The sequence below is a fragment of the Sphaeramia orbicularis genome, chromosome 13 (assembly GCF_902148855.1).
Source record: "Sphaeramia orbicularis chromosome 13, fSphaOr1.1, whole genome shotgun sequence".
NCBI classification, from domain to species: Eukaryota; Metazoa; Chordata; class Actinopteri; order Kurtiformes; family Apogonidae; genus Sphaeramia; species Sphaeramia orbicularis.
Window position 1 is genome coordinate 32,170,664 of NC_043969.1, and position 71,689 is coordinate 32,242,352.

At 38.8% G+C, this 71,689-nt stretch overlaps 5 protein-coding genes across 9 annotated transcripts in view; 2 read left to right on the top strand and 3 right to left on the bottom strand.

Moving 5' to 3' along the window:
- Positions 1-1,344: 1,344 nt before the first annotated feature.
- Positions 1,345-24,774, bottom strand: rpa1 (replication protein A1). 5 transcript variants are annotated; one of them, XR_003937165.1, is made up of 18 exons: positions 24,622-24,774; positions 24,222-24,269; positions 23,410-23,488; positions 23,209-23,317; positions 22,888-22,976; positions 22,632-22,706; positions 21,358-21,475; positions 20,756-20,858; positions 20,574-20,642; positions 20,071-20,263; positions 18,326-18,462; positions 16,628-16,776; positions 10,957-11,086; positions 6,368-6,544; positions 5,262-5,369; positions 4,841-4,927; positions 1,889-2,084; positions 1,345-1,857 (listed from the first exon to the last, which is right to left on the bottom strand). XR_003937165.1 is itself a non-coding variant. In XM_030152907.1 (17 exons), exons 1-17 carry the CDS (start codon positions 24,649-24,651, stop codon positions 1,980-1,982), a joined length of 1,803 nt encoding a protein of 600 aa, XP_030008767.1. In that variant the 5' UTR covers positions 24,652-24,774; the 3' UTR covers positions 1,345-1,979. The 5 variants fall into 5 exon arrangements, 4 of the variants coding, with proteins under 4 accessions (XP_030008767.1, XP_030008766.1, XP_030008769.1 ...); XM_030152907.1 differs by having other exon boundaries at positions 1,345-2,084; positions 21,358-21,472; XM_030152906.1 differs by having other exon boundaries at positions 1,345-2,084.
- Positions 24,775-25,438: 664 nt separating this feature from the next.
- serpinf2b (serpin peptidase inhibitor, clade F (alpha-2 antiplasmin, pigment epithelium derived factor), member 2b) lies at positions 25,439-30,870 on the bottom strand. Its single transcript, XM_030151775.1, is given in 11 exon segments — positions 25,439-26,180; positions 26,269-26,473; positions 27,516-27,658; positions 27,847-28,035; positions 28,153-28,296; positions 28,817-29,005; positions 29,008-29,104; positions 29,279-29,344; positions 29,452-29,523; positions 30,236-30,308; positions 30,420-30,870. Coding segments are annotated over 9 exon segments (1,440 nt in total). The 5' UTR covers positions 29,506-29,523; positions 30,236-30,308; positions 30,420-30,870; the 3' UTR covers positions 25,439-25,827.
- Positions 30,871-31,194: 324 nt separating this feature from the next.
- On the bottom strand, positions 31,195-44,394 carry wdr81 (WD repeat domain 81). Its single transcript, XM_030151776.1, is given in 22 exon segments — positions 31,195-32,829; positions 34,600-34,782; positions 34,941-35,086; positions 35,178-35,511; positions 35,513-35,645; positions 35,647-35,990; positions 36,452-36,652; positions 36,986-37,111; positions 37,113-37,150; positions 37,425-37,581; positions 37,584-37,610; positions 37,764-37,963; positions 38,111-38,218; positions 38,661-38,756; positions 38,759-39,480; positions 39,482-39,622; positions 39,624-40,773; positions 40,776-40,853; positions 40,856-40,939; positions 40,942-42,224; positions 42,964-43,469; positions 44,136-44,394. Coding segments are annotated over 21 exon segments (6,240 nt in total). The 5' UTR covers positions 43,326-43,469; positions 44,136-44,394; the 3' UTR covers positions 31,195-32,502.
- A 7,678-nt stretch (positions 44,395-52,072) lies between these two features.
- slc13a5b (solute carrier family 13 member 5b) lies at positions 52,073-58,744 on the top strand. The gene is given in 13 exon segments (XM_030152823.1): positions 52,073-52,103; positions 52,106-52,209; positions 53,229-53,357; positions 53,432-53,568; positions 53,877-54,097; positions 54,245-54,425; positions 54,526-54,648; positions 54,782-54,994; positions 55,124-55,230; positions 55,332-55,453; positions 55,738-55,899; positions 57,021-57,158; positions 57,357-58,744. Coding segments are annotated over 13 exon segments (1,794 nt in total). The 3' UTR covers positions 57,483-58,744.
- An 8,769-nt stretch (positions 58,745-67,513) lies between these two features.
- Positions 67,514-71,689, top strand: part of slc47a3 (solute carrier family 47 member 3) — a 17,718-nt gene continuing 13,542 nt past the window's right edge. Inside the window, exon 1 of the mRNA XM_030151182.1 lies at positions 67,514-67,661. Within this exon, the coding sequence (XP_030007042.1) occupies positions 67,533-67,661 (129 nt within the window). The 5' untranslated portion in view covers positions 67,514-67,532. The remainder of the gene's footprint in view (positions 67,662-71,689) is intronic.

A 71,689-nucleotide genomic window follows, 5' to 3' on the forward strand; every position in this document is an offset into this window, starting at 1 on the left:
TCTTAGAATGTTTTGGAAGGACTGGTGGGAACTTCCGTTCACGCAGCAATCCCTCTACCTTGTACCAGGTCATTGTGACCTACCCTTAGTCATTCCAGGAAACTGGACACACACACACAATTTACCAGAAGTTACTCAACTTCATGAAATACGATACACACATACTTAAGACCTTACCAAAGTACAATAGTATTTACAAGGCTGCAAATTAATACTGAACAAACAATAACTCAAACTATGAATTATGAAAGAGCTGCAGCATTTGAAACTGACCACAAAGAACATTTGAAAGATAAACAGTACCACAGTGCTTCAGTTTCAGCGTTTGTCATGTCTTTTATGTATTGTGATTGTTGCTCTCAACTCACCATATATTTCTAAATATTTTTATTTTTTTAATCAATTACTAGAAATTTCAGGGGACCCCATTTTAATTCCAGGTGACCCCATGTGGAGTCTTGACCCCAAGGTTGAAAAACAGTGGTCTAAGGACAGTTGGTGTTTGTACAGATGATAAAGTTCTTTGAGGAGAATGGTTTATATAATAAAATGTTGACTGTATAGGAGGTGAATATGACTAGAAACAAACTTTTATTAGTCATAAAAAAAACCCACTCGACTCTGCTCCCCTGGGAAAGTGCTAGATTTACTCCAAGAGTAAAAGCAAGAGCACAACCTTTTTTCCCCAATACATCAAAAGCTAAAATGTTTATTTCAGACTGCCATGTGCCACCATGTCTCAGGACCTTTCTGTCATTACACTATGATTGGCAGTTGCTGTTCACTTCTGACTCACCAACACAATATCAGACTTGTTACAAAAAAACACCTTAAAAGGTAGGAAGTCAGAGGAGGCACATTAATAGCTGAAATACGTAAACAGTTGCTGCAGTGAGATGGAGGGAGGTGATTGCTGAAAAGCTTGCATCAGTGTCTCCAAGCATGGCTGGAAAAATAAAGCAAGTAAAACTTACCTTTCCTTACTATTTACAGACAGATTAAAGTGGTCTCTGCACACTACAGGCAACAGATGCAGCGCTCAGCAGAAGCAAGATGTTATCAGAAGAAAAAAAGGGAGGTGCAGCTTCACTGATGTTTGGCTTTAATACAACTTGAAAGTCAAGTTTGCTGTGGAATCTGTTGCACATCTGAGCAAAACCTGAGTAGATCGAGGGCATTGCACAATAGCACTTGAATAGATCCCATAAGTATAGTGCACCTCTTCAAAACATCTTCATTTGCCTCTACCAGGCACTGACCAGTCAGCTCAGTAATTGAAGTATCACCACAACACTTGGATGAATATATATGCCGTTCAGACAAAGCATCATGTACCCACTGTAGAGGTTTCATTACAAACAACTTTATTGACTTGTTGGAAAAAAAGAGACATAACTAATGAACACAAATTACAGTCGTCAAAAATACAGACAACAGCTTAAATCTACTTAAATAGAATGCAGTCCATTTCCCATTAAGTCTGTTCTGTGTATATGTGCTTATGTTTGCAAATATGTGAAAAGAAGCAAAATAAGAGTGGGAGAGTAAACTGTCTTATCAGGAAAGTGCAGGTCCAGCCCAGCCATTCTGAGTGTGCTTCAGAGGGTGAAAAGAGTGCTAGCTACTGTGTTGGTTGCCTGCTTAAAGAAGCCACCGCACCCACGTGACCACAGTACTGTACAAGCAGGAAACACTGGCTGACATAAGACAGTGCTGATTTTGTTTGTGGCTTACTGACCCATTCTCTATTTTATTATGAACTGAAATCAGCTTTGTTATGACTGTTACCATCTCAATCACAAAATCATTATTACATAAACGATAAATAAAAAACCTACTCCATCCAAAGAGATGTAAAATAACAAAGAACTGAACCCGTGATTTGTAAGTACACATATGAAACACTTTAATATTCATTTATTGGCAAAACAGAAAAACCTTGCAAATCCAGGTAGAACCATGACAGAGGTATCCATTCTCTACTGGCTGGCCAGTTTCCTTATGCTCATGATCAGCCTCTTGCTGTATTCCTTATGGTCAACGGGCTTCACATCCATCACAGTAGCCTTGATCCTGGATTCATCCTGTCAAAGACAAAATGATATATTTGCTCAATATGTAGTGAAACCCAAAGTCATAAGACAACATTCCCTTTATGTTTACCATTGACTAGAATGTACTGCTATGGGAACTATGAAATGTGTGCATTGAACTGTGGGTGAGGTTATTTGTAAAAACATAATTACAAATCAGTCATCCTCTTTCCCCTGACAAAAAGGCTTGTTGTGAGACATTTGGACTGGGTATCTGATATTTTATGGCATTCAAATCAATGGCTCACAAAAAGCAGCTTTTAAAGCTATAACCACTTCCACAGCTGTCTAGACAGGAGAAGGTCATTTCCACCAGGGCCATTATTCTTTGCATTTAAACAGAGGTTACACTCATTTTGTCTCCATTAATCCTCTGCTGCCGTGGTGTATGAAATGTAAATCGTCGTCTTGTGGACTGGTGCCCACAGTCTTTAAGAATAGCCTGTAATAAATCTCACCTCGATTTTGCTCATAAAATTACCTCTGTATAATTTAGAAAGATTTTTAACTGAATGAACGTGAAAGTTCAAACACACACTGTGGCTAGTGAACATAGATCTACAGTAGGCTGGGTTAAATATCAACACTGTAAATGCTGTGACTCCCCTCTGCATGAATCAAAGCAGAAGACAGTGTAGTGACAGTAAAAGACTTCTACTATAGTAAGAGTTATAGCTTTTGTTCTATAGCATATTGCATAGAAGATCAAACTGCTTATAGGTTCATTTCATTAAAACTTCCAGTGCTGGAATGAAAGTATTAAAAGGACAAACTTTAATGTATATTAGACTTTATCTTTAGGGCCTGAGTTTTTTTAAATCTGTTACAAACTTAACATTTATTCTGTTCCACAATACCTCTAAGGCATCTTTAACGTAATGGAAAACTGCAACATACAATATTCAACAATGATATGACTTGATGATAAATAACCTCAATGTAACTTTGAAAATTAACAGGAGGGTAGCCAACAGGGGGCTGGGGCTTCATCTGATAGGTCACTCAGAGTGTTAAAAATAATTCTCATTCACTGGCCTGATCATAGAATAGATAAGCTGTGGAGAAGGCATTCAGCACAGAACCCTGATGACAGTCAAACCAAATATTATGTGGTTTATAGTAGAGATGTCCCAATCTGGGTTTTTTTGCTTCCGATCAAATCTTTTTTATGAGTTGTTTTGCCAATACCGACCTGATACATTTTAGTATGAAATTTTGATTTAAATTTGGAGTCATTATTTATAGGTTATTATGCTATTATTTTACTTGAGATCACAATTGGGCTACATGTGGAACCTGAACTAAAACAGGTATGACACCTTTGACTCTTAATAATTTTAGCATAATTTTTGCACTTTCCAAATTCATACTGTGGGCCAAATTAGAACCTTTGGCAAGCCGGTTTTGGCCTGCGGGCCATTTGTTTGCCTCCCCTGCTATAGCGCGTCTATGGACAGGTCTGTCCAAGGATTATACGGGGGTGCGTTCTGTGCCATACATACCTTACAATGAGTACATACAGACCATACGACTGTACAAAGTGAAAGTGAAACTTATGCTTCACTAATTCCTCTAAGTCTCCTGCTGTTCTGCATCTCATTTTCCTTTACCCTACCATCGGAAATGTTCATTTCAGAGGACAGGACGTTTGTTTAAGAGGCCATAACCCCCCCCCCCCGAATCGGCCCAATCTTGGGACTGAATCCAATCCAATCCGATCCAATCTTCTAAAATAATCCCAGAGTGGCATCTGATACCGATCTTTAGATCAGATCAGGACATCCCTAGTTTGTAGTGTATATTAACCACAACTATACCAAATGATGTTAGTTCATAATTACAGTTTCTTGTATTATTAGTTCACGGAATTATAACTTAAGACTATCCTTTGCTCTACTGTTCTAAACAAAATCATCCAACATATTGTTCTTGTCCAAATACCAGTTCCACTATGATACAACAGGATGACTGAATGGTGTCATTAACTGTCAAGGACCCATAACAAGTTTGTACAACATTGTACCCCTGACATGTGAGAGCATGGCACAACGGCTGGATTGTAGCACTGAAAAGGAAAAAAAAAAAAAAAAATCAACAAATTGAAAGAGGGGTTGCAGGTGTCTCTGTTGAAGGAATATGGGGTTTGGAGGCAGCAGCCAATGCATGCTTGTAGCAGTGCCATTGGCGGTTAGGATGCTGAGCTGAATGTGACAGACACAGTAGCCTCTTCTGTGTGTTGACAGCGGATGCAGCCTCTGGCTCAGCTCCAGACTTCCTGCTCAGAGTCCCAGCCCAATCAATTCTTTTATGTGCTTCCCTCAAAACAATCCTCTATCTGTGTGGCCTACAGGAAATAGTGACCACCACTAATCTGTGCATGCGCCCCTCACAGAACCACTGAAAATGAGCAGTGTTAAGGCCGACGCTTTTTTTCTTTTGAGATTGCTCTGTCAATCAAAAGGCATGCAGGGTGTATTTTTTTGGCGATGAATGGAAAATAATCACAGAGGAAATACACAAACATCTAAAAACACAAAGAACCTGCTTGCGTGCTGTGAATTTGTCAGCAAGTCTAGCTGAATGAATGATGAGAGTTCAGGGGATTTTAGATGAAGGGTTTTTACCTCCCAGTCGTTTACACAGGCATGCTTCCCATTGTATTACAGTGATATGGGCTAGACATCATGCTATTACAAGGACAAAACGGTAGGCATATTATCACACTAATTATAATCCTTTTTACTCACATTATACGTTTCTAACTTCACTCTGTTGCGGAAGACAAAGGTGTTGAAGTTGGCCTGTTGAAATACTTCGTCAAAGGCAGCTTCATTCTGAAAAGTGAGAAAATTAAATTAGCTAGATTTCAAGGCAAACTCCTATAATGTAATACTAGTCTCTTTGATACTGGGTACAAATTTAGCTATCGGTGCTTTCGTAATATCCCTTATATTAACTTAAAATGCTGAAAAATTACTTGTGATTTACTAAGTAATTATGCCTGGAAGAAACAACATAAAGTAGGTCTTTAGCGCTGTTTTACAGATGCAGGAGTATGTGTCTGTATGTGCATGGGTGTGCATGTTTGGCAGCAATAATGTCTGAGTTTTAGCTCATGCCCTGGCCGTCTCCCGAGGCCAGTATTATATTCAGGAAGGGAAGTCTCACCGAGTCCTTGAGCTGCCCCAGGTAAGCTGCATTCTGGCCCAGAATGGCCTCGGCGCTCTCCTGGAAGCAAGTCACCCACTGGTTGTCCCCGTAATCTGCAATGTTGGCCTGACAGATCACAGAGAAAACCGAAGGCAAGAGTAAATACGAAGCAAGTCTGATGCATTTAGAAGCACATGTGCGCTTCTTAGGTTTTGTATCAGTGTCTCGTTCTGTAGCTGCTGAACAATTACACGAGATATTTCAACTCAAAAGACACCTCTCTTTTTAAGCAAGCCTGGCAAACACATGAGGTAACAGTGTAGTTGTGATACATGTAGTGGAGGCAAATTCACAGCTTATGTTACAGCTTGTGAAGAAGAACAATATGCTGACTAGTGAGTGGTACAAAACAAAAGCCGCTTATTTCAGAGGCCTGGCTGCAGTAACTGTACTGCTGACAGAATTTCCTCATTCAACGTAGTCTCTTAAAATATTTGTTAAACAGACAAGGTACAACTGCCTTCATTTGTGATGTTTTGTGTGCATTGTGTGAAATGTCCAAAAGTAGAGAGCACTGCAACAATTAAACCAACGTAGCTCTGAACTTAGAATTAAGATGGTTAAGTTTAATTAGCCTGCATAATTATACTGTATAATTGCAAAAGGCTGCAATTCATAGGTCCAGATTCAGTGAGGATTCAGGATGATCCAGCAGCAGAAATGGAAAAGTAAATGAACAGCACTATTGCATGATGATATTTTTAGATTTAGTGACAATGAGCTAAGAGGTATTACATAAAATATGCAGAATGAAAGTGAGAAAATCTTTGTTTTCATGCTGGTTTCAGTTTTTAAGTTTGACTAAATGCTTTGGTTAATCACCAAGCAGGAAGACTCAAATCAAAATTGCAAATCACATTTATCACTATGTGAATCTTCCTAGAAACATGCTTTGAATGTTCCAAAATGTGAGCAGTTTAAAATGGACCAGAGTTTAACTAGAAGAAGTCTGTGGAGACTAAAATGCACTTGGTGAGAGAAAAAGTCATATTAACGTCTGCTCAGGACTAAGCTGAAAGTGCTTTATGTGGAAGTTTTAGGGAACCCAGTGCGGAGTCACTTACAGAAAGAATGAGGCGGTACTTGAAGTTGGGGAACTCTTTGTCACACTTTTCACAACGGAACATGCCATTCTGCTGGTCTACCACTTTTTTATTGCAGTCTTGGCTTGGGCAGGCTTGGTAAAGGCAGTTCTCCTTGCGCAGGTAGACTATGGTGGCGATGCAGGTATAGTAGTCGCCCTGAAAAAAAGAAAAAACAAAAGCATTCTTACAAATAATATTACTGAAATATCTGGTGCTCCAGTAGATGTAGTAAACCTTTACTTTTTATATGTTAAATATGTTTACGGGCAGGATCCAGAAATAAAACAGCATAGAATTATCATTACAATGGCATTTTCAGGAACATGTAGCAGAGTACATGAACAGTGAAGAAGTGACATTTGTGCAGCATAGGCAAAAGTTACACTCCCAATGGCTCTGACATATATGCAAACTATTGAAGTGGTAGCTTATGCTGCTGCTACTTTTCTTGGGAGGAGGAAAACCGCTGTAACCGGCAGCAGATAAATGGCCTTCAATATTTCTATTCAGCTGAAAAACTTTCATGAATATCAGATTGCTAAAAGGATGAGTAAGAAAACAAGGTGGTTTCTGATGATGCAGATCCACAGTGTTCTTCCAAGGCTTTCCTGTTGCAGTCTATAACTCTTACATACAAAACAGATACGTTGTCCCATCCGAACAGGTGGCTGTATTGGATAAGGTCTCCCTCTGGGTGCTTCTATGAAACTGGTCCCTAAAAACAGGACATGGGGGCTAAAAATTTAAACAAGATGTAGACTAATGTTATGAAGATAGTTTGTAAGCACTTTGGGTCCATTTTAAAAAATAAATATTTACTGAGATAAAAGAGAAACTAACATTTCAGATAAAACACATTTTTATATTTTTTATATTATTATAATTTTTTTTTTTTTTTTTTTTTACAAAAGTCTGCATGTAACACGGTAAAACTGACATGAAAATTATGCACTACTATTTTTTCAAATATCTTTTTATTCTCTCACAGGTACATTTTGGGAATCGAACTAATTATACAAGGCAGAGTGTTTCACAAAAATGGTCGCTGTAGCAAAATCACTTGCAATTTATTTGTGTTTAAATGGGCAGGTTCCGCATGTAACACTGGTGAACATGATGGGTTACAAACGATAAGTTACACAGTAAACCTGGAATGAGACTGCCGATTCATGAAAAACCCACATTTGGATTAGAAAAACCACCAGGACCCTCAAATGTAACACAGTGTCTTTATTTATAGCGGTATATAAGACCATTTCAAGCCATGCGTTTCAGATCAAATACACTGACACCTAGGTAGCTTTTCCTGTCCCAATTTTGGTTATATTTTTAGACCCAATATTTTATTAAAAATTCATTAATTTTGGAATGGCCCGGAGCAAGAGTATAATTTTTTTGCTTTTATCTGAGGTCATCATTAGGTACATCCTGGGGGGATATTTCTCTTTTATTATTGGATCTAAAAAGCTGGCAGTGCCAGGTACCAAAATGAAGCCAGTTTCATAGAAGCACCCCTCTCTTATGCCCCATTTCCACTATGTGGTATCGGCTCAGCCTTTTTTGCGTTTCCATTATGAAGGAGGACCTGGAATCTGGTACTACTTTTTTGGTATCACCTCCGCCAAGGTTCCAGGACTGGGGACCAGATACTAAAACGTGACATGTACACACTGCAGACCACTGATTGGTCAGACAGTTTTCTCTGTGACCCGCCGTTTTACAAAAAACAGATGCGGTAGTTGACAGTAAATATAGCAGTACATTAATCCACATGATAACAGCCCAAAACTACACCCTGGTCGGTCCAGGAGATTCAGTCTTTGGTGTCCGACGTAAAAATTCAGACGAGACAACACGCAACGAGCGAGTTTATCAGCAACTCTCTGAACAGACGACACAGAGGTAACACACCGCATCACTATGACGACCAGGTACTGTAAAGTCAGTAGTATCTTGTAATGGAAACGCTCTCCAGGAATACCGAGTCGAGTCGAGCCGAGCCGAGTCGAGCTGGTTCCACGTAGTGGAAACGCGGCATTACTCATCTGTACTCTTTGATAAAGGCCAAAGGGTCAGGGAGCAATGAAACAGGAAAGTGACCAATCACAAAAGTCAGACTCTACATGTTGTTATAAATAGTAGAGAATCACTCAAGGCTACAGCCATCACTAATGAGTATTTCTATGTGATTAAAAATGAAAACTACAGTAGTCTTTAAACTCCTATAAGCCACAAGGGATTTCAAAATATTTAATTGAATAGATTGTTTGAGGGACAGCATGCCAAGTGGTACAATGAAGATTTTAAGAGTCCACATTCCTCTGTGTTCAGTTGGATTTAATTTCTGTTGTTGCTATTAATATCATTAAAAGGAAAAAAAGGGAAAACAATTCATTCAGAAATAGACTATCTCCCTTAAGTACAATGAAAATCAATTCTTTCTCTTGTGATGCTGACCGCTGCGTTAGTATGCGGGAAGCATTCGACCCCAATTAAGTTCCAGAACAGAACAATTGATATTCGAAGTCACTTTGGATAAATAAAAAGCCCTAAAGAGAGTGGTAAATGACAGCGACAAATAAGAGAAAAATCACCCTGTTCCAAAACAAGAAGGTGCCGACTGTGTTTTTTAATGAACGTTTTGATTTACCAACAAACAACCCTGACATCAACCTCTGCTACTTTTCCATAAGGTCTAATTAATCAAGTAAACACCTTTTCAATTAGTGTGTGATTGACCAGGCCTGCCATTGTGGAGGGGGATCAGAGAAAGCTGGATTTCCTTTTTTTTTTGCCTCTGTCACATGCCTTTACAAATGCAGTGTCAAACCAACAAAAGGAGTATAGCCACTTACTGTCAGAGAGGGCAAGAGAGCAATGCGGAAAAACTTCACATTGTGACACAAAGGCTTTTAGACAGGGATAATTAATTGCAACAGAGTTTGGTTAGGGGTGGAGGTGGTCTTCAGAGGCTTGACCCACATGCCCCAGTGTCTGAGATGTCTCGGAGGACTAAGGACGACCTGTGCTCGGCTCCTTTGTCAGTACCAGGCCTTATCAAACGTCATGCTGAGAAGGCGTAAGAGCTTCATAGCCGAGGGTGAGACCTCGCTGCATTAACAGCGGGGGAGGCTACTGCTCGGAGAAGCCCCTCAACTGACAGGGGGCTAACGGTACAGTGTAGATTTGGGCTATGGAATTCAGGATGGGACCGCTTAAGCTGCACCGTTGGTCCTGACATGATAGACTAGCAATAGTGGCTCCACTAAAACACGCATTAGGAGGAGCAATAAGCCCTTTACTATCTATGAATGGGATGGACTGCAGTTCTGGCCATAGTACAGAGAATTATGAGGCTACAAGAAGTAGGACAGGGTCAGAGATAGCCGCGGGCAGTAGAAAAGCACCACAGTTCAACCACAAGATGAAATTACACATTCACTAAAACATATTTTCCATTTGATGAAGACATACAGATTAACAGCTGCTGTTATTTATCTCATGTGCACCCCCCCTTTATTTTCTAAGGATTGATAGATTCTCAAGAAAAGGATCCATCAATAATATATCACCTACTTTCTCATCTTACAACCAGAGCTAATCTGTTCTCCTTGTGTTTCTGTGTCCAATCATAACGACATGCATAAATTAATTGTCACAAACTCAGGAAACTTTCCTATTATTTTCATCATATTATCAATATTTTCCTCAATTATCCAAGGTAGGAGTTCTGAAATGGTAGACAGTATGAATGTTCCACGCAAATCCCCTTATCAGTATAAATGAAGGGGAAAAGAACATATTCAGATTTATTTCACTTATCTGAGGGCAGTAATTTCATTACAGGAGGAAAATAATGGAGTCTATGTAATTTTTGTAATCAGGACTAGAGATAAATGTGACTTGCAGATATATTATACACCTAGAGGATGGGATTAATAGGTAGTGCGGAGATCAGGAACCTTATTCAGATCCAATATAAGCACAGGTATATAAGGTAATGCAGTCATTTTACAAGTCAGTGCTGAAGATGCATGTGAAATGACAACTGAAAGTACTTAGGTGGAGCAGATGTGCAAGTACAAGGTTCTAAAACTTTTGATGGGGGGGGGGGTGATGTTTACCACTACAATCATTTAAATTATTGATTGTACTTCTAAATAACATTGGAACTAATTCTAGTCTAAAACTTCTCTATCTTAACCCCTGTTACGTAGTGATCAGAAACATTTCAGTAGGAATTTTGTCACAGGTCCTCACCTACAGTTATTTACAATGACACTGCACAATTTTAATTCATGGCAAATTATTTCAGGGACCCTTGCTTATGAGTCATAGGCCCCCAGGAATCTGCAGACTTCACTGCTGGAGAGACAACACGATGTGTACCGTGGGTCTTACCAAATAAAACTGAGCAGTGAGTGAGTTCATATTTGTTATTTGGGATTCAACACTGGTCTTTCAGTTTGTCCTTGAGTATCTTCAAAGAAGCATCCTTGAATAATAATACGTCTTCCGTAACCCTCTTTTGAGTGTTCGTCTACGTCAAGGCAAAGCTGTGAATGTACCTTGTCTCCATGTCCCAGGTGCTCGGTCTTAACATCCGAGATAGACTTCCAGTTCGTAAGTCCTCCCCCACTCCCACCTTTAACTTCTGTCAGAGACTGTCCATCCATGGCATGGCCCTCCTTGTCATACCTGCATGAAATAAAACATTTCTTAGAGGAGCACATTTATTTTTGTTTGTCATAGCATGGACAGCTTGGTTGAGAGCTCGGCGTCCTGAGTGCCTGTGAAATGAATCAACATCGGATGAGCCGGCTGGGGTCAGGGTTCTTACGGTGATATCTGAAACCCATTTCCCCCCAATATTGCCAGTAATTCAGAGAAGACTACAGGAGGAACAAGAAGAAGAGAAGAAGACTAAAGATGGCTGGAGATAAAATACCACTGTAGAAAAAAAAAAAAAAAAAAAAAGGTGACAACTTAAAACGTTCATGGAGATCAATAAACCTTACTAATCAGATGGCCAAAAGGCAGAGTGGCACACAATGGGGAGATCATGTTGTAAATACAGAGCAAGCATGCTTTGCTCCTGGAGGCATGACTAATTGAAAATATCTCCATTAATGTTCACACTGTGGCACAAGCAATGAGCGGTATGCCAATTTCCCACTCCTACTGACAAATGTGACCAATCCTTTATGGTGGCCCCATTTACTTTACCAGTGTACCAGCATGCTTCGCTTTAATTGTGGCTGTGCTGAGCTTAAGTATATCCTGACAAATCAATGGGACAAAACAGATCTACCATTTTCTGTCAGGTTTAACATCTCTCCAAAGACAGATGCTCTACAGGAAAGAAAAATGGAGTGACAAGATAGCTTAAGTGATTAAAAATGTATCAGACTTTAAAAAAAAGGTTAGACTGCAGATCTTCAGTATTAGATTTCTGCTCTGGACATCTGATTTGACAGATACCCAAAAGGACTGCAAAATACTCAACAAGATATCACTATGACAGGATCCAGTCTAAAAGCTGCTGCTGTTTTTGTCATACAGACAGGGAGGAGCACAGGAAACAGAAATGGCATGATATAGACAGTGATTGTGATGAAGGAGGCAAAAAGAGGACAAATTAGATCTGGCAGAAAATGTGCAACAGTCAACTGAAAGCAGACAAATCCCAGCTTAGAGGAGCATGGCTTCAGTCAGACAAACCAACTACAAGAACTCCAAGATAGAAGACTGGAGGATGGCAGGCATGTATGTGCACAGCACAGGCATGTCAAATGTCAGTGTGTCAATGAACAAGGACAGGACAGGAGCAGATACATGTCAGAAGGAGAGGGAAAGGCGTGTGGAGACGATGGAAACTCTGGAAGTAGGGAGCACTGAGACTCAAACGTCTGAGCTGAAGGTGGCCAACACACCACCATGCTGCACGAACATACATAAAATGGCCAAAGTGGATAACTCATAATTTTAACAAAACATCATTTCCATTACTAAAATCACATGCTGTACATGTGCAACAACAAAATAAAGCATACGAAGGCATCTGTGAGCATTACTAGATCAAAACTAAAAAAAATTTGAAGACAGTAAGTACAACTAATCTCAATTTTTGCATTTTAGGTAGGTTTGTAAGAGGGTATCTGCAGGTTTGAGGAGGGCAAATGTATGACTTTTTAAGATATTATTCAAGCCGTCTTTGAAATTTAAGACCTTATGTTCACAAAGTACCAGTACAACAGGCCTGGTTTATTGCCTTGAACCAGTTTCATCCTTCTTTCAATCCAGCTAACATTAAATTTCCATTTTTCCGCAATTAATGTTTCTGCCACTGATATTCAAGCTGCTAAAGCTCATACCTGAACCTCTCCACCCATGAAGGACTGTTGGTGCCTCCACTCATTCCCATCTCCATTATGCTAAAATGCTAAACACTGACTTAACGTATTAGTTTCAAAGATTTCTAAATCAATATAATTTATCGTATCTGTAGAATTTAAGACTTTTGAGTGCCACATTTAAGGTTTAACTATCAATTTTAAGGAGAACTTGGGAAAATTAAATTTAAGACTTTAAAGATCTGCCAACACCCTGATCAAGCAAAACCTCAGTTAATATAATCAAATGTTAACCATTTTATCAAATGCAGGGTTTTTCCTAGGTTCTGAGCATGCTTGAGTGCTGTTTGGGTTCAGGGGGTTGACCTCTAAGGACACAACTTGCTCAAGGAGTCCACTGAGGACCAACAACCATGACATCCTGGAAAAGTCCTCCAGTTACTTGGCTTAGGTGGTGGCCAAATGGCATGGACCTGCCATTAAGTTTTATACTGGTTGACAAACCACTAAATTATCAGCAAGTTAAAAAAGGCAAAGTATAAATACACTTAAATATAGACACGTATTTACATCCAATAGCAAATAACACAATCTGTACTTATGACTTACTTGTCATTCCTACATCTTAAGGCATCAATAGATCAATACTATTGTCACAAGGCTAGAATTTTAACAGGTTTGTCCTGAGTAAAAGTTCTCAAAGTGTATCATGAAAGCCCAGAATAAGAAAGTGATTTATTCTTCTATTTATTCTTCTTCTTCTATTCTGACTTATTCTTCCCAGTAATAAAGATATTTCAACTCTACAGCTAAGAGGCACATACTTAAACAAAAAACACTGATTTATTTTGTTTCTTTTGTTGTCTACATACAAGGTAAAATAAACATCTATATATAAAGTCTTAGAAAGTTTGAAACTCATAACCTTGCATGCAACTGAGCAGACTCAGAGGTGAGTTTCAAGGTTGAGTGCCTTGGCTGAAGGGTACTTTGACAGGCTGCCTCCTATTTTCCCCCAAGGGAAACTTTTTCACAGTCAGTGACCTGTGTCACAATATGTTGTTTACGGTAATATACATTATTTAGTAGTCAGTAGGATTAGTTACGATTAAAGCTTAGTGCCAGTAATGCAGATAATAATTTCTCCAAATATTTTTTTCAACAAGTACAGTTTATTGAGACATTTTGGTAACTGACAACTAAATAATGAGGCATAATGTTCACCAGGTTATTATGTTATGGCTTGTTTGCCTCTGGGTTGACATAATTACTGCCTGTAAAAGAGAAAAAGCTGGAGTCAAGATAAGGAAGACAGAAAATGTCAGCTTGGATGTGTGTGACAGAGTTAATGGTGAATGAGGGAAAACATGGCCAAGTTTAGCAAACACTGAGGTGCCTGGCCTAAATGGACAGCAGGGCCTTCTATAAATATGCTGTTGCCACCTAATGGACAGAGTCAGTTATGTTTTTGTTTACACTGATACCATTCATGTGTTAATAGGAACATAAATTTAAAAAGCAAAGCCAAATGTGAGGGCATCCAGCATGTGCACTTAGATCAGGATCATAAGTGCACAGTGCAGCATTTCTATTTGAGGAAATTAGAGCAATTTCCATTACTGCCAGATTAATTAGTGCAATATTAAAGGGGTACTACCCAGCTTTCCATATAAGAACAGAAATCGCTGAGCTGTATCACTAATACTCTGTGTGAGTTTGAGTCAACAGCCCACCAAGGATAGACTATTCATTTGAGCAAGTCCCAAAGGTCTGCGCCAAAACACAATCAAATTAAGACGCCTCCGCATGAGTAAAACAATGATGCTTCAGCAACCTTGACTGTATAGGTTTACTTATTCAACTAAAGGGAAAAAAACTTTGGATTTTTACTGTTCAATATAAAAAAAAATAATGAAGACTTTAATTGAGTTGTTCCTTGTTCGGTTTTTCCAAATCAATCATGTCCTGGCGTATATAACAGTCATTAAGGGACACACTTTGTGGACTTCATTTTCCAGAGACTATGGCTTACCGCCAGCACAACTCATATTCCTCCACTAAAAGTCTTCAAAGCACTTACTTATCATCATCACATATCTCTGTAATGCGCTTTCAAATTAAGACAAATTAGTGAGTGGGATTCGTCTACTATTCTCTTCATTGGTTGGTTATGGTTCGGCTCTCATAGAGGCTGCATAACGACCTCGTCTTCAACATGGTTCTCACTTGGATTGTCTGGGATCGAGAGTAATGAGTCAGGGCTGGCCTCCTTCAGTCTGTGACTTTTAAACTGTTCATTAGCGGAGGCCTACGATGCTGCAGTATCCCACTGTCCAAAGGAGGACCCGCACAGGCCAAACCCTCTTCTGCAGTGGATGAAGCAACAAAAGGATTTAAGGATCATTATCTCTGGCTGTCCAAGTGAGAAGTGGCTGGAGAAAGTTGTCAAACAGAAAAGAGCACGGGAAGTTTAAAAAGCCTGGGCTACAAGCAGGGATGTGGAAGCATTTAGGTGCAAGAAAGCAGAAGATCTAGAGTTGGTTCACAGCGGTGCCCTTCTACAATCTCATCCAAACACATCGATTCACAGAGAAGCTAAGGTCATGCGGTAAAAATAATCAACAAGACAGAGATCTGAGACATTTGGCTGTCTTTTACAAAGCAGAGTCACATCTCACTGGGTGTGATAATGTGGATCTTCTCATTAAGTATAAATGATTATAGCCATATTTTTTCAGCAGAATATAAAAAAAAGACTGTACGGACTGTCACTAAATAAACTCAAGACTTTATACCTTCCTTCACTTTCACATTTCAAAGCAGGGACTGATATTAAGAGATAAATAAATGAAACCCTTAAAAGGAATCGATTTGGTCTCGACTCAGAAATACAGATCTCTACCTTCATGTCAGAGAGCCGCGACAGACTCAGCCTGCTTAAGTAGGATGTATAAGGAGGGGAGATCCATCAGCGTGCCACAGCTTGGGAGTGAGGTTAAGTAGGAGCAGGAGCAGCCACCTGAAGTCCATGTGAGCACTGCCTCACCTGTCAATCATGTGCCAATCTCTATCATTTCACACAGTCCCCGTCTACCTTCACATCAACCCGAACAGGGATGTTTTTTGTTTAAAAAGAGATAATAATGTCTAATAAAAATGCCAAAAAGAAAACATGCATCATGCTTTACTCTGGTCATGTAATACACAGTGATAGCTGCTAATGTGAGAAGTACAGAAACTGAGCTACAGAAAAAAAAATGAAAGCCTGAGATTTGCAATTCCTCAGCATGGAAAGTCACATGTCTAAAAACTGAGGCGTGTGTGCTGTTTCACAAGCCTGCATCTGGTGGTGGTATTCTTCAGAAATACCAGCAGACAAACACATGACTACATGTACACAAGTAAGTCACAACTGATTCTAAAGACAGACGTGGACTATTTTCCAAATAATCCTGTGTGTTCAAGTAAAAACAGCCAGGATCGAAGGCATGCATTCCCCTGCCACACACACTCACACCAATAGAAAAGACATGCTATGCTACAATCAACATAATCACAGAGAAATGAGCCTGGATTTCATTTCATCTGGAAAGGCGATTAGGGAAGTAAAAAATGCATTTCCACAGATTAAGTATGATTTCCATTTATATGTAATGCTTTGGTGGAGCACCCCCCGCATTGTGGCTAATGGGGGAAAGCTAATCTTGATAATGAGAATCCGGGCATGTTCCCTTACAACTTGGGGAATGGAAACCCACCGTTTAAATCCTGGGAGTTCTTTAATTTCAATGGTAACACTTGCATGTGAGAGGATAGTTTGAGGGAGGTAAAATAAGAGCGAGGTAATTTGCTATGCACATTATCTGAAAACAGAAGGTTCACTTACCAGCCTCTGAGCTTGTATGCCTCAGGGATGTCTGGGTTGATCATCAAGGTGCTGCTAAAGGATGCAGAGAGGGACCTGCCTCCGAAATCTGACAGCTTTGCTCCTTTAATGGCCACAATGGGCTGTCCTGAACCATCAAATTTTTCTGCCTATACAAAATAGACATGATGTGGATCAAATACAGATAAAACTTATACATGTTTGATTTCTACCATTTCGTGATTTGTCCAAATCTATTTTGCTAATTTGCACATAAAAGCACCTTCTTCCTTTCACAACAGGACAAAAATATCAATTTAAGCTGTCTTGTTCATTGAATCCCACTCACAACATGCAATTATATCACAAATGACTGCAATTCAAAGTTTCAGTATGTGGATGGTGATATTTTAGATTAAGCGCCACTAAGAAGAGAGAGGAAATGGGTGAAAAATGCAAAATTATGTTTTTTTATCTGTATAGTTTTTATATTCTACATCTAGTTTACATGTGAAAAAACACATTTCAAAACTAGAAAAGCACTCAGAGAGCGCAGACCTCTGCCAAGGTAGATCAGTCCCCCCCCCCCAATTTAATCATTTGTTCCTTGTACCAGTAACAACATTTCCTGAAATTTTCATCCAAATCAGTCCATAACTTTTTGAGTTATCTTGCACACGGACAGACAAACCAACGCCGGCAAAAACATAACCTCCTTGGCGGAGGTAACAATCAATATCTGTGCATTGACTTTCATAACAAAACAGGTAGATTCAAAACATATTCATAAATCAGAATACTATTCACAATAATCACGAATCTCAGCAAATCATATAGTTCTTTGATCAATCACTTTCAAAATAACGGCATAACTACTTGCTTTTAAAATATTTCAAGTGGTATTTTTCTTGACTATGAAAACCTAAGAACACAAAGTGGGAAAAAAAACAATGACAGTCGAAGGAGGGGGCAACACAAGCCTTCAGAGACAGGTAAGTATATCTACAACACTTGCCGTTTGGCATTTCCAATGTTCTTTATAAACTATAGATCTTGTGTAGCTCTGCAAGTCCCCCTGGAAAAAGGGGGAATCTGTCGAACAAACAAACAGAGAAGAAACACTGTGCTTCTTGTCAGAAAGAAAGAAATGGTGGCCAACTTAGCACAGTCCCTCTGAGCCAAAGGTAAAAATCAACTGCAGGAGCACAGTTCCTTCATCACCCCATGACAGGATGTTTAGTCAAGTGATTTCAACCACATCCACTTCAATTCAACAAGCATCACACTATTAAATGGCTGCAGTTTTGGGAGAACAGGGAGCATTTTTACACACATTTCAGATATTGTCTCACTTGAAACTGAAGACTATGGCAGAATTTGTTACATGCCATCTGGATTAAGTGGTACTGAACCAGCGCTACTGTCACTGTGCTCAGCGTCTTCCTGTAACTCTAGCATTAGTTTCATTTATCTACAGCAACTGGTCTCAAATCAAAAAAGGTAAACAAGTAAAAGTTCAGGAGTTTATGAAATATTTCTCAACAGCAGTTCTCAGATTACGATTCTGTGTTGAACAGATAAATATCTTGAAAATATCACAATAAATCACAATAAGTGAGCATATAGTACATTCTAAGAGTGGTATTGATTTTTAAAGCCATTTTAAAAGCACTAGACACAACAGCTTTACATTATTATCCTCTGCATGGCTATACTCACTTCTTCTCCCCATAGTGTGACTGTCACCATCTTCCCAGACATGTCCATCAGGTTGAGCGTCCTCTTGGACACTTCACGGTTTGTCTTGGTTGTGAGGCGGGTCACCTCATCCACACTCTTACACACTCCAATCACGTCTGTAATGAGGACAAAAAACCCTCAAATCAAACAAGTGAAATGTAAAATACACAGTACTTTATAAGTGAGAGAATGACCAGACTGTATGGTTTTTAATGCATCTGGATCTCATACAGATCATAAATATTTGATTGACAACTACATCCTCAAGTCCATGGGTTTCCCTTCACAAATTGGCTCATGGGAAATAAGTGACTTCATAATTTCCAGTCAGGTATGAGGTCAGTGGCCTCTATTCCAGTCACAAACTATATGACCGAAGTGGAGGACAGATTCAATGAAATCAGCTTTACTTTACTTTTTAACTTTAATTTTTATAAATATACTTCACTGAGCAAACCCAAGACCCATCAAGGATAACACGTGCAGAAAGAGACACCAACTCACTGAGAAATATTCTTGAATTGTCAAAGGTTATATCAACAATTATTTAAATGAAAAAATCAAGTGCTCAAGAGGACAAGTCATATGTTTGTAAGTGTGAAATGAACTCTTGATAAAAGGGTGCAAAAGCTAAAAATCTAAGTATTAATCAAAGAGGGTGTCAACACTACTTGTGTGCTGCTAATCTGTGGGTCATGAACTGGCATAGGCAGTGGACAAATAATGCCATCTGGTGGTCATTTCAAGTATTTTTGTGCAGGATGGTATGCACTTTCATCATACGAACTGTAAATTCTTAAAATGTTCAATTTAATTCCATATGAGTTTACTAAATAGGTTTTTCAGCTTCATTAATTTTGTGAAGTGTTTGTGCAAACTCATATCTTTATAAACTGCATCAGTGTCGACACCAACACCTACAACTTTACTTCCACATTTCTACATTTAACTACGGTGAGCAAACGTGAACGCTCAATGTCAGCCGGTACGCAGGAGAGAAATTAGTCTAACAGCTGTACAAGATAAAGTCTTCATTAAAATAATTGCAAGCTGGATCCTTATTATTACTTTGTTTCACCTGCGACAGCAGGTTCTTATTCTCACATCAGCTCAGCCACAGGACCTAGAGTCGATCTCCACTACAGCTATTATCACACTATTATTAATACCACTTATCTTTAATCTCTTAATACCACAGCTGCTTCACAAACTTCCATACCAAGTGAAAAACCAGGTTAAATATGAATAGCACACCTTGACAGAAGCGCAAATTCATTACTTATTAAAATGTATAAGTGATTTTGCCACACTGTAAGACATTCATTAAGAAAGCTGACTGTCCATCACATTTCTTATTACACAACAGCTCTATCCTTTTACATTTGTTTAACCTAATGGACAGTTTAAAGTAATTTATTCCGCCCACTTTTCAATCTGTGTCTGTCCATTAGCACTCATAAAAATGGCCTACAATGTTGCTCTTAACTTGAATATTCATTTTCTACTAAAGACATCAAGCAGAAACAGGCTGCACATATTTCATTGCTCATTTAATTGCAGGGCTCTGTCTGTTATTAAATTTTAAGGTTTTAATTTTTGATTACTGACAGCAGGCAGTATGTATTTATAGCTGCTGTTTAATGCAGTTTCACCAAAATAAAATATGCAGGAACATTTGAGGGAGGTGTGGGGCGGGCTGCCTTTGTTCAGCCTGAGTTCCTTACCCACAATGGAATCTTTGTCTTTGACCTCCAGGTCGCCAATGGAGACAAAGTCACACTGCACCATGGGAACATCAGAGCTGTCCTCACAGGGGAGGATAGTGGACTCCCCATTGAGTGTCATCTCATAATCATTCTTCACAGAAGTGTACTGCTTATTGGCGATCTTCAAAGAGCCCTTAGACACATAGTAGACCTGGCACATAGAAATGGATCAACCATGTGTTAATCAGAGATCTGTGGAGCATGTACCTGACTGAATGGTGCAAACAAGATACGACTTCAGACAGTCGGGGAGGATCAACAAAGGCTGGCAGATGATCATAAGCTGCTTATTGTATGGGTACAGTGCAGCCAGATGACTCATTCACAGTCTCTGTGGCTTTAACTCACAAAGTACTGGCAGCTGTTGATAGAACAGTCTGCAGCCAAATCCATCTTTAAACCATGTAGATTTTGGCACATAATTAGGACAAACTAAATCATTAAATGCAGGAAGGTCTCACCTTGCCAACCTCAATAAGGCTAAAGAACTTGTCCACCTCTTGGTTGAATCCAGTCACTCTTATTTCCCCCTGTAATTAAGTATAAAATTGCAATCAAGTGAAAGTGCTTCAGAATTTGTTATGCAACTACCTCACAAAACATTTGAAATATGTAACAAGACAAAAAAAACCAAAACACTCACACTCTCATCTACAATCTCCATGGAAAATAGTTTGCCGTCGCCACGAGAATTGCTCCATGTTCGAATGCTGCTTTTGTTGGTTACACGAGCACGGATCGTCCACCTATAAAACACATTGGGATATTATTCATGTCAGTGTTATTTGCAACATCTCTTGGAAGCAACTGTTACACCCCCACTTAAACCCTTATTTAATCATTAGCATTTGCATTAGGACACTCTTTTGCCATTTCGAGGTCATTTCAGTATAAATGTTTAGAGACGGCACTGAATGAGGATTATGCAGTTCTCGCATATCTGCAAGTGGTTTTTCAGGCAATCCTCACAGCAGGGAAACACACAGTGATGCTACAATACACTAATGATGCTCCACTACATTCATGTCAGGCCAGTATGCTGATTATGAGCCCTGCATTGGCATCCTTTCCTTGAATTACTGTATTAAAGATTCAGTACATTTACACCATGTTTGATCATTTGAAGAGTCTTCTGTGCCTGTGCAGGGTAGTTTATGTGAATGTACTCTTATTTAACAATACAGACTGTACAGACTATACAACTGCATGACCTTCTCATCTACACTGACTGGAAAACATACTCACTTAGACTGGTATGGGTTGAGGCTGGCAATAGGAACAATTTTTGAGCCACCCCCTGGTGTACTGGGCATAGCAGATGACGCCTTTTTCCCAAAGTCCCGACTGAAACCTCTGTTCACTATTGGTGGAATAAAGACAGAAATAAATGATCCATGAAGAGCAGTGATAGAAAGGAGTCAAGTGAGAGGGGCATAAATTATTCGTTAGACACGAATTACAAAAATCCAATTTCTTTGGATTGCAACTGCTTGATCACTGTAATTATCTCACTTCATGAGGGAAGTTCCATCAAAGAAAAAGTTAATGACTTAAAGTAAATTTACCACTAGTGAGAGGAAAGACAAGAAGAGGAAACAGGAATCCTGTCAAACCAAGTTGTGGAGATGTGTGATCCAGCATTTTGGCAAGAAGGATGATTCACATTTCACAGAATCAGGGCAGAGTGTGAAATGCTGTAACAAACTGGAGCTGCTCTTCCCCCGGAGAGTGCTACAGCCTGACTCTGAGATTTTCCGTTTGAACAAGCGCTGCACATTTGATTTGTGTGCGTCTCACACTAAGGATTAGAGTTCAAAGTGTCCACTTAAGTCCTCCCACTTTGCCAACCACTGCACTTCTGGTAATTAAGCCTACAGATCAGGCAGCACACACAGAGAAATGAACAATAACTGTGCTGATGAGGAGGGTGCTTGCCACAAGCCCGATTCCCACACGGCAGATTAGAGGGATGAATACCTGCTATGACACACACAGGGAGACAGCAAAACCCTTCTGACAGTCAGATTGAACATCACTCCTGGCCCTAGTATACGCAATACTGCGAGCCACAGCTCATCTATGAAATGAATGACTGCCAGGGTTTCAAAAATAAATCTAATTTTCAGAGGTTAATACACTCCCTGTAAAGGGTTATTTGTTCTTTTGTATTGTCTAAAAAATAATGAAAGACTAAAACAAACTGAGATAACTACTACAAAGATATGGAGTTGCTAAAGGTAAAGGTTATGACAACCAAAACTGCCACAAGTGTTCAAGAGAGCTGAGCGTGTCTGTGAAATATGAGTGAAATAAACTCTTGAAAAAACGCTGTGAAAGCATTTCTCAATGAGGCTGTCAACACTGCTCTTGCTGCTAATCTGCGGGTCGTCCAACTGGTGCAAGCAGAAGCCAAATAGTGCCCTCTGGTGGTAATTTTAAGGTGTCTTGTATAATTTCACACAAAAGAGTTCTGAAAAAATTAAATACTTTCAGGGTCAAAAAGCTTTTGACCCACTCACCTTCATTTCCATTTTGTGGCATCAATGGAGGGCGGTTTACAGGGTTTGGGGCTGGCTGCGTACCTTTGGCCTGACCTTTGGGGAGGATTTGACATTTCAACATATACATTAAGTAACTATGACCTATTTTACAGTAAAAACATGTCTAAAAATTAATCACACCCTTTAAATAAAACTGAATAAGTACTGGATACATTTTCCAGTACGCAACACATGTTATTTTAAATTGTCTGTTCAATATTTTTCAAGTCATTACCTTCAGTGTAAGGGGTTGGGTCTCCAATTTTCCCAGCAACCTCTGAAGCAGGCTTGAGGACATCAATTTCCAAAATGATTACTACACGCCTGTTGAAACACAAACAACCTTTTCAACGCAAGGCAAAATGCACCAGAAAATAACACTTATTTATAGGGTTGTGTTTGATAAATAAAATAATTAAATGCACTTGAAACAAATACATTGATTTTTCATTTAAGCAGATTGCTGCAGCAAAAGCAAATAAATAAAAAATTATATATATATATATATATATATATATATATATATATATATATATATATATATATATAAACATACCTTCCATCTTTCAGTATATTAGTCACATGCCTCTTGAGAAGGCAGATGCAGTTTGGAGCCAGTGTGTTCTCCTCAGCCATGTAGTTCAGCTGGGTGCAAAGCATGAAGGCTGCACAAAGGTAGATAGGTCAGAGGTCATGTATGAAAAACTTATGCTTTTAACTCTGTGTATTACTGTACAGGTAACAGGTATCAACTTACAGGTCATAGTGTGGCGTCCATCACTCATCATCACCCTAAAGCGAGCCGGACCATTTCCTCCATCTATCTTACGAATGTTCTAAGAGGTGAACAAGGAGAAACTAGATTGGTCAGGCTTAAATGTTATAAAAATCTGAATCTTACATCAACATAAAAATCTTCTGGCAACATACAGGAAATGAATCATTGTTAGATAGGCAAATATTTTAAAATATTCGAGTAGTTATTTATAACATTTGATGTCTTAAATATTATAATGTGAATGTGGTGTCTTATTACATGTTTAAGGGCCCCCATTTATATGCTTCTGGGGTGTCCTATCCTCCTGAGACCCAAGAAAGTGAAAGTTTTAGCTTTTTTTCATTAAATAATTGTCTTGATTGGAAACTGTATACTGCAACAGTTTTTTCAGATACATTTTCAAAATAATTTGTCTGTATTTATTTATTTTTTAATGGAATGTCCTTTGCAATGGACAGCATTCTTTTTTTTTTTTTTAATTAAAACTGTGAAACTTTTGTCCCCTTCAGAGGACAAAAATGCATTGCTGGGTCGCAGGAGGCTACTACAAAATGAACTCTGATGACCAATTGTTGATTTTAATAATAATAATTTTGTAATAAATTAAAATTGAATGATTGATTGAACATAGTTTTGATGCAGCTTGAGTGTGTGGTACAGGAACAGTCTAATTCTTCTCTTGTTAACTAAATGCATCCTAAACTTAACAAATATAAGTTAATAAATAGAATAGCAGTTTTTTGCTGCTACAACAATCAAAGGTTGTACTAAACTCTTTTCATACTACTCACCACGAGCTGAAGCACTGCCTCATTGCCACCGTTGCCATTAGATAAAGCCTGGAAGGATAAAAGATTTGATTTAACCGTGAATTTTGACTTAAGCATAAAGTAAACATCACAAACTCCAGCTAAACTAGCGTTAGCTTAATATCTAACCTAATATTCATTTAGATTATCACAAAATGACATCCACAACAGTTAACACAGCTTAAAGTTAAAAACGTTCAAAATACGCCAATGACACAGTAAAGTATTGACAGTTTTGGTGTCTGAATTATTAATTAGTGAAACGCAAATTAATGACTGTTTCCTACTTCATTTGAACAAAGACTGATTAAACTTGCGCCAAGTCTGTGCGCATTAAAAGTCATATTTAAGGGTATAAACGTTCCCTCAAAAGCCCTCTTACCTCAATGGCGCCTTCCGTTAGTTTCATCATCTTAACAGAAAGGTAATTTGGCTGTAATATGACAAATTAACAAAAATATAAGTCACACAGCCTGTTCTACGGTCATACACCTGATAGTCCTCAGTGAACAGTGACGGTGGCGCCAACTGAAACAACCCGCGAAGGCCTTCGTATTTACTTCTCCAGTTTCCGTTTCCGGTTACAGATCCCGCTTCAGTTCTCATTCTGTCTGTTCCGTACATTTGAATGACTTAAAAACAATGTAAAACTGATCTGAGACCAGCTGCGTCAATATCAGCGCCAAACGGCTGTAGCCAACCATAACGTGAGGAAGTATGATGCGTTTATAAACATGGGATATTCCATAACCACCAAAACTTTGACAATGTAAACAAAAGCCACAACGTAAAGAGTTGTCGGTTGTTAATAGATCTTGTTGCAAGGTGTTCACTTTAGTAATAAATGTACACACACACAACCTCACAGTTAATCTTTGTCAAAAGTTATTTAATAGAAAACTACTACACTGTGCTATGATATGATGAGGCTAGCACGATGGTATACAGAACACCAAATAACATCATAAACAAATATATCGATTTACTAAAGCAAACGTAGTAAACAACAACTATCATCTTTATGTATTTTAACATACTGCAAATTGATATATATATTTAACTAAATGTAGCCCTATTTACGTGTTCTGCTTCCTGTTTTGAATGCATCCTGTCTAAACAGAGTTCTATAAAAATTCTCGATTCAAGATGACATTGCAATAAACTCATAAGCGTAAAATATTGTGATTCAGATCATTTAAGTTTATTATTCCACAGTAAAATATTTCAAAAACATTAGCTGCATTCACAATGATGTGATAATATTTCAGCTTTAATGGGCAATATATTTTGACACAGCAGACAGTGAACGTGTTACAGAAACTCAGAGATAAACAGTTTTTACTCAATGATTTCTTGCATGAAAATTCCATGTAAATATAAAATGTTTAAACGAATTGCTTAACCAGAACGTCTTGAAAAAAAAGAAGAAGTAGCAAATCTGTTTTTATAAGGAATATTTAAGGGGGGGGGGCGACCAGGCTTTTCAGTGTATTTATATCCAAATGAAACTAAGCAATACTGTATATTTAATCTGTACAATCAATCATAGTCTTGGTCTGGTTTTCTGTGTGGCAGCTGTGCTAAGTCCCTATTTAGGTGGGCCTCCGAATGAGCCAACATGATTCTTGTCAAGAGGGTATCCCACTTTATCTTTATTTCCAAATTCTCCTCTCTGCAAGACAGGACCTTCAGGATTAGGGTTGTTGATCACACCCATGAAGACTGGTATTTTAGTCGCGTCATCCATAAGGGCAAAGAAGAAGGGCTGAGTGAGGTGGAAAACAGGGTTTGATGCCCGTGAGATGACCACAGTAGTGGCTGCAGCTGCTTCCGCCCCCTCCTCATTTATCTCCATGGTGGATTTATGCAGAACACTGGACACCAGCAGGGGGCCTTCAGCCATTTCAGCCAAGTTGGGATTGAAAAACATTTCTCCAAGGCCTAACAGAAAGGACACACATCTCTTTAACACTAGTGATTATAATGTTTTTGTCCTTTTGACACATATAACCTGGCTCAGTGACCTTACCTAATTTGATGAAAACATCCTGTAGCTCTTGAGTATACTCCAGCTTGAATTTGGGCACTTTAACTTGAACGGCTCTCTCCCTTGGCAGACGGTCATAAAGGTCAGTGATATTTATCTTTGCAGCCAGTGAAGTCATATTCACCTGGCTGGACATGGGCATGACTACCAACAGGCTCATCGACTTCAGGAATGGGAAGCTTGCTACCTGAACAGTAAGCACAAAATGGTAGAATATAATTGTACAGATAAAGACAAGACTGTGTTTCATGAGGAGAACAAGGTTTTATGGTAAATGATGAAACAGTCAAGGCAGTGATGAACCCTTGAATAGAATAGAATAGAATAGAATAGAATAGAATAGAATAGAATAGAATAGAATCTTTATTTTGTCAGTAGGGGTTCACACACGTAAACATGCACATGCTCCACATACCGAAATGTCTTCTGCCTTTAACCCATCACTAGATCATACATCACACACACTGCATGCTAGGAGCTGTGGGCTTGCCATATCAGGCACAAAATGGGGGGATTAAGTGCCTTGCTCAAGGGTACATCAGCCAACAACTCTCCGCTAGTCCAGGGAACTCAACTGGCAACCCTTCGGTCAGAAGCCAACTCCCCAGCCATCTAGGCCATGGCTGCCTTTTTTTTTTTTTTTTTTTTTTTTTAAATAAAACATTCACTATCGACCAAAACCATCTACTGATCTAAACTGTTTAATACCTGTTAATCCACAAATGCTATCAATACATGTAAATAACTGGAGTAAAATACAGTTTGTCATCTTTTCATGGTCATCAGATATGACCTATTTGGACAATCAGAGGCTCCGTAGTGAACATGGAAACACTGTCATCTTCTACAACATTGATTCACCAGTAAAACCCACAGAATTGGATAAATAACAGCCATTGTAGACACCTTTTTTATGTTCAGTTAAAAACAAATTTTACTGAAAAAGTCACTTTTTCTTCAGTTTTTTTTTTTTTTTTTTTTGTATAATAACCATCAACTTTAATAATAACCATCAACTTTAATCTGACCTTTTATGAACATCTGTATGATCAGTAAATTAAATGTTGGAAAATACCTTACTCTCACTGGAAAAATGCAAAAATAAAGAGGATTATTTCATAATAAATAGTGACAAATCACTTAAGAAATGTTAAATATAGAGGAAAAGACATAATTAGGGAACTACCACAAAAGTAGCACTGAGTCTTTATGGGTTAAAAGTTATTTACCTGGGCGTCCAGGTCATTATCATTAAATAATCTCAGGGGATGTTTGGCATCTTCCATCACTTCTACATCAACCATGTGCTTGTCATCAAGGTAGAACACACCTCTGGTGGTGAAGCGTGGGTCGAATCGAGCTTTCCATTCTCCTGTGGGAAACCAGGAAGAAAGCAAACAGTTTGTATGTTAAGTCACAAAAGACACAACAAAATTCACAAGTACTTCATGATGAAAACTCATGCATATGAATTTCAAGATTATTTTTCGCTAGTGTTATATAAATCTGCAAACACACTACATCTTAAAACAATTCTAGATGATGACATTTCTCACTCACCTTTGAAATGGACGGCATTAATGAGCATAAGGAGCAAATTTGGTGGTAAAGTTGAGAGAAAGTTGGACATCTTTCCTTTTGTTTCCTTCTCTACCCATTCATTTATCTGCTCAAGACTCTCCAAAACTGCTGGTTCTGAGTCATATAGCCGCTGAGATTCAAGAACAAAGTTTTCCTTTGGCTCAAACCCTTCAAAACATAATATAAAAGCTATCAGAAACTACTAGGGTCAGCACTTTAAAATAATAAAAGAAAATGACTGAGTTTACTCCAGTTAAAAAGATGACTCTCTTTTTAGGCACTAACCTTTGCGCAGGAAGATCCTTGTGGCAATTTGTAAATCATTGTTTCTGAGATGCTTCAGAACATAATGCAGAGACTGGTGATAGCAGGGCAGAGTATGGTCGTGGAGGTGATGCATCAGCAACTCTTCTGTTTCATTGACTGCACCTGTAGGGAATTTTTTGTTGCGTGTGAAAATGTATACATGTACCCTGTATACAATATACTGTTTGCAAGAGTACTGCTTTACACATTGCACTCTCTGTCCTCTGTATATGTGATACCTGAGTCTCTTGCCATTAGGCAAGATACACCTCAGCATTAAACCCTGAACATGCAGAGTGCTGAACAGCTTCCTTCCACAGACTGTGAGGCAGCTCAACAGTAACTCCACCTGATTCTGCTACTTGCTTTTTTGCTCGGGAACTTCAATTACAAGCCCAGGCAATGGCAACTTTTGCCTCTAACAGTGCACTTTTCTTTTTACTTAACTCAGCACTTTTAACTGCTCTTATGCTTCTCTTATTTCTTTTCTTCATGTTTGGTTCTGTGTGTGGGATTCTGTGGTGTTCCCTAGAAAATATGTTCTCATACTGCAGCGTACTACTGCTGTGCAAGATGACAACAATGGTTGATTTGATATTTAATCAGATGCATGTATGAAAAAGCTACAACAGGGGATGCATACCTAGGGCAAGTTGAGAGAGGGCTAATGAAATGCTGAACGGAGAGATTATGATATTTGGCTGCTCTGGTGTTGTCTCCAGGTTCTGCAGGAGCTCCATGCCCAGTTTCTGAATGGCAGCAGCAACGGCATCCCTAGACCGAGGGCTTCGGCTGATTGACAGACATCCCCCTTCGTCCTCTTCCTCTGATAACTCCCATTGGGCCTACTAGTTAGTGTTGTTAGTGTTGTTGGAATGGGTGATGCTATGGTAGCTGCAGTTTCTGGTTGTGCTGTATGAGTTTCTACACTCTGAAGGGAGGAAAGGGAATAAAAGTTAAATGCAAGAGCACAATTTCTATTAGTTCATATTCATTTTTTGTATAATATATACATTATATAGTAGAGTTATTTTATGGACTTGGCTGTTGTGACATAACACACTCTAAGTGAATTAACATTTAATTGTGTCCTTTTGGCTCTGACCTCTACGGGGTGGCTGGGCATCAATGGCACCAGTGGTATTGACTCATTTTCTGCCACCTCAGCATTCTGTAAAGCAAAACGATTGCATAAGATGTTGAACTTCTCGTGCACCATATGATCATCACAGATTCTGATAATTTAGCAATGATTTGTGAGTTGTTTCAGTGCTTTACAATGGCTGCTTTGCTGCAGATACAGATGAACAGGAGTGTCAGACGAAGGTCCATGTCCTCATAAAAGTTACTCTAAGAGAAAGAAATATATTAGCTGCAAAGTGTGGGCATGTAACTTTTATGAAATCACAAGGAAGTTTTTTATAAAAAAAATTCCTGTAGCAAATACAGTACATCAAATCAATATCTTTCTGTGTATTATACATTTTTACCTCACATATTGCAGTTAAATCCAAGTATAAAAATCCTAAAACATTCTCACCTTTTTATAGTGTCCCTGCTGTATTGTTTGCAAAAATGTAATAATTACTTAGTTGCCCTCTTTTAAAGGAGACCAGATCATCTGGGATTGTACCTAAAGTATGGGACATATAAGTACAGTAGACCATGGAGTAAGGTTGTCACAGTCACACTTAATTTGTGTTCTCAGCAGTCACTCCAATTGTCTTAATCAACATACAAATACATTTATATGAACTGATCAGTAACTTTGTTATAGGCAATAAATTTAGTGCGACAGATTCTTTGTTGGTGAGTATTTGAAGTACCACTGAAGTCTTGTATTAAACATCCAAAAATCCTAAAATCTAGTTAAACTGTGCCGCTAAGATGTCATGTTAGTCTTTTATGCCATGAACATTAACACATGTAACTTCCTAACCCCCTTCACAGACCTCACAGAGGCATAGGATCTATGAGTAAATAAATATGTTCTATTCCAATAACTCTTAGAATGGTTAAATCTAAAATGGCAGTAAATTCATCAAAATGCATTTGATCTTACCTTGAATTAAAATTAGAAAAAAAGTTGCTGTCTTGTCCAAAAAAGGAGCAACTGAGTGTGGATGGAAGAATTCCTGAGAGAGAAAGATTGGCACTTGCTCAGCAAACAGTTAAATATCAACTTACATTGATTGGGGCCTCATTTAAGCCACTATTTGTTTGTAACTGCAGCTTCTCAAACTCACACTGGGTTGATATAAAACCCTGACAGGCTCAGCTATTTTGCATAATAGTGGGCAGGTGATAAAAACACAACACAAGTCTGGTTTAGACAGAAAACATGACAGCTTAATTGCAGGAGCATGATTAAACCTGTATTGTGTAAATGAATACGCAAATGTGGTGATGACACCAGTTACACATTGTCATGTACCGGACATGCCCATATTTCCAAGAAATGTTGTGTTTGCTTGTAATCGATTAAAAGCTTAATTTACCAACATACCCAATTATTCTGTTCTATATATTCTATTCTGGGTCAATTAAAAATGATGGCAATGAATTGTGATGAAAAACTAAAGGTAATGGAAGGATTAAAAAATGAATGTATTCAGCTGATTTGGTCACATTTAAGCACTCATTACCTTGTAGGTCATGTGACAGGTGCTGACAATCCATCTGCAAACACAAGTGGGGACTTTGTCCAATCTGAGCTGGTGAGTCAGCCCAGATCGAAAGGCAAAGTCTGGAACTATGATGAATCTGGCTGAAGCACATACAACTGAAGCACACAAATACCATGGGAGTAATTTTTTATTATTTCAGGTAATAAATAAGCATATTCATGGATTTCTCTTAAAATGTCTGAAAAGATATGGGATAAATTTTCAATACTATACTACAAATTGTGTTTTTAAACAAATTTGGTCATCTTATGCTTGTCAGTTTTGGGCTGTCAATTCATGTTTACAAAAACAAAACAAAAAAAACACATAAAATATCAAAAAGTGCAGTACACAACTTTTTTTTTTTTTTTTTACTTTGGGCAAATTATTAGAAAAGTAGGCAAACTGTGTTTTACATTGAGACAGTGATAAAATTATATAAAAGGACAGAGCATTGATTGGTGGATGATGTAAATGGGCTTTCCAGCCTTGGTTAAAGAGTTTAATGACAATAAAAGCTGGCCTGGCTCAGAAAAGAAATGTCACTCTACTGTATATTCATTAACATTAGTAGTTAAACCACATTTTATTATTGATTTCAAACTTTCTTCACCTGATATGTAGATACTTAGAAATGTTAAAATATAAAATTCTTTATCTTGGCATTGACTGTTTCATGTTAGCTTGTGGAGTCAGAAAACAAAGTGATGAGTCTAAAAATTGGCATACCTAGTTCAAGTGGCACTGTTATAGACACACTCTTGGATTAATGCTGCTACAGACTTTGTTACATGAAGAATATTTAGCCACAGTTTAGAAAATTTCAAAGCAACTTCAAGTAATTTATTAGTGGATAAAAACATTCAGTCTTTAAAAGCTGACAGAATTTAAACATTACAATTCAGGCCATACTTGTGCGGTTGAATAAAGGCTGTGCATCAGTAACTGACATAAGTACTTGATGACTACTGAAGCGTCTCCAGTCTGAGAAGATGCACCAAGACTGTCAAAAACAGTGAGTCTACTTTTATTGTTCATAATGTATAAATCACTGACTGCGAAGTCTAACACAAAACAAATGACTTCATCTACAAATACTGCATAGTTTAATCAGTGCATTGGATACATATGTAGTCTAATGTCGAGGGAAATCAAAGGTGAGGTCAATGTATTTTTGGTGTTGTATGCATCTATTTGGAAAGTGTAAACACTACATAAGAACCATGTTTGGTTCCACCTTCCTGAGCACGTCTTTTGATTCATTCTTTTGAACAGAAAAACTGACCTTTTCAAAAGAACAAATGACTTAAGATAATTTTCCATTACATATTTTCTATACATCTATAGGCAAAAATGCTTTTAAAAAATCATGGGAGTTACTGTACATGATAAGTTTCAATAGTGTGGCACATTTTTTCTCTCTATCAATTTCAGTGCCAACAGCGCAGAGTGGTAAGCTCCAGCACGTGCGAAACTTACACACATTTATTTGTGCTGCGTTATTCAAGAAGCAATTTAGAGAAACTGACATCTTGTCTTCTACGTACTACTGACCACAGGATAGGGGACCAGTAGAGCTCAGATAGCAGGTGTCTTGATGAATGAGACACTTACAACATCAGTGATAAGAACTGTTAGTGAAGCTGGGATCTGCTGACTTTGCTTAAGCTAACAACCGGATGGCCCCGTTCTCAGAGCCGAGCAGCAGGAGCCTCTTGGTGGGAAGGACTGCCAGGCTGGTCAGGGTGCCGCGGAAGTTCTCTGAGCTCAGCTTTGTGCTGCTAACAGGGCTCAGGGAGATATCAGCCATGGAGTACACCCCGATCTTGTTAGCCACTGTCCCAGTTACAATCTCTGAACCGTAAAGGTCGAAGGCATGGATGGGGTCAGACTGCGACTTGTACTGACGGAGAGGCTTATGTTCCAGGTCTTTCCACACCGTGAGTGTGTAGTCAGTGGAGGAGCTAATGACCAGGTTTCCTTCTGCAGCCTGAAAACAGAAGCACAAAAGAGAAGAACTTCTCAATGACCGATTTATTGAGGCAAACAACAATGCCTGTTACACTTTAATACTACTCATTTTGGAAGGATTCTACCATGCGTCTGTCTTTAATAAGGCAGTATTAAAGAATCCTGTTGGATTTACCCTCACATATAATGACTTTCCGACAATAGAAGAAGACTTTCACATTTTCAGCATCTATATCAAGACAAAGTGAAACCAATATCTGCTCTTGAAAAAAATGACAAACAACAAAAACGCCACATAAAACATTTCAGGACTTTGATTACTATAGCAATAATAAATCAAGATTCTCATAGTACGTATACTTCTGTCTTATTCCCCAGCTATGAAAAGGCGAGTGGTTTGCTGAGGATAAAAATTAATCTGTACTATGAGTAATATTAGATTGCTGATAACGAGAACCTCCGCTGTCTTTCTAATGAGTAACTTGTGTCCATATTTGCCTAAACTTGTGCCTTTAAAACTAGAGACACAATCCTTGACCTTATTTAGGGTTAAATAAAGTTTGCTCATCCTTGTGTTCTGTTGACAGCAGATGTGCTGGGTACAACTTTCACCACCCTCCTAGTATCTGCACCACAAACTTTGTGGATTGTCAGAAGAAAAGCCACTAAGGTGATTGCTTTCTTCAATGTTTATCACATGATTGCACATGATTACGTTTTGCCTTTAGTATGTCACTGTCACAAGTGCAATGACAATGGACAAATGCATTTACTCAAAGGTAAATCAAGATTATTTAAAATATTACTCAACAATCGATGTAATACTGGACAATTTCACTACACAAGAATTCAGGGATGTGATCATTTACTGTATTGCTCCCACAGTTAAGATACTTAAGATAACAGTGAACTGAGCAGCTGTAGGACGTGCCTACCATAATGGTTCAACTGAGATTATAGTACATTCTGTTAAGTGATTCATCAACATTTAGCAGGAACAGGAAGAGATGATGACCTGACCAAACATTTCTGTTTCACACTTCACAACCTACACTCTCAAATACTGTGTAAACACCTGACTCCTGTTTGGTGCAATGAGTCCTGCACTTTTCCTCATGTTAGGAAACACTTATACAGATTAAATAAATTATAATATAATAAATAATACATTTTTAATGATAAATTCTTGCTATGCATCACCTAGCAAATGCATATCAAGCATGAAATCAAACATATTCAAGCTGATGCAATGCCTGTAACAACTGTTCTATACTTACAACTGGAAAAAAAAACACTTCTTAATGTCAAATTAATCTTCCAATTTGAGATACAGCAATATAATAGTATGATGGTTCAAGTCAGTCCAATATTTATATACTGGCACAACTACAATAAATTCCAATTCCAAGTGTTATTTCTGAATATTTTGTTGTATCACACCTGTTGTTTTGCAATATTGTAAATATATGTTTTGTATCTGTGCAGCAAATCTATAACTGGGAATATGAAAAATTCACTAATAATTAAAACATCCTTTTCAAATGAATGCTGCAAATTTGAATGTACCTACAGCATATGATTTGCAGATTTTGGTGATAATGGTAATGACTTAAAAAAAAAAAAAAAACACTTTAAGAACGAAACTTTACAATTTCCTATATGAATATCATTTACCCACCATTGACATCATGTTGATTTTGCATCACTGACAGTCCTATTTCCTTATGCAGACATCAGCTAAAAGAAAACAAAATCTCTACATGCAATTACATGGTGGGTTCAAATATACCTTCATTTGGAGGATATCCCCCTCATGAGCTGGCCAGCCCTTCAGAACCAGCCCTGTGCGAGCGTCTAGCAGAACAATGAAGCCAGATGAAAAACCTGCAGCCACAGTGCGCCCTGCAGGGCTCACAGCCAGGTAACGGATGAGCCCAGCACTCACATTGTTGTATGCCAGACGGAATTCATGCTGCAGGAACAGAGAATGATTTGTCAATGTCAAGTTCAAAATAACTCTAGTGTATAAGAGTGAAAAGGATTACCATTAAAAAAAAATACTGACGATAATTAAGGCATGCTATATTGTGTAGTTCTCAACTGAACAAACTTGTTAAATAAAATTGCTACCTGTAGTCCTGGTTTGCGGGGATCAATGAAGCGGAGAACAGAATCTGCACTGCCAAAGACAACGCTGCAGTGTGGAGCTGGCATAGTAGTGACAGCTGTAATGGGGTTCTTACCATCCACTGCTTCATATGAGCGAATCTGCTTTCCTGTGAACAACAAGTAAAAGTACATAGAGAGGTGAAATATAGACAAAAGCATTTATGTGCCAGCAAGTTCATTGTGCTTGAGCAGTCTTACCTGTATACTGGTCCCACAGGTGCACAGTACCATCACAGCTAGCTACTTCCTGTGACGCCTCTAGCTGTCCAACATAGAACACTGACTTGCGATGTTCAGCATATGTCAGTCTGGGCTCCACTTCCTGTGTTCCATCACCATGGTTATAGAGGGGCCAAAGCTTTACAGTCTTGTCTTTGCTACCAGAGAGGAAGTAATCCTCTCCTGCTAGTGGTGCCAAACACTTTGTGGTGCCTGAGTGACCAAGGAAGCTCTGCAGTCGAATTTGGTGGAAGTGGAAATGTGGATCCTGCTGATTGAGTCCAATCTCATACTGCCAGTAGGCGAGCCAGTTTGCCCTGCAGAGAGCGCCCGCTGCGTGGGAGCTCCTGCTTCAAAGCGCTGTCCTCTGGAGTGTGGCCTGTGACCCATGAAGAGGAAAAGGAGGCTGTGCCAGAAGATGGAGTCGTAAAGGTGGAGGCGGTGTGATAATGGGCCTGTATGACTGGAGCGCCCCCATGAGCTGGCCAGGTTGGGTGAACCACTAAAATCATGGTCTCGAGACACCTGAATACGATTTCCTACAAGGTGGCTGCCAAATGTGCCTGACTCAGGAAGGGAGTCCCCCAGGGGGGTGGAGCTAGTTGAAGGTGCAGGGAATGGGTTGCAAACCGCTCGTCTGCCAAAACCAGAGGAGACACTAATGGAGGAGGGAGGTGGTTCCGCTCTAGATGCTGTTGTGAGGCTGGACTGTGGGCTCCCTTGGCTCACACTCTGATGATATGACTGAGCTAACTGCCAAACTAGCTCGTGATTGGCACCAGTTCCCAATCGCTGTGTCACCTACAGAAGTCAAAATACAACACTAGTGAGAAATACAGCAGGACAACAAAACATAACATGCTGCACACTTTTAATACCCCTTGGCCGAACACGGTGTAAGATTCTGTTGAAAGTTACTTCCCTATAATTTAGATTAGATTGTCTTTGTGTAAAACTTATTACATACAAATTTATATTTGAAAGTACTCAGATATTATAACTGCACAAGGCACAAGACCATTTGACCTTAAAAAAGTAGGTCACGGTGACCTATTTTCAATTGGCTTCTGCTCCATGCCAGGATACATCCAGTGTAAATTTGGTGCAGATACTGTAATGCATTCTTCAAATAATGCAATGGTGTCATTGAATGGACAGACGGATGGACGAACAGACGACAAAACGATTACAATACCCCTTTGGCCAGATGTTGGCCAAGGGGTAAAAATGAGTAAAGTCTGTCCTTAATGCACTTAACAGGGAATTTTGTATTAAATGCATTTCATACCTATGAGGCAGTAGAAGGGGATGTAGGATGCATGGGCCATCTCAGGATTAAACACTGTCTGCAGCTCCTCCAGAACCCCCAACTCATATGTGACATTTGACTCCTCGGGGGTACAAACATCCACCACTGTGACTTCTCCCAAGATTCTACGAGGGGCGCTGTCCAGCTACAGAGGAGAACAGACAGTGTCTTCAAATGTGCTTTTCCAAGTATAACATAAAATTGTTATTACAATAAAACAGAGTAAGATGTTCATGTTTTACATGAGTCGATGCACCAACCAACTTTCCACTATAGTACTCAGTGCTGGTTTGAAACTCTATACTTTCTCATTTGTATTCCAAGTTTCTGTCTGTGTTTTTATTTTTATCCATAATTCCATCTGTCTTTGTGTTATTTGACTTTTGCAAAGCTTTTTGACAGATCTACTTGTTCAAAGTGTTCTAGATATAGACTTGACATGGTGCTTGTCATTCTCTACATGTCTGTGTATACATACCTGAGGCTGCAAAGTATGCAGCAGGGAGAAAATAGCAAAGAACCGTCGCAGAGTGTCAGCCATATGCTGCTGAACCATCTCCCTCCCAATACGTAGACAGATGAGAGCCATTAGACTGAGTGTTTTTGAGACAGACAGCAGTGCGTGTCTGCACCCCACTGGGAACCTGAGTACAGCAGAATGGGTAAAACCAAACCAATGCAGACTAAATTACACATCTATTGTAGTATGTTTTAAACTTACACACCAAGATGAAAACAAAAGTACATTTCTTTTGAATATAAGAATATTGGAAAAAAATACTGTTTAACTGCCAGAGAAAAACAATATTGTTGAAATAATTTTACACTTACACTGAGGTCTATCAACTTGTGCTTTAATTACGTAACCCACAGGAACACTTATTACAGTTGCCCAAACAAATAGCATGTGTGATATTTACCCCATTCGAGGGTGGTGAGCAGGTCCAGTAGTGGCAGGAGCACATCCTGGTTATCTTCATCAGCAATATCCATTAGAGTGGTAATCCGAGAGAAAGACAATGATCTTCTGCTCAATGCCACAGCCCCAAGCAAACTTGCCTCCTTACTGTGTGTTCAGACGCATGCGAAGAAGGCGGAGACACCTGAAAACATACACAATATAAATACAAAACCATCACTTTGAACAAATAAATACCTTAAAAAGTCCTTTTAACATCACAATATGTTAATTTTAAAAACTGCAATGTTTATTTTGTAAATGTGTGTACATTTCTGTATGATTTTTTTCATCTTACCAAATATCCTATATAAGGCAGGTACTGATAGGTGAGCACAGGTTCTCCATAAAGCTGTGCAATGTAGATCAGACAGTCCAACACAGGCCCTGCTGTCTGGTCACCAACTACAGGTTTCTTCTCATACACACTGCCCATTCCCACATCTTCCACACCACTTTCCTCAGATGCAGGGGCCACAAACTGGTGATTTTTAAGCCCTGCAAACAGAGAAAGAGAAGCGTTACAACAGGTTCACGGAAATTCAATTCATTAAATTATATTTTTAAGTAATGTGAAGAATCCATCATGTCAGAATAACAAATAAAAGAACTAGAGAAAAATATATTAGTGAATACTTTACATACCAATGTAACAATTTGTGAGTAATCGCAGCAAGTTTCTGGCTACATATCGTGATGTCACTGTTGGTCCAAGCTTTGCTGATAGCCATCGAACTGTTTTGCAGACTGTGTCTGTGTGTTAAGACAAAATCAGGCTTATTACAATAATAGAAAGTTAAGACAAAAATGAAATCAAAGTGTTTCGCATTCATAAATTAAAAATTCAAAACATTCAAAAATATTAAAAAAAAAAAAAACAACTAAATAACATCTGATAAGAAAAACTGTAGAATATTATAATTGTATAGTTTGTTATTATATGTTGCTGTTATATTTAATGCCGCACATTCTTTCAAATATGACTGAATCAAGGCTTTCCTCATAATACTGACAAAAAAAATCATTAAAAAACTACATAGAAAGTATGCTACAAATAGACTGAACCACTTCAACACGTTAAAAGTTAACTGAGCATACATGTACTATAAATCACTATTACAGAATTATATGCACTTAATTTACATAACGATGGGTCTAAAATGTTTTACATACTTTTTTCCTTTTTTCCACTCACCTAAAAGAATTTTCTGCTCTTTCTCTTCAGATTCCTCTGAAGGATCACTGTCATCCTCTTCCTCCTGCTCTCCCACAACAACCTTTGCCAGTGTCATCCCATTACCATTCCATTCACAAATTCACCCTCAAGAGTGGCATCTGTAGTTCCTGAAGCTTCTGTGCAACCGAAAGAGTTGGCTCCAGATTAGGGATGGGAAGGTTCACTGGCTTGCTCTTTACTCTCAGTCTCAGCCACCTCTTCTTCCTCTAGCTCTCCACCCTCCTCTCCCTCACTGGCCTGTTTAAGGTCCTGGCTGCTATCAGCTGACTTGAGACTAGTTCGGTCCCGCATTGAGTCTCCATCACCCAGGGAGAGTTCACTTGTGCTGCTTTTGTCACTCAGTTTCCCCACACTCAGAGACTCTTGGTCCTGATCTTTACTTGTGGCATTCTGGTTCTGTTGCTTCCCAGCTGAAACTCCAGTTGCACTGTTCACATAGAAACCATTCTGAAAGTCCTCTGCTTCTGTAAGAAACACTTGGTCATTGAGACTGATGCCAGAGGAATAATCCACCAGCCCTGTGTCTCCTACTACCCCAACTCCTCCACTCGTTCCACTTCCGCTTCCCATATTTCCAGTAACAGACCCAGACGACGAACGTACCTTGCCACACTGAAAGTCTTCTTCCTCTTCCTCTCCCAGATTACATGTACCTGCCCTAAGTCCTTACAAGCATCACCCTCCAGACTCCGAGTCACAGCTTTCAAAGCCGGTGATGACCTGCAGCACATGGGGGAGTAGGCTGGACAGAAAAGCCTGCAGACCGAGCCTTACATCAGCTGCAGAATAAACAGTCAGTGTAAAGATAGAAACGTCCTCGCAGATAGTGAGGGTTTTCATAAACATTGATCAACGGCTTCAGTAAATACTTGTTTGCATTCCTAGGACCCAGGACTCTAGAGATCGGCTCAAAAAGTACCAGCAGCATAGATCGCAGTGGACTCCTCAAGCATGAGGGCTAGAATGAAAGGCAACAGAATCTCAAGGCCCTCAGCAGTGATGTTACCGTGTAACAGTGTCTCAAGCTGCTGCCATAGATGAAAGACCACGTCTCTTCCTTGCAGACTACATGTTGTCTCCATCTTGGCGTGGTAGGAGAAAATGAAATGATGAAGAGAAGCAAAATACGGAGGGAAAGGAAATGGAGTGATGACAGAGTTAAGTAACTGGCAAGGGTTTGGGGGCGGCAGACCATCGCTAATAGGATCATATTTGAAAAGGAGTGGACGTGGGCAATCTAGTGCTTGTGTATGCCCTGAGCCAGAGTGCTTCTCTATGAGCAGCAGAGGTCCTCAAGAGCATGAATGCAAAGACAGGGGTACATCACGGAGGCTGGCTGAGCATAGCTTCATGATCGCTTGGAACCGCTGTCTGAGTGGGGCACCTGGTTTTAGTCCTCTAAGTTTAGAGGAGTAAAACAGCTCAGCAATAACAACACCAAGGGCCTGCATATCTCTTTGGTAGAGCAGCGTAAGAGAGGGAAGAGACTCAGTTATCATACTCTCTCTCGTGCCTTCACTTGCAGGATGCCACACTTCAGCATGAAGACTCTTGACCAGGAAATTATTCAGCTTCTCTAACTCTTCCAAAGGCTGCAGTGGACTGAAGCCTTCAGGGAGGCTGATTTTGATTTCCTCTGCATTGGTGACACTCACACTCCCCTCCCCATGTTTTTTGTTGGTTTGCCCACCTCTCTGTAACATAGCACTGCGTAAACCTGGACCTAAGCTGCTTGTGAAGTCACCAGGGAAAGAGCCTGGAGACTGGGACACTATGAGTGCTGTGTTGTCTCCTCCCACCTTTCCTCCTGCTGAACCAATGTTTGGCAGTGGCACAGAGCTGGAAGTAGAACTAGTAGAGCCAGCTGATGCTAATGAGTCAAGGGCCTCCATGCCTTGTTCAAGCTCTTCATCTTTATCCACCATGGTCCACCCACTAGACTCACAGCCAGTGGACTCTGGCACCATTCCATCCACAGTGTCGGCCACGGTATCAAATTGAGGGATGTGTAGAGAAGGCACATTGAGAGCAGCAAGGCCTAGGAGAGGTGGTTCTGCTGGAGCATACTGGAAGGAGATAAGCGTGGTGGGTGGGGTTGGTCAAATAGCTGTACCACACCGTAAGTGGTCAGATTGGTGTGGTTATCCACTAATGCAAGCACACATTCTTGGCCTTCACAGCTTCTTTGCCTGAGAGCTTGTAGCCAAATGTGAGGTCTATCCAATGATGCAGATGCGAGAGACCTCTCTGCTCTCCAGAAGGTGACGGTGGACCTCATGAACTCTTCACAAGATTTACAACCAGGAAGGCACATCCAGGTCTGGCATGTCGGGGTGAATTGAACGGAAAATAGTGGGATCTGTGTAAAACTCTGGAATGCATTCATCAGGGGTCCAGCTCTGCATGCGCTCCATGCTGGCTGGGTATTCATTAGGTTCCCACTGGGAACGAACATGGCTGCACAACACTGATCTGGGAGTCTGGCGGGCTTTATAGACATAGTAGGTGATGTCTGAGAGCACATCAGAAATGTGATGAGGTACATGAAGATGGTCAGGCTGTCCAGCACCACCAGTGCCTACAGAGGCACTGAGGTCTCCTCCTACACTGCCACCCCCTACTCCATTGCCCCCTGCAGCTGCCAAAGCCTCCTTTGTCATCTCGTAAGTGAAGTCCAGCTGTTTGTCCCCCTTATTGAGCCTGAACTTGGACCTCCGAAGGTCTCGGAATTTTCCAAAAGGCGTAGTGAAATCCACCACCCACGGCAGCACAGGGTGATAATTTGGGTCTCCATCTCGCCGTCCTGCTAACCTATTTAGTTCCATCAAATAGCGGAAGTTGCTGACTCGTCCATGTACCCAGTCCAGGACCAATGTCTTGAGCTCACCAAAGCAATCTTCACAGAGTCTCTTGTTCTCTTGGCTCACACACACCTCCTTCCTTAGGACATTTTTTGAGTTCTGTATACCAGTCACATCACTCTTTGCATCTCCCTCCATAGTCAGGTCCTCATAATGAGCAAGGCTGAGCTTGAGACGACTGCAAAGTTGTTCATCAACTGCTATGTCCTGCAGTGAGAGTTCTCCACAAGACAGACCAGCTGCATGACATGCCTGCAAGGCTTTTAGTACTTGGTAGAGAATGAACAACACTTTGGCATGGCTGTTAGCGAGCTTGGCTGGGCTAAAGGAGACGATATCATGGAGAGAATACTGAGTATAAGGTTGTACAACATAGAGCATATCTGCAGTTTCAAGCAGACACTCAACAGAGAGAACATTAGGGCACAAGTGGTCTGACTGGGACTTTGAAAAACCACATGAAGTGGATGAAAAGCAGTTTTCCTTGTCCTTCTCTCTTGCAGGAGATAGTGAAGGTGACATTTTGTCAGATGAGATGAATGTGGTGTTGAAAAGCTTTTGTAGTGCATGACGCACTGCATCTACAGCCGCAACATGCATCTGCTCATTTGGTCCTGCATACGGCTGCACAAGTTTGTAATGAGCTTCCCGCCACAGGTTTCTGGAAAAAAAACATAGAGAAAAAAAGACTTTGTAGATTTATCATGTGATAAATTATGTTTTGCCTTATAACTTGCAACTATTTTTTAAAACTCATATACTTGTATATGGCTCATAACTCATATATTACACAATATACTTTCTTACACAGTGAAAAAACACAAACGATTAAAATGACTCAAAGTTATGAATCCGTGAAGTGGAAAAATCTGGATCCTTTACTTAAATAAAAACACAGAGATGGAAGTAAATAAAAACTAAAAACAGTTTCTGGCACACAAATCACAAGTTTTCACTTTCTGGATATTTTCTCTTATCTTTTGAGGATATTGTATGATTTGAACATTTTTGACATGAAATGAAACCATGTGAGAGGACTGGAGACAAAATTATTTGTTGGTCAAGAAGAAATATGAGCTGGTTATAGGCTGCTTTTTCTAAGACACTGGTTGCAAAAAAGCTGTTGTGTATTATTATTGTTATTATTATTATCATTATTATTAATGGTACTAGGAGTAGTATCGTGGAAGTATAAAGTTTGATATAATGAAATAAGTAAACAATTTATGGCATTATCAAAACTTTGTAACATGCAGCTTTGGATGAGAGTAACACAACTTAGACAACTGTCATAAAATAATGGATCATCTTCAAAGGGAGATTTTTATTCTAGGATTTATCTTTGATGTAAACAAATTGAAAACAGCAAACCAGTACAGTACAAAAAGACAGCACACTACCTGACATTATGCTGTGACACACGCTGCATGGTTTTGATGAAAGAATCCTGAAAGATGAATTCCGTTTGATTATAGCAGGGGTCTCTGGCCAATCTGTAGCTCACTTTGCTTTTCCGGAGACCCTGAATACATACTCGAGTCCAGCCAGGAGGCAATTTGGCCTGGGGACAGTGAAGGTATGTGCCAATTTCAGTTTCGCTGATGCTGTCAAAGCGTGCACAGCGAATGACCCTCCTGTCTCTGAGCCCCATCACCCAGCGTGAGGGAACAAGGGCTACAAGTTCCCGGGGACGGGGTCCTGAGCCTAGCTGACGTCGGTCAATCCCCAAGTCTTTCTCTACTGCATGTATCAGCCAATCCATGGTGAGAATGCTTAGTAAGACTGGCACACTGTGCAGCTGTTTTCCACCCCAGTATCCTCCACCAACTGCAACTTTTATACATCCATGTGGGAAGGAATCCAAGACAATTGGGGTACCCTATGTTCCCCTCTTCTGTGTGTCCTTCTGTGGAAATAATTTAAAATGACAAAAGGGCAATCAGCCAAATAACTACTACATATTTTATCAGCCATCAATTAAACAGTTATGCTGCAAAGGTGTAACGCAACATTTTCTACAGAGCATGATCACAATGACAGACAGGATGTTGGTACATGTGACTACACGTTCCATCGTCAGCTCACATGACTGCTTCTGCACTGTCATGTGCACGTTACTATTCATCCGCTCAATTTAAAGCATCTGCGATTCTTAATAAATGTAGAATTTTCGTAGAATTTGTCAGCTAGTATCTCTGCCAGACAACAAGCTGAGATAAGATACAAGCGAGAAAACTTCATCTAGAGCCAGACGTATTTTAAGTTTAATAGCGTAAACTTCACTAAACAAATGTATGTGCGCCCTTTCATAACGATACAAAAACAACAGGCACAACAAAACGGGAAATTTTATCCCCTTTCTATAGCTTTAGCACACTATTTAGGAAGCAACGTCAACTTAGCCCTCCTAGCATAGCTAGCTAATATTACGCAAACTTAGGAAAGGAGAAAAAAATCATAAGGTTAATACCACCGCTGACGTAATATTGATCAAGGGCAGCTTTACAAAATTCATATAACTTTACTACGATGAAGGATCAACGGTTGTCAAATCGTTTAATGTTTAGCTCACCTCTGTCCACTTGTAGCAGGTGACAGCTAGCTAGCGTTAAGCTAACGCTTTACTGCCGGTTTCACGCATGATTAGTTTGTACAACATTAACTTATAAATTGAGTTCATCCCGCGGTGTAACATCTCCGCGCTCCATGCTGTGGGCTAACAGACGCCTGTCAGTGAAAACAGACGACAATCACTCAGCCGATGGTGTTTTGTTCTGTGCTACTTGGAGCCATGTTTCAGAAACGACGACTCACGTGACACAACAGCGCCAGCCACATCTCATGTGATGCAGCTGCAGCCGGAGCGCGAGCGACTTCCTCAAAGCGCTATAACGACTTGAGACACGCGCAACGCGGAAGTCAGTGGTCCTTTAGAAAGCAGAGGCATCTACTCAGCTGTTTAGAATGTTGGAAATAGACGGAATAGACACGTCTTGGGTCAAGTGATTTAAAAGATCTTATCAATAAGTAAATCTGAAGTTATCAAGTAAATGTACTTTTTATGTTACTCTATTCGTGTTACTCTCAAAATCACCACAAATAAACACTACAAATAACATTGGTGTGCTACATCTGACATACTTGAATTGGACTCTAAAGAGTTGGCTATCTGATGTTTTCAGTGTATCTGATAAAGTGATATTGCACATGTATGTTGATTTATGCAGATTTTTCAAAATAGCTCTATAAATCTTCCCCTAAAAAACCTGAAAGGTGAATGTATTGTAAAGTGTTTTGAGGTAGATCTGGTAACTCTGAAACAAACATTCCTTTAGACCCGTACTACGGTGGCCCAGAGGTGCAACAGGCCAAAAAATTATCCACTAGACGAAAAAAATTATCTACTACAAGAAAAAAAAAGAGAACAGCCCAAAAAAATTATCCACTATAAGAAAAAAAAAGAGAACAGCCTAAAAAAATTATCCACTAGATGAAAAAAATTATCTACTACAAGTAAAAAAAGAGAACAGCCCAAAAAAATTATCCACTATAAGAAAAAAAAAAGGAGAACAGCCCTAAAATTATCCACTAGATGAAAAAAATTATCTACTACAAGAAAAAAAAGAGAACAGCCTAAAAAAAATTATCCACTAGATGAAAAAAATTATCTACTACAAGAAAAAAAAAGAGAACAGCCCAAGAAAATTATCCACTATAAGAAAAAAAAGAGAATGGCCTAAAAAAAAATGATCCACTACATGAAAAAAATTATCTACTAAAAGAAAAAAAAGAGAACAGCCTAAAAAAAATTATCCACTACATGAAAAAAATTATCTACTACAAGAAAAAAAAGAGAACAGCCCAAAAAAATTATCCGCTATAAGAAAAAAAAAGAGGACAGCCTAAAAAAATTATCCACTAGATGAAAAAAATTATCTACTACAAGAAAAAAAAAGAGAACAGCCCAAAAAAAAATTATCCACTGTAAGAAAAAAAAGAGAACAGCCTAAAAAAAAAATTATCCACTAGATGAAAAAAAAATCCCCTATAAGAAAGAAAAGAGACCAGCCAAAAAAATTATCCACTAAAAGAAAAAAAAAAAAGAGAACAGGCAAAAAAACATTATCTACTAGCCCAAAAAATTATTCACTATAAGAAAAAAAAGAACAGGTGAAAAAAATTATCTACTATGAGAAAAAAAAGAGAGCAGCCAAAAAAAATATCCACTATAAGAAAAAAAAAACATAATCCACCTTTTCAATTACGGGGGCGCTGTTTACCCGAAAGGTGTCTTGCTTTAAAATTAAGGCCACCACAAAAAATAAAAGGATAGGCTGAAAAATTTTAAGGCTTTCGGCTAATGTGGCTAATGCTAAGGAAGTACCCCACCGGAAGTGGAGGTCGTGCGCTAAAAAATAAAGTTATTTTAAAATATAGATATTTACATTAATATAGTTTGCAAAGCAGTTAAATGATTAAATACGGTTCCAGTGTCTGCTCAAGGTTAGGCATGGGCATTAAATGGTTAAGGTTAGGGTTAGGGTATGGTTGGGGTTAGTTTTCAGTGGTAAATGGCCCTTGTGTGCACTGTGTGAAGGTTCGTTGCTAAGCTAATGCTAACGCGAAAAGTTGACGGCAACTTTGTGTTATTTATTTTGAGAGGAGGAGAAGAGGAGCTTCCTGTGGAGCTCCACTATCATGGCATCGCCCATTTGTTTGCAGGTAGACCTCTCCTCCTCAACTCAAACGGAGTGTCTTTACTAACACTAGATCAAGAAGGACATTTTGTGGAGATAAAGATGTGTGCCGTGGTACCGCAGTGCCTCGGCACCTGGCAACGAGCTGAGCTGTGGTACTGAGCTATGGTACGCGGTGCCGTGCTGGGGTACCTGGCACCGAGCTGCGGCACCGCGGTGCCACGGCAAGTGGTTGGCACCGAGCCGTGGTACCGCGGTACGTCGCGGCACCAGCCGAGGTGCCACGGCACCTCGCGGTATCAACCGTGGTGCCACAGCACCAGGTGTCGGTGCCGCAATATGCACTCGCTGTCTCTCAACAAATGGGCGATGCCATGATAGTGGAGCTCCACAGGAAGCTCCTCTTCTCCTCCTCTCAAAATAAAATAATTTTAGAACTTCTTGTAGCGAATATTCATCAAAAATGATATTGAATGTCAGGCAGTTGAACAATTTAACACGGTAATCACACAATTGTTTACTCGCACTGGTAGTTCACAAAGTTGCCGTCAACTTTTCGCGTTAGCATTAGCTTAGCAACGAACCTTCACACAGTGCACACAAGGGCCATTTACCACTGAAAACTAACCCCAACCATACCCTAACCTTAACCATTTAACGCCCATGCCTAACCTTGAGCAGACACTGGAACCGTATTTAATCATTTAACTGCTTTGCAAACTATATTAATGTAAATATCTATATTTTAAAATAACTTTATTTTTTAGCGCACGACCTCCACTTCCGGTGGGGTACTTCCTTAGCATTAGCCACATTAGCCGAAAGCCTTAACATTTTTCAGCCTATCCTTTCATTTTTTGTGGTGGCCTTAATTTTAAAGCAAGGCACCTTTCGGGTAAACAGCGCCCCCGTAATTGAAAAGGTGGATGATGGGTTTTTTTTTCTTATAGTGGATATTTTTTTGGGCTGCTCTCTTTTTTTTCTCATAGTAGATAATTTTTTTTCACCTGTTCTTTTTTTTTCTTATAGTGAATAATTTTTTGGGCTAGTAGATAATTTTTTTTGCCTGTTCTCTTTTTTTTCTGTTAGTGGATAATTTTTTTGGCTGGTCTCTTTTCTTTCTTATAGGGGATTTTTTTTTTTCATCTAGTGGATCATTTTTTTGGGCTGTTCTCTTTTTTTCTTGCTGTAGATAATTTTTTTCATCTAGTGGATAATTTTTTTAGGCTGTTCTCCCCTTTTTTTTCCTTATAGTGGATAATTTTTTTTGGGCTGTTCTCTTTTTTTTTTCTTGTAGTAGATCATTTTTTTCATCTCGTAGATAATTTTTTTTGGCTGTTCTCTTTTTTTCTTGTCGTAGATAATTTTTTTCATCTAGTGGATAATTTTTTTAGGCTGTTCTCTTTTTTTTTTCTTGTAGTAGATAATTTTTTTTCGTCTAGTGGATAATTTTTTGGCCTGTTGCACCTCTGGGCCACCGTACAGAACCCTTTCTCTCATTAATTTTCAGAATTTCACATTTTGACCCAAGACTGTATCGAAAGTAATTAAAGTTTATCTTTCACAGAAATAAGTCACAAAGTGCTTCACATTAAAAATCAGTTTAAAAAAGTAAAATACCTGATATAAACAAATAAACACACAACCACATTAACAAACATATTAACAAGGAAAAAAAAATTGTATCTTGGAAACTACTGCCAGCCAGCATATTTGACTAAATTGTTCTGTATTAGTGACTCAAACGTTGTACAGCTTCAACACTTTTATTCTGGAGGTATTTTACTTGTAGAACAGTGAAACTCCCAATGGACAGGATGTAGTAACATTGATCTCCAGGAGGTGGCATTAATCCTGTAACTTCACATATGAATTCTTCTTCAGTCCTGCATCATATTCCCAAAGTTTTAATCTTCCTTTCCTTCAGTGGCTCTAAATTGCCATTGTTATATTGTCATTATAAAAATGACGGCTTTGTTTGGTTGGTTGGTCTGCTCGTCGCCACAATTGAGTTGTTGAACATCATATTCAAGGCATCATCTATATTTACTTTCTGTGTTCATGCCTTACTTTCACATGATGCTGTGTGATTTGTCTTTCTTGACCTGTTGAACTCGAACATGTATTTCATCGGTTACTGTTGTTAAGCAATGGTATTTATATAAAACAAGTAATTACAGGTCACTTTTGTTGATTTGATGCATCAGGGTTTGTAGCTCAGTTTGTCATTCAAGAATTATTTTCTCCTTTCACTTTGGTTATTTAATCACACATAAACTATAAGTCTGAAGAAAGACTTAAGATAAAGCAAAAAAAAAAACTTGCACACTCTTCAAACAGGTTCAAAAAAAACTGTCTTTATGAATGTTGAAGTACCACATTGGGTTGTATGCTCACAATTACAGGGAAACAAATTAAAAGCTTCTCTCATCTCAGCATACCACCAATGCATAATTATTGTCAGCACTCTTTGCAAGACAGATAGAGCCAACGAATATGACATTCCTTGGCTCAGCAATTCATGTTCTTCTCTTAGTTTTCCACTTAGCAGTTTTATAAAACTGTAGAGCAAACAAAACAATGCATTCGCACAGAGTTGGAATTGGTTTAAAGTATTCACTGCAAATGATCTGCACAAGTCTACACGAATGTCAATGCAGAACAGAAGTCAACTGATTTTTATGTTTATAAATCAACCAGAAGCTTATAATAGACACTAAAATGCACTAATACTATTCATAACATTTGCACAAATTACTTACAAAGTAATTAAAACAGTCAAGTTTACATGGATAACCCCTGCATAACTTAAAAGTCTGCATTTCCTTGTTGAGCAATTTTTTTTTTTTTTTTTTTATATAACATGTAACCTAGTGTGTCTTACACAAACTGTTACAAGGAAATATAAAGATTCCTGGTAAAAGAGTGCATTTATATTAGATTTATTGAACAGTGTTTGAGGAGGGTAACACAGTGGTGCAGTGGATAGCACTCGTGTCTCACAGCAAGAAGGTCCTGGGTTTGACTCCAACACCAGTCGATAGGGGTGGGACCTTTCTGTGTGGAGTTTGCATGTTCACCTTGTGTCTGCGTGGGTTCTCTTGGGGTACTCCAGCTTCCTCCCACCACTGATAGGTTAATTGGTTAATCTAAATTGTCCATAGATGTGAATGTGAGAGTGATTGTTTGTCTATATATCAGCCCTGAGATGAACTGGCAACATGTCCAGGGTGTACCCCGCCTTCGCCCATAAGTGGGTGGGATAAGCTCCAGCGTCCAGTGAGGATAAAGCGGGTTCAGAAAATGAATGAATGAATGAGTGTTTGAGGAGCCAAGGACTTCATCTGGTACCAGAGGAAATGCCATAGATGGTGCCACAAAACAAATCAATCAATTCAAGCTATCACAGTACATAAAACAATATTTTTTATTGTACTTGAATATTGATAATATAATCACACATGTAGAATATATTCCCTCATTTCATCATAACATTTTGAGTCTAAAACAGCATGAAAAAAATGTGTTATAGTAGAGTGCTCCTAAACTTTTGAGAGTGAGTTGAAATACCATACAGGTATAATATACATTTTACAGGAACTTAAAGGCCTAAATTGAACCACAGTTCTTGAAACTGTGACTCACAGAAAATAAAAATGTATGAGAAAAAGAACCAACCATCAACAGTCATTGAATGTGTGCATCAGTATGTAGCAACATTCATTTTCCTCCTCATATTTTGTAAACCAATGTGCATACATGCATTAATTTCAACCATTACAAGGGAGGAAATGTATTCTTTTCATGCTTATCACACTTGAAGAGTGTATGTGCTGTTATCACACCCCATTGTATTTCATTTATACCAGTCTACACATAAAGTGTATATTTATTTGAATTTATTACACCTGTTAGATAAACCACTTTAACTTTAGTATGTCTAAATCTCTTTATTCTTTTCTCTTATATACCATTTGTAATAGGTCTTTGTTTTGATTATTTTGTCATACTGAAGTCAATAAATTCACATAATTGGAGAAGAAAGAAGAATAGAAGGAGGTGGATTTGGCAAATATAGAGTTGGGGAGTTGAATAGTACTTCCATTTCTATTGCTGATACCATTGGTATAATGACCATCATTTCCCATAATGCTGTGCAAATGTACTTGTGTTTATTTTTCTTGTATAAAGTTTAATGAAGCATGAGTCGTAGTGCATACTCTATACGTTATTGTGTTTGTTGGGCATTGGTTGTGAATTTTCTGTTTGCCAAGGAGGTGAATATTAGAACGAAATGATTAAAACAGTTTGGTAATGGCAGGGTTTTTCAATTTCAGTGGTTGTTATTATGTTCAAGAAATGACCTGCTGGTAAAGACGCGACATGATTTCCAGATATTATTTTTTGTTAAATACACAATGCAGCTATATTGGACGTGGAGATCAGCACAATTAGCATTGTATCTTTAGTATAACATATGATATTCAATTTTATATCGTTTAAATGAAGTATCAAACAGGAAAACAATAAAATAAACTCAGAAAATAGTTGAGTCTCTGTGATGGCTACTCCAAATTAGTCATGACATGAGTATTTTTCATTTCCGGGGATGGTTTAGGCTGCTTAGAACTTAATTTACTTCAGAAACAGTAATTCTGTTGTACAATATTCATTCCTTTCCCAGAGTTCACAATTTAGTCATACAAAAGTTGTGAAATTTATACCAAGGATTTTTTTTTTCTTTTTCTCCTTGTGCAATAGACACTGAAAAGCTGATCTGCCTTATTGATTTGGATTAAATGTAAATAACTTAGCATGGGAAAGGCTCCCAGGGGATTTAGAGTTTCAGAAATGAATGAATGTAACCTCACTTTATGATGGACGGTAGATGACAGACGTACTTTAACCCTTTCATGCATAGGCCACTCCAGTGGACAGTTATTCTCCAGCTGTTCTCTTGTATATTAATGGGTTTTGATGTTTTAGTTCCATATCAGCCAACACAATGGACACTTACGCACCATCCTGTACACTGACATTCAGACCATTACTGTAACTTTGCTGTTCTTGATAAACCTGATCTGTAGTAACATGTTTGAGTGTAAATCAATTATTTGTTAGACAAGAAGTTGTTGTTCTTTTTTTGTTTTGTTTTGTTTTGCATCTTATCTCCATGAAGTGAGTAATTACTAGCATTAGAATATATTAAAATGTGAGAAGACATCAGATTAGCAGCATTAAAAATGTTTTTATTTCATTGTTTTCATATCACTTTCTGATATTGGGTTTTAAACACATGTTTCTTTACTTCAAAAATTAAATGTATGGATATTTTTGGAACTCCATAGGAAAAAAAAAACTCGATCGCATTGTTTTTTTCATGCCAAAGGAGGAATAAAAACACTGAAGAAAAAAATCTTGACCAAGGTTCTCACAATTCATGCAGGAAAGGGTTAAACATGTAATATCTCACAAATCTGTCACAGCATGTTTTTCAACTGTAAAATTCACCAAAGTAATAACACCTGCCTCCTACTTTTTCTCTTGTGAGTGCAGCTGTTTAGTATGATTCAACGAGAATGACAGTTTTGCAGTTTTGTAATTTCTTTGTACATCCTATGAGCGAATGACAGGAAAATGTGAAATAACCTCTTAATTGTAATCCTCAGACTAATCAACTAACCATCTCTCTCCCCCTCCCTTTCTCTCTCCCCTCCTCCCCTCCCTCTCCTCATTGTGATTCGCTTCTCTCTTTTATTTGCTCCGGGACACCCCCCCTCCTCCTCTCCACCGCGCCTCAAAAGCGCGATCCATGGTGCGAAAGCTTCCTTTTCTGCATTTTCCTTTAGGATGGCATTCCTCAAATATCTGCGCTCCGTTAAGAATGAGCTTATCCTCTTCTCAACTCCATTTATTCTTCTTCCTCTGCCCCTGGTAATCGGGACGTCGGTATGTAACTAAATTGGAATAAACAATAAATGAATATAGAATAAGTTTGTCCACTGGGGTTAAACTGGGGGAGATTTGGCATTTTTTTGGCGATAAAACCTGCCATGATTAATGGTTTTTCAACTTTTACGCACATACTTCATTCTGAAATTTCTATGTAAGTATCATTTTTAAAGCAACATCAAGACAAAGTTTAACTGTTCAAGTATTTCAGTGTTTATGCATTAAGTTTTAACTCATTAATAAATTAAATTCTGTAAGAAAAGCGCTCAAACAGAATTATTTTATCCAAATATGAATGCATGTGCTCTGCAGTGACACCTTGTTGCACCTGTTGATGGAGCTTTGAAGTGCACTGTATAAAAAATATCCAGAGTTGCCTGAAGCTCTTGTGTTCTATAATGTTGTTATTTTAACAAGTTGCTGTTAACATTAAGGGTCATGTCCAGCGTGGGAACACAGTCAAAGGGCTCGGTCCACTTGCCTCCGCTACATGTGACAGAGACATGCACATCAGCTGCAGGCATGTTGTGATAGGCACAGACAAAGGCATGAACAAGGACATGGGTTAGAGGCGGACTTGAGTCTAATATGTACAGAGGTGCACTTTGGAGAGATTCCGAGTTTGCTTGCTTTGCTTGTAAAAGCTGAAGACAATATGAATGTTTGTAAAGTTTTCATCTAAAAACAACCACGACTTTCTCTCTTTATCTGTATTTCATCAATCATTGACCCAAAGATAATGCCTTTTTTGTTTTACATGTTAAGGGACTGCATCTGTACTGCAAGGTGACAAGGATCAGAAGAACAAAACTCTTATCTTTACTTATCTACCTTATCTTATCTTTTATTCTTTGAACCATCATAAAAGTGCATATAAATTATGTAATAGTCACTAATCTCAAAGAATGTTATCCATCATTTTTCGACATTATGGCATGTTTATAGAGCACTAAATTAAATCAAGGTCTAGTTGTTTATGTTTTCACTTGTGTGTTTTGTTTTTTTTTTTAATACAGGAGGCAGAATGTGCATACATAATAATCCTGATGGCAGTGTACTGGTGCACAGAGGTCCTGCCTCTGGCAATAACAGCTCTAATGCCAGCCCTCCTCTTCCCATTGTTTGGTATTATGCAGTCAAAAGATGTAAGTAAAAATGAAAACGGCAATGAGTAGATGTGCTCAATGTGGAAGTTTTTTCATACACATGTTTGTCTCAGGTGTGTATGCAGTACCTGAAGGACACAAACCTGTTGTTTGTGGGGGGACTGATGGTTGCTGTTGCAGTGGAGCACTGGAATTTACATAAACGCATCGCTTTGAGGGTGTTGCTTCTTGTCGGTGTCCGTCCTGCACTGTAAGTTGCTCCTGCCTTGGAATAATTTTAGATCTACTCTTCGGAATCCTATCTGAAAGCTAAAATATGTAGAGAAAAAGGCAGATCAGTGCCCCCCCCCCATCACCACCAAAATTTAATCATTTATTCCTTGTGCCAGTATCAACATTTCCTGAAATTTTCATCCAAACCCGTCCATAACTTTTTGAGTTATCTTGCACACGGACAGACAGATAGACAAACCAAAGCTAGGAAAAACAGAACCTCCTTGGCGGAGGTAACTATGTTCAAGTTTCTAATCCTTTTGTTACTATTTGTTTTCTTGACAGTTTGATGTTGGGCTTCATGGGGGTGACAGCGTTCTTGTCCATGTGGATCAGTAACACAGCTACCACAGCCATGATGGTGCCTATTGTCCAAGCTGTGTTGGAACAGCTGAACACCACAGAAGCAGAGAGACCTCAGTTCCTCAGCACAGAAGAACAGGTCCAGACGTCAGAGGTCGACAGCAAACAACTTCCTCAGACAGAGAAACAGATTGAGGGGTCAAGTAAGCCTTGACCACCTTCAGTTACAATCTTTTAACAATGTTGTCTAAGAAAAGAGATTTTAGAAGGATACGCAATATAATGGATACTTTCAGCCTTTAAAACTTTTCTGCTAGAAGTTTCTCTCATTTCATGGTTTTTGTTCCAAGGTACAGTGGTTGTGACTTTCCTCGATGCTTCGGTGGAAGCTACAAGGCATAAAGAGGCAGCTGAAAAGAGGAGAATGTGTAAAGGGATGACACTGTGTGTTTGTTATGCTGCCAGCATTGGAGGCACCGCCACACTGACAGGGACTGGCCCCAATCTGGTGCTCAAAGGCCAGATGAACCAGTAAGTCTCATCTTAATATGCAATTAATTCTTAATATAAGTTTCACTATTTTAAATTCTGTTGATTAAAATATTTTATTCTTATTTGTTGTTTTCCTTAGACTCTTTCCTGACAATGGAGATGTGATTAACTTTGCCTCCTGGTTCGGCTTTGCCTTCCCTAACATGATCCTCATGCTCACACTGGCCTGGCTTTGGCTGCAGTTTGTCTTCATGGGATTTAAGTGAGTTTGGTGATGGTTAAAGCCTAATTATAGTGACAGAGACTTGAATCAACTTCAAATGTTTTTCACCGCTTCAAAAGTGTGATTAGATGTAGAGGTGGCACAAAGATGTTATTCCATGTGATTCCTCCAGCTTTAAGAAGACGTGGGGATGTGGGTCAGTGAAAACAGAGAAGGAAATTGCTGCCTATAATGTGATCCGTGAGGAGTATCGTCTGTTGGGACCTATGTCATTTGGAGAGATCAACGTCCTAGGTCTCTTCATCCTGCTGGTGGTGATGTGGTTCACAAGGGACCCGGGTTTTGTTCATGGCTGGGCGACAGAGATCTTCAACTCCAAAGCAGAGTCTGTACACAAAACATTTCTCTGTCTAATTCGCTCCCTTTTTTCTATTTCTATACCTATCAGATTTATGATTTTGTCTGAGGAAATCTTTCAGCTAACTGTGTTTGTTTGCTTTCTCATCATTCTCAGGTATGTGACAGATGCCACAGTGGCAATTTTCATTGCCGTTCTTCTCTTTGTTCTGCCATCAAAACCCCCGCATTTCTGTTCATGGAGGACCCAAAGTTTTGACACAAGTGAGCCATCACTCTGGAAAAATACAGTTTGTGTGTCATGCAGGTAGTCTATATCTGAGTTTGCACAATGACTGCTGACTTTAAACATATTGTATGTATAGCACCCCATCAAACTGTTGGCCCAACTCCACCGCTACTCACTTGGCAAGTGGTCCAAAAGAAGTTACCCTGGGGCATTGTCCTTCTTCTTGGAGGAGGTTTTGCTCTGGCCAAAGGCAGTGAAGTGAGTAGCAGTCATAATCATAATTTTAATGGGACATTTAGCCTTGCCTAAGAATTTTACTGCATGATTGAGTGTTTTAACTTAAAAGTTTTTCTCAGTGTGGTAGTTTAAGTTATTTCTGTAACATGTTTATGCTGCAAAAACCTACTCAGCTATTTAGAAAGATATATGCTGCACTAACTAGAGTAAGGACGGTAACTCACTGTTTTGAGTTAAACATATACAGCTAAAGTACCTGAAAAAATGTATATGGTAATTTTTATGGTAATGTCTTATATCCTCAGGTGTCAGGACTGTCAAAGTGGATGGGGGATCAGATGACTCCCTTACAAACTATCCCTTCCTGGGCAATTGCTATCATTTTATGCCTGCTGATTGCTACTTTCACCGAATGTACCAGTAATGTGGCGACTGCAACGCTCTTCTTACCTGTCTTAGCTTCAATGGTAAGAGCTCCCAGACAGCAGATGAAGTGTTTGTTAAAAAAAGGCAGAGGAATAAGCAGTATCTCACACTACAGGAGACAGACAATCATGTTTGGCAGGGGAGGTTCACTAAGATAAAGCGCTTTAGTGCAATTCTTTTGAACCAATTCCCCAATTGGAGTCCAGCATTGAAACTACTCCCAGTGGAAGCCGGCCTATTTTCCCTTGTTTGGCTACCAATCTAGTTGGTCATTCAAGCTGAATATGTTAGGTCCCCTTCCCCGGGCCCCTCCTCCTATTTGCAATCTGCCAAACACACCAATTCAGCCCACTGGCTTGTAATGGTGCCCACCCCTCTGCTGCTAAAGAATGGCATCACTGTGCCTGGTAGTCAAGCACCGAAGAGAACGCTAGAGCAGGGTCGAAAAAGAAAGTGCCAAGCCGGGGTATTCAGACAGATATTTATTTAGGGTGAAGCCAAGTCGAGGCACAAGGATGTCTAACCCTCATGTGAAAATGGGATAGAAAGAATGGTGAGAAAAAGCATTTGATCACTGACATGCAGCTGTGAGCAGGAGGATGACACTTTGTGGCAGTAATGGCTTGTGGTCTGCCGCTTCTTGTGTCAGGGTGTCAAATAAGTCTTTATCATTTGATTTAAACAAAGAAACATTAGACAAGACCAAACACTGTCATTGCCTGTCCTCATATATAATCTTCAGTTTAAACAAGGCCAACTATAAAGTTTTTTTTTTTTCTATGAAGTCTTTTCACCCTTTGTTTATTTCGAGAACCAGAAATTACTGTGCACTTGTAAGCTACTGTGCTGTGGATAATTCAGGAGCAAATTCCACAGAGTAATGTTTTTGCATGGTAGTAGTCTGCCATTATCGCTACATATGTAGTGCTTTTCTATTTTAGATATCATGACTCAGGCTCAAGTTTGCAGGAATTACAACTTAATTACACCCACCTAATGAGAGTTTTCACTCTGCACAGAATTGCACACGTTTCACTCTGAGTTATGAGTCAGTGATTATAGTTGCAGAAAAATGGCCAGATGGGCGAATGGAGGATTTTGTCATCAAAGCTATGTTCATCCCTGTCTCAGACTGTTGAACCTTTCTGTGTGATTATTTCAGTCTCAGTCCATTGGAATCAATCCACTGTACGTCATGGTGCCCTGCACTCTGAGTGCCTCATTTGCATTCATGTTGCCTGTTGCTACGCCTCCAAATGCCATTGTCTTCTCTTATGGATACCTCAGAGTTGCTGACATGGTGAGTATGGCAGTGGTTTCTCATGTTTATTGACTAAACTATAATTTAAGCATGCACAGTTATCACTAGAGCCCAAGTAATGCACAGCTTTAGGACTGCTGATCTCAGCAATGTCTTTATAATCACTTGCTGTTGTCAACTAAAACTGTTGTAAATCTGTTGTTGAAAAACTGATTATACATCTTTTGTCTCCATTAGGCCAAGACGGGAATAGTCATGAACATTATTGGTATTCTTTGCATTACACTGGCCATCAACAGCTGGGGTAAGGCCATGTTTGAGCTGGACTCCTTCCCCACCTGGGCCAACGTCACCGGGGTGTGAGCCTTGCTCTGCCACTGGAGATGACGTTTGCACACCCTGCCTTCCAAATCCACTGGTGCCAGACAAAGACCTCTGGTCAGAGAGACAGTACAAGAAGACACGGTGGACACGGTGGACTAAGTGCTGATTCAAGCCTCTTTAAAGGCTTGCTTCCAGTGACACCTGAGTCTTGTTTGTGAAAGAAAGTGGGGATAAATGAAATGGAAGAGGTGGTCAATAAACCTGTTCCATTAAAAATCATCCTTTGACCCCTTTTGCTCATGAACAGTACAACAATCATTACGTGCTGAAAGTGTTTATGTTCAGCCAAATCTAGAGACTCCATTTAAAGGAGATCTTTTTATGAAATGAAGAGCTGTCAAAAGTCAGAATTGAAATGAAAATGGTTGCATGCAGTCTTGTACCACTTCCCTCATAGCAATAAGCCATACTGTAACGGACTGCAGCTCTGTTGTGCATTGATGAAACATAAGTAGGCCTACATTCATTTACTACATGTTAGAGTTTGGGAAAGGTTTATATTACTTGATCAATTTCATTTTATTCTACTGTATTTTAAATCTCCACTACATTTCAGAATCAAATATTTTTTCCACTACTTTTTATTCCATTAAATTTTTTTGATAACTGTAAATAATTCAATTTATACATGATTTTATTTTATTTTATTTTTGTAAATATGGTAATTTGTTATGATGCCATTCAAAAGCCATTTAAATGGTTAAATTAGCTTTGACCAGATGGGTTATGTGACTTACATGTTTGTAATAATCATCCATTAACATTACATATAACACAGACAAGGACATTCCTGCTGCCTAATGCATACTTGTACTTTTGATGCACTATTTTGCATTGTGAATTTTAATATTTCTACTTTGTTAAATATTTAAATGCTTATTTCACTGCTGCATTAAATCCTGGAAGCTTTACATAAGTGTCTCTTAAAATACACATCACCTTATTCAGATTAATAGCTGGGTTAGCCATTTTGATATGTACTGATATGGGATAATATGCACAATATAGAAAAGAAATTACTGTAAGTAAACATATACTGTACTTTGTCCTATGAATCGATCAGAGGTGCTGTTACTTCTAGCATCAGTTGAACTTTGAAATGCATCATCACTATACAAGCAAATAACATGTATGTGCCTTATTATGTCAATGTCAATGTTCTCAACAATCAAAATGACCTTGTGAAATGTCTCACTGGAATATTTAATTTGTTTCTCAATAAAGTAACATGTAAGAATCAACAAGAATATGTGCTGAATATGAATAAAAAGTTGCTTGGATCCAGCCTCAGATTCCTGTGAGGCCATCAAATGAAAAGGTTTTGACACCTAATGCATTTTAAAGCTTCCACCTATAAGATGTTTTTTTTTTGTTTTTTTTAAATTTTAACAAATTATTACCTTTCCATGTATTATAATGTTCAGCAGGGAATGAAATGGCCACTTAAATCATGATCTAATAGAATGACAAAAATTTCATACATTCCCTCACTTTTCTGAACAACTTAATCCTTGAAACAGTTGCAGGAATACAGAATTTAAATTTCTAAAATTAAAGTGAGATTTTAGTAGTTTCTTTTGACAGGTGAAGGCTTTTAAAGAATAAAAATAACTGTTAATAATACACTGTTACAAAAGCAGCTGTGTCATTGTTCACTATCATCCAAAACAAAATGATTCCACTTTCATCACCTGTCGACTCTTTCCCAACTTTAAATGACTACGACTATGTTTTAAATGCACGTCTGTCCTCCTCTTGCATTGTGACCTCTTGTGTCATGGATAAATCCGACACAATCCTGTAAACACAGTGTGGAAAACCACAATAATCCTGGACTGAAAGGCCACACCTAATGCATGTAGACAAGACGTCTGTGTCATTGTCCTCCTGCTGAGACACTGCATGAGCCAAGGGTCAATGTAGTCTGTCCAGTGTTTTCTTGCGTCATAAACACTATGATCTCACAGAAGACAGTCTGTAAAAGTTGATAGGGATTTTGACAATAATCTGCAATTATGTTGAGAATTATGACTTAAAAACAAAATGACTCAAATATTTTGACGTTTCCCATCTCGAACATATGACAGTAAACAGCACCAAATTGTGATGGCGGTATCGTGTGACAGAAGAATTCATGTTACACGCCAGCAAAGGTAGCGGTGAGATAGAAATGAAAGGATCACCTCAAAAGTCTGACCTCAGTTCTGTTGGACAATTAAAATGTTAGACAGTTTAAAAGTGGTTAACAAGCAGTTGGTTGCACAGAGCGGCTCAGATCACTATGATCTGGAGTCCCACTGGGGAAGAAAGCTTATGTAATTACAGTGCCTTTCTCTCTTTTTGCTGCCTCTCAGCCACCCACTCATTATCCAATTGAAACATATCCTCATGTATCATGGCCTCTATTATTGGCTATATATACATGGAAGTCTTCAGTAGGAAGTTGGACCTGCAGGCTGTTCTCTTTGTTAGGGTTTTATGCGACTGACTGCTCTCCCAAGACCTCTGGTGAACCCAGTAGAACATATTTTTATTAACTTGCTTAAATCAGGACTTGTGTTTGCAGACTAAGCAGTTGTCAAGCTTAATAAATGACTCTTAGAAACGATAGGCCTACAGTACTATCCTCTGGTAAACCTAGTAACAGTAGGTGATCAGAGAGATTTGGATGGAGATGAAAAGACCATTTTGTGTTCTACAACCCCAGTTGCATCTGGGAGTATTTTGAGGATGAGAAGGCTTTTTAGGCCACCGTTGGCCTTCCACCTCTCCTGTATCAGTTACACATAAGGACAATATGTTGCCTGTCTGATACAATCAATCCTTCCTGGCACATAGGTTTCGGTTAGCAATGTGAGTATCCAATCAAGTTAAAAAACTAAAAGAACCAAAGGAGGACAGAGGGCCTTTATTTGTGCTCCAAAGTACATTAATACTGACCCAGCCAAAGGAAGACTGCCCTTACAATATTATCTCTGTAGGCCAGTAATATGACTCTTTGTTTTATATTTTTGTTTATTTCTGTGTTTTTTTAAAAAATATTTTTGCTCTACATGGACAAGAATCTGTAATTATATGACATAACAGAAACACAGACAATTTTCAATAAGTGAGCAAAAAGAAAAAAATCACTAAAACTGTCACACCACAACAAGAAATGTGGTGTGACTCAAATATTTTTCACTGGAAATGATGTAACACAATAGGAAAAAATACCTCAAACTATCAACATGTGAATAATCTTCATTTTGTCCACAAAATGAGTCTCACTCTGACTAATAGTGATAATAGCTTATGTCAAAAGTTTAAAAACACCATGTGAAGATCATCTTCCAGTATTATCTATCATTATGATCATTCTCATCATGAATATTCTGCATAGTTATTTTTTGGGTTAGATTAAAGGACAGCTAACCCAGGTTGGTGTTCTGGCTCAGCAATACTGCTTTTCTGAAAAAAGAAGAAATGGGAACATAGGCCAATTTACGTTCCACCTGGAGCCCAAAAGACTGTTAATCTGGCTACGTGCACTGTATGTAATTATTTAATTTTCTTAAGTATCATTCTGTAACTGCTCAGCCCAGTGGAGATGGGGTACTGCCATCTTTGAGGAATGCACTATGCAGTGGAGTAATTTCATGTTACCTACAATAGTTTACTGTGCCTTTAGTGAATCTTCTTGGCAGGAAACATGCACCTTAAAGAACATTCCCATTTTAGAGACGTTCTGCAGTTCCACGTACCACACACGGTAGCTCAAAACAGAGTAAAGATGACTCATCTGACTGTGTGACCACAGTTCATGCATTATTTGCACCACATCAATCACAAAAAGGGCATTTTTAGTTGTAATAAGAGGTTGACGTACTCCAACCCTACTATTGTAGCCCTCTCACTGAAGATCTCAATAGACTATTTAGATGGTTTGGTCCAATGAGCTTTGGATTGACATTTACAGTCAGCTGATTCAAAATTGCCGACTTTTCCATGGCATGTGAAAGCAAAACACAGACGTGGTGAAAAAAGAGCGAACTGCCTCAAGATGTTGATGTCAGACCTTTAGACCTACAGGACAGCATCAGCTACTGTTGATGTTTGGGCTAACAAACACACTGTGCACTGTTTTTATCTATTGTATGACTGTTGGCACACCCTGGTGGCCAGAGAAAAATACAACTGAGTTTTTCTTATTCAAAACTCCTTTCATTCTTAAACTGAGTAGGATATCAGGGTTTATTTTAATCCTTAAAGACCTGCAATGACTCAATGTATTTTTGTCTACTTTAATCCTTTTCTAAATGATGTGTCATCATTTACTACAATATTATCCTCTGCATTTTGCATTGTTCGGGGAAAAGCAGGTATTTTCTTATATTTAATTTACTGATCATGTTGCTCTTCACAAAAGCTCAGAGTAAATTGAAAAGGTTATTATATCAAAACTGAGGAAAATTTGACTTTTCAGCAAAATATGTAATTAAATGAACTTAAATACAAGCATCTACAACCACCTCCATTTGTCATTATGTGTTTCCATGTTCACTACAGGAGCTTTTGGACGTCAAAATGGGTCATATCTGACGACAGTGAAAAACTGAGTAATTTATTAAACATTTTAGATCAGTAGATACTTTTGGTGTCTGCCTTAAGGTCTTTGAGGATTAACTTAAGTTATAAAGTTAAAAGGGAAAAAAATATTTAAGATGGCACTTTATTTGATACATTTCTTGATCATTGTGTGACTTATATGATATTTGTGCACATGAAAGTATGCATTGGCTGCAACTTGTTAACTGTGTTGTTGCCTTTGTCATAGAAATGGAAGTACTGGCACAAGATATTGTCAATTTTTCTCTTTCCTGGATAAACAAAGTCTTAAAAATCAATCAAGAAATAAACAACAACAACAACAACAATAACAATAATAATAATAATAATAATAATAATAATAATAATAATAATAATGCTTATTAATAACCCTATAAAATAAAAATTTAAAAAAATGAACACTGAAATTGGGAGGACCTATTTCTGGTATTTTGCACTGTACTACTGGAAAAACCTATCACTCTGCTGTGCCATCAGTTAGCTCTACTGGCCTCTATTTTTCTTGTCACTCTTGAAACTGTTTTAACTAGTTTATGGTAATTGTACGTGTATGTATATGTGAGTGTGATTGCTGTCCTGTTTGATAGATGTGTATGTAAATATGTATATGCATTTAGGTTTCTGTTGCAAACAACCTTGTGAGACATACTCACAAAAAAAATCTATTAGTAGCATTACCATACATTAAACTTACAGCTCTAAAACTGGTTTAAGAAACATAAAATAACATTTGTGTAAGTTATATCCTGATTAATTATTTTACCTAGAGAAGTAATTTAATAAACTGAAGAACTACACAACTTTACAACTTTTAAGTGGCTCCATCTGTTGGTAAGATGCAGCTTTAGCAAAAAGAAAGAAAGAAAGAAAGAAAGAAAGAAAGAAAGAAAGATAGAACATTTCTATCTATCTATCTATCTATCTATCTATCTATCTATCTATCTATCTATCTATCTATCTATCTATCTATCTATCTATCTATCTATCTATCTATCTATCTAGTTTACAACAGGCTTAAACACGTTAAAATGGCACCATCTACTGGTACAATGCAGATATAACACTTAACAAGACACTCAAAAGAAAAGACAAGAAAAGAAAAGAAAAGAAAAGAAAAGAAAAGAAAAGAAAAGAAAAGAAAAGAAAAGGTGGCAAGTGGCACTGAGCGCTATGGACAGTGTTGAATCAACTTCTGCTGAGACTGAGGGGGAGCACAGGTGGTTTACATTCAGCAGAGGGAGAAGGTACCCAAGTTTTCTGGTGATGTGGAGAAAGCTGACTCTCCTACTCTGGAAGAATGGATTGAAATGATTGACAGCCATATACAGCTAAAGTCTTCTGAAAAAGACAAAGCCCTGTGTTTGTATAATCATTTAGAAGGGGCTGCATGCATAGAGGTTAAATATTTGCTTAAACATGAGAGGGAGACTGTTAATGGTATACTTAAAGGAGTTGTATGTAAGAACTATGTTCCAAGTAATCATAAAATGGCCCTGAAAGTCACCAGACACATACTGATATCACTGACAGTAGTAGTCCAGCCAGAATATTTGCCTTTGAAAAGCTAAGTGGCAGCCCACAAGTAATGTTTATATTATCATTTTATGATTTGGTCTGATGCTCCGCCCATCATTTATCTGCCAGTCACAAAGTCCGTAGTGTTTCAGCATCCAGGTTGCCAGTTCCCACTGAGCTGCAGCTGGAACATTTCCAATCATAAATATCTGCCGTTACTAAACCTAAAAGGCCTCTTATTATTCCCAAATATGTCGTGACAAAGTGAGAAACAAAACAAGGCTATGTATAGGAGATGGTTTTGAAACATGGAGATGACTGAAACTGGAGAAGAATTTGAAGACAGACACCGGCTCTCCCATGAACTCCCACAGCCCTGGCCCACAGTCTCACCACCCAGTAAGAGCCACTGAGAACCAAGGCCCGGCTGCGGTGTCTTCTCCCAGGGCTGGATGAAGAGACAGCGGCTCAGGTGAAGAGACCGCAGTCCGGGACCAGGTGAAGAGACTGGGCCCTGTATAAATACTGGTGTAGGACTCATCGCTTGCCATGGTAGCTCTTTGTAGTAGACATTCATGCTGGATCTGGCAACCCTTAGTCTGGGGGGAGATGGAGAGGATACCACACTACAGTAAATTTAGCTTCAAAGCTAGCAATAATGCAACACATCAAAATTAAACTACAGAAACTACTACTTGAGCTTATATAAGTGAAACAATTTTATCTACAACACAATGGACACTATGCAAAAAAAAAACTGTGATGAAAATTTTTTACTTTCTTACCTGAAAAATCATTTTTTGGCTCCAGAACAGACAGTTTTCATCTGTCATGACATGAGGCTTCTCCAGTGAGCTCAATTTGGAAGTGGGCATGGACTGTATTGATGACATCATCACAGCTCATCTCTGATTGGTCAAACTGAGAGTGCTACAACTAGAGCCCTATAAAGAGAGTTACGACACGCTTTGATGTTGCCGCTCTGATGATCATATGGTTCATGTAAGCCTGAATAGTTCTTAATGAGCCAAGCACTGTCATGTTCTTCTATGGGACAAACAGCAGTGACCATGGTAAACCTCAAAATAAACCACACACAACCGTTGTGTCACTGCAGTATGTACTGTTGTGTCAGTTATACTTATATACTTTTGAGTAGTGGGGTTGACCACTGATGAAAACTTTGAAAACGAAAAATTTGGGGGGAAAGGTTCATGTCAGCTTGACAGGTTATATTATTAATATATATTATTAACATTATTATTAACTTAGCGCTGTAATTGCAAGATCAACTGCAATAGAAATGAATGTGTTCTGACGCCATTACACACCATGATGGAACTATCGCACCCTCCATAACCCAGAAGTGGGTCCATATAGGGGGTTTGCAAGTGACATCACTGCTAGTGGAAGTCACCGTGGTTCCACCCACTGAGTGGCAGAAAGAGGGAGATGAGTGACAGCGTTAGCTTCATTACTGTCTAAACTGAAGAACAATATTTAATAAAAAATGGGGAAGAGCTGTTGTGTGATTGATTGTATGAACAGGTTTGAAAAGCAGTCGGAGCTATCGTTTTACAGGCACCGAAAGACAAAGAAAAGAGAAATAGATGGATCCAGGAAACCAAACCTAGATTTGTGGATCCTGTTTGATATCAGGTAACATTAATTTATGCTGTATTTTGGGGTAAAATCAGACCTTAAATGATGTATTGTTTTGGCTAACATTACTTCTTAGTAAAACTCTTGGTTTCATGATCATATCTTTCATGGTTTTTGTCTTCATTTTTTGATTCTGAACATTGTGCTCCTACATGATTTGTAAACTAACTTAAACTAAAGCTAACCTAGTTTTTCAAATATGGGGGTACTGGAGAATAAAGCTACGACGGCGTATTAGGGCCATATAAGAGTCACTACGAGTATAAAGTCATAAAATATCAATATAAAACCCGTAATTTTATGATAAAGTCGAATTCAAAAAGAATCACAATGTTATGAGAATAAAGTCGTAGTTATAAAAAAAAAAAAACAACTCATAATTTAACAATAATATCATTAGTTTATGAGATTAAAGTTGTCATATTCCGACAACAAAGCCATAATATTATGAGAATAAAGTCGTACCCTGCTGGTCCACAGCAGTAGTATCTGTGTTGTATAAAGTACATGATATGAACTTAGATGTAAATCTCCTCAGTACCAGTAGATCATGCATATATTCACTGGGGTCAGTACATGGTCTACTGTAAATGGACTTTGGATCAGTTGGTTCTCTGCCTAGTTTTAGCCCCTGGTCATCAGTAATGATAAAACCATGTATATTTGTTTCAGGTAAAAATAGCGATGATCTCCTACACCCTGGATGTCCGGATACATGATTTCGGGCCACATGTCAATGTTCATGGACCACTTGTTCTTTGGTAGCTCGTATGGATCCATGTCCAGTCTATTTGTCCTTAAAGGTGGGGTCTGAGATGTTTTCCTGGAGCATTTTTTATTATATTCCTTAAAATCCCCTTCACACCTCGATTACAACTAAGTAATTAAATGCTCTAACACAAAAATTAAAAAAATCAGTCACCTGTGGAACGGGTAGGACTGAAAAAACACCATCCAATCACTTTGAGCGCTCACTCGAAATGATTGAACGGTAATATGTCTATCAAACTCAACTGTCATTCACCCCTCCCCCCTTCCCCCCTCTGCGCGTAACCCCTCTTTGCGTTCCCAGAGGCTGGAGCCTTGTACAGGCAGCGTAGCCAGAGCGTGGCTATATTAGGTATATTAGGATGGAAAGTTCACCTGCAAACTGTTTTGTCACTAACATAAACCACTAGGAAATGTAACATTAGTCACATAGTTCCGAACTGGGGCTGTTCTGGAAGAGTGGGGGTGTTAGAGGAAACTGAATGAGGGATACGCGAGTCGGAGGCTCAGCCGGGGCCGTAGTCGGGGTAGGAGCCCGAGGCGTACGGGACCGGAGCAGGGGACAGAGCCTCAGCCAGTGACGGAGATGGTTCGGCCGGACCGGACCGTAGATGGCGTCGGAGCCCAACCCGGGGACAGAGCAGAGCCTCAGCCGGTGAATTGTTGCTGTGCAGCGCTCGTGAACAAGCATTGCACGTGCCACCACTCTGGAGGCGTGGCTTCAGAGGGACGTCTGAAGAAAGCGTTTTGGACTTTTGAACGGAGTATTTTCAAAATGTAGCTGCTTGAACCGTTTTTCCAAGATCTCAGACCCCACCTTTAATTTAATTTCATATTTCACATTTTCCTGGTCTGGCTGTGTTTACTGCTATACTCAGTCATGTTGAGCAGGTTGGTTTTTGCCACTCAGTCTGACTTAGAGGGGCGTAGCCCAGGGGGGAAGTGACGTATATGCATACCCTCTGTTTTGTCTGCCATTTTTTACAACGGCAATCTATGGAAGTGTCGCAACTCTGTTATAATGAAGGCTCTGGTTACAACCATGTCTTTCTTACAACCATCCCCGGTCTCCCTTAGGCTATAACTGCTCTGTATATTTCTCATTTTTAAAAAAAAATATATTTCTACTTTTACAGGTAGCAGGCGGTTGAAGAAAAACAATATCTGGAATAATATGTATAAAAGTGAGTGTGCGTCCTTTGTGTTTACTTTAGTGAACTTCCCCACAGCTGCCTCTTCACCCAGTGCCCTTAGACCTGCTGTCAGTCCCACAAACCACCAGTGGGGACATTATTTAATCGAAGGAAATGAAACGCAGGTGTTAGTTCACATTTTCACCCACTGAGTCAGCAGATGACTCATGGGAAGTCTGTGACCTCACGTGGACACAGTTTTACTTCAGGTTTCTTCAGGCTCGCGCTCATTCACTGCGGCCCCACTCAGCTGACGGACCCACGGCCACACACGGACCGGCTCATGGAGACCAGCCCCAGAACCGGCTCCTCATCCTGGAGGGAAAGGACCGTGTTCAGACGAATCAGCACGTGGATCCCTGTTGGCTTTAAACAGGAGTTACTGGAGTTATGTAAACTGGCTTTTCCTGTTGTGAGTATTAAACTGAAAAATCAGTTTGAGTGACAGAAATAATATTAAATGACTTTAATCTCCCAAGAGTGTAACCTGCAAGTATAGGGTACACATAAAATAAAGCAAGTAATAAGTACATTTTAAAAAGTACTACATTGGTCTGCTGATAGATACGTAAGCTACTGAGGAACGAGGTCAACATAAATTGAATATTGTAATTTTTATTTTACTGTTGGCACCCATTCCATTATTTCTGGGGATGTATCATCCACAGAGCAATAACCTGAAAATTTTAGAGAAATTTCACTTTACAGTCAGTTAACTACAATTCTGTATATATTCAGTATATCCCTTTAAGACCCAGCAAACATTTTTGTCCCCTAGTAGACAAGAGTTTCGCTGCTTTACTATAAAAAAAAAAAGTCCACTGAAAAGGACTATATATAAATGTATCTGAAAAAACTGTTGCATCATGCTGTTTCCAATTAAGGCAATTATTGAATGTAAAATAATAATAATAATAATAATAATAATAATAATAATAATAATGATACATTGGTTTCATATAGCGCTTTTCTAAGTACTCAAAGATGTGAAAATGGTGAAAATGTTTACTTATTGGGTCTGAGGAGGGTATAGTATAATAAAAACTGAGCTGAGTGGTTCAGGGAAGATGGAGAGATGGCCTCATTACTGTTTAACAGGACATGGTTTGAGGATTAGGCACACTTAGATAATGATCACACTGACAGCTTTAGTCTTCAGTTCTGATTTCCTGCTTAAAGGTTTTATTTGACTCTTCACATAATTTTTCATGAATGTGGCAAATGTCAGATTACAGTGTGAACTGGTCAGAGTCCTGAACTGAACCACATGTCCTTCAGTAAAAGTATCAAAACGACCAACATTTATTATGTAGTAAATTGTCCCAGTTAATTTTTTACTTTCATTTCTCATGTGTTGGATTCATTTCTTTGCTACAATTACATGTTACATTTGAACATCTTTATAGCATGTGAGTGACTCCATCCTGTGCAGAGTTGTGACAAATCTCCTTTTAACAAGACATAAGTCACATGAATTCCAATCTGATTGTTCAGACTAAGGTCACATTGAAAAAGATCAAATCAATGTCTGACTGTGGACCACATATGGAAGTTGTCTGGATCAGAACTGAAAACATCATGTGACCATGTGGTTTGTGCTGCTCACGCTATCATGAAAAAACAGTTTGAAATTCAACTCAAGTTTTCATTCATTCATTCATTCATTCATTCATTCATTTATTCTACTGTTTTCAGTGATATATCCCTGGTTCAGGCAGCAGGTGTAGTGCCAGAAAGGTACAGATAGAAGTGAGTAGTAGTCAGCAGTCAGATCTGCTTTATGTTGGTGACTATATAATATATCTGCTGTTACTGCCTTGGTTACCGACCTGTAGTTTGTACCAGCTTTTCCTGATTCAACAGGATAAAACTGTCCCTGGTTTATGTGTAATGTAATGGATGCTTTTTAAGCAAGCACACACTAAATATGTTCTTCTTTGTTTCAGTAGAAAAAGCAGCCAGTGTTATTGGCAGCACAGGCTCCGTGAAGGCTTGAGTTAGTTTTGCCCTCAATAAATGTCTGTAATTTGATTTCAAAATGACTTTATTTCCACCAACCAAGTAAACTACATTATCCCTATATATTCCTTTATGCCTGTTGGCCTACCTTAAATAATTAAAGGGTATATCTGTGTGTTTACTTAAGCTCAAAGGTCCAGGGGTGTGCCCTTCTGTCACCCCAGGATGTGGATATAGATATAGCAAGTTAAACAAAAGGCATGGATCACAACACATACTGTACTTTGATTACAGTCATTTGGGAATTTGATTTAGTTTGCTCTTTTGAAACAACTATAAAACAAACCTTCACACTGTTCTCTTTAGTTACAGACTTATGAATGTGGGCCGTAATCTAAAAAAGTGTTAGGTCTTTGATCCATTCAATTAGACTTTAGAGTATGGAAGTGTTAATCTAAAACACCATTTGTGTACACTGCAGTTATCCTTTAACTCATTGTATCAGTGGAAGATACAGGATAAGTGCAGCCTGTGAGGATTTTAATCTAAAAAGGGTGACGATGTATTCCAATATAAATAGATGAAGTAGATAAGTAGATCAAATTGTGCCTCACAATGAAGGAACATTTTGCCATCTGTCACCAGAATCCCTGACAATCTTTAGGTTATTATCAATAAAGAACATGGACCACAGATGTGTTTAAAAAAAAAAAAAAAAGAAAATGCATGTAAACATTTGAAAACCGAAGTCTTCAGCTAAAATCTGATATCTGGAAATGTATTTATGAGAGACAGCTTCATAGTTTATGTACCAACATATTACCTATATGGACAAAAGTATTGGGCCACCTATATTTTTCACCTGGAGGGGTTTTTATGACATCCCATTCTAAATCCATAAGCTGTTAATATGGAGCAGGTCTCCCCTCTACAGCTATAACGGCTTCCACTCTTCAGTAAAGGCTTTCTCCAAGATTTTGGAATGTGTCTGTGGGGAATTTTTTGCCCATTCATCCAGAAAATCATTTGTAACGTCACACATTGATGTTGGATGAAAGTGCCTGCCTTACAATTTCCGTTGTACTTCATTCCAGGGGTGTTCATTGGGGTTCAGTTCAGGACAGGACTGTGTGTAGGTCAGTTAAGGTCTTCCACACCAGACTCATCCATCCATGTTATATGGACCCTGCTTATCGCATTGGGGCACAGTCATGCTGAAACAGAAAAGAGCCTTACTCAAACGGTTCCCACAAAGTTGGGTTAGAAAAATGTTTTGGTAAGCAGAAGCATCAAGAGTCCCGTTGACTGGAACTAAAAGGCCTGGACCGACCTCAGTAAAACAACACCACCATACTGTGAGCTCTCCTCCATCGAACTAGGCTTGTAATGCAGCTGCTTGGTCTTGCAGTCTCTGCCATGGAGCTCCTGGAGGCAAGGCAAGGGAGATGTATTTGTATGGCACAGTTCATACACAAGGCAATTCACAGTGCTTTACAAATGTGGAAAAGAGACAAGTCAAAAACGCACAATTACAGTTAAAACATAATCAATAAAACATAATTAATAATCAATTAAAACAAAGTAGAAGAGAAGAGTGCAGATAGAACCCTTTCAGTTGTTCTACACAGTTGAACAGAGCTGTTTTCAGCCTGGACTTAAACATTGTCACAGTAGAGGCCTGTCTCACATCACCAGGAAGACGGTTCCAGAGTTTAGCTGCATAGAACTGAAACGCAGCTTCACCGTGTTTAGTCCTGACTCTGGGCACCAGCAAAAGACCAGTCCCTGAGGTTGTCAAGGTCCAAGATGGTTCATATGGGACCAACATGTCACAGAGCATGGTTTTTGCACTGATGTTAATGCCACAGGAGGTTTGGTACTCTACAGTTACTGAGTGAGCAGAACATTGACGACTTTTGCACACTACACACCTCAGACCTCCACAAACCCACTCTGCAGTGTTATGTAGTCTTTCACTTTGTGGCTGAATTACAGTGATTTTTACATTCTTCCACTTAGTAAAAAAAAACAAAAAACACTTAGAGTTGATTATGGAATACACTATATGATGATGCATTCAGGTGTTTCTTTTCTAACAGGGGTCTGGGCTACAAAACTATAATTGATGTTTATTAATTATTCAGGCAAAAATACTGGGACACATCATGGCTACAGCTCAGAAGATGTCCTGTTCATGCTGATTTGAGACATAAACATCAATATTTCCTTAACGTTTAATGGGAGATTTTTTTTTATCTAAGTGAGATGTAAAGAAAGTAGATGGGTAGTTGTGGTAGCATATTATTATTTACAATCAGAGTGTGAAAAATAATGTAGAAATTTAGAAGCAGAACATTTAAAATAATAGTCATGGATTAAAAACAAAACAAAAAACAAAATCAATGTCAAGAGAAATTAGGTAAAAATGAATCTCTGAGGCATTTTGGAAGCAAAGATAATTTATACTAAACAAATACAATA

Coding starts and splice junctions, on each gene's coding strand:
- rpa1 (XM_030152906.1), bottom strand. CDS start 24,651: ATGATGAAACTAACGGAAGGCGCCATTGAG. Junction 23,318..23,409: donor TGGACGCCACACTATGACCT/GTAAGTTGATAC, acceptor ACCTTTGTGCAG/CCTTCATGCTTTGCACCCAG. Junction 21,476..22,631: donor GCCACAAAATGGAAATGAAG/GTGAGTGGGTCA, acceptor TTATTCCACCAA/TAGTGAACAGAGGTTTCAGT.